Consider the following 66,072-nt stretch of genomic DNA (forward strand, 5'->3'; position numbering starts at 1 on the left):
CCCTCGCCCATTCCAAGTCCTTTGTCTTTTAAAGGGTTCTTCCAGGTGCTGAGTTGCAGGGGAGTGAAGACAAATCATGATGTCACTTCCCCACCTTATATAGTCACTGTCTATGGCAGGAACCCTTTGTCCAAGCTAAGTTCCCAGCCCAGTCTGTGGAAAAATACAGGTACCAAAATGGAGTTCAGTGTCATGTGGTCTGGTCACATGCCCTTGCATGCCTTGCTGAGTCGTAGCACCCATTATTCATAGGCTGGCTGAAGGGTACCCAGGCAAACACAAACCTTTTCCATGGTCCATTGTCTTTGCTGATGGGCTATTAGCACTGTCTAGCTCAGGGGTGGGCAAACTTTTTGGCCTGAGGGCCACATCTGGGTGGGGAAATTGCATGCAGGGCCATGAATGTAGGGCTGGGGCAGGGGGTTGGGGTGCGGGAGGGAGTGTGGGTGCAGGAAGGGGCTTAGGGCAAAGGGTTGGGGCAGAGGAGGGGTGTGAGGTTTACGAGGGGGTTCAGGGAAGGGAGTGCAGAGTGCAGGAGGTGGCTCAGGGCAGTGGTGCAGGGAGGGATGCAGAGTGTGGGAGGGGGCTCAGGGCAGGATGTTGAGGTGCAGGAGGGGTGCGGAGTGTGTGGGGGCTCAGGGAAGGGGTTGTAGGGTGCATCAAGAGGCTCAGGGCAAGAGGTTGGGGTGCAGGAGGGGTGTGGGGTGCACCAGGGGGGTGGGGTGCAGGCAGGGGGCTCAGGGCAGGGGGTTGGGGTGTGGGGTGTACTAGGGGGTTGGGGTGCAGGCAGGGTGTGGCAGGGGGCTCAGGGCAGGGAGTTGGGGTATGGGGTGCAGGAGGTGTTCGGGGTGCGGGCTGTGGCCTGGCGCCACTTACCTGGAGTGGCTCCGGGGTGGCAGCGGTGCGCACCAGGGTAAGGCAGGCTCCCTGCCTGCCCTGGTCCCAGCCCCGCACTGCTCTGGGAATCGGCTGGCACCACATCCCTGCGGCCCCCGGGGGAGAGGGCTCCGCGCGCTGCCTTTGTCTGTGGGTACCTCCCCCAAAGCACCCATTGGCCGTGGTGCCATGGGGGTGGCAATCCCATGGGGCAGATCCAAAGCCCTGAGGGGTTGGATCCGGCCCGTGGGCCATAGTTTTCCTACCCCTGGTCTAGCTTCTTCATTGTTGTACCTGAAAGGCTTGTTGTGGGTGTTTCCAACTTCACAACATCTTTCAGTAACACACACTGTGACATTGCACTCCATATGCTTTATGAAAATATGCTTATGAATGTGAATATGACATAACTGGAATATGCTTTATGCTAAATACCCATTGTAAGGTATCATTAGAAAGCTTGTAATCTACTGTGTGTGTTCATTCTATTTGTTTGCATGTATTATTTCTATGTCTGAATTAAGAAACATAAGATATAAACTTGTATTACTGATGTAAACATATTAAGTGGAAGCCATTAAGGATGCTTCAGAATCAATGAACTGTGAATGGGTTTATTTACCTGCAAGCCTTCCTGTGTACGTGTGGGCCAGCCTGTGGGTAATGAAGAATGAGGTCTCACCATGTCACCTGGTACTGAAATCCATCTTAAATCTTGTACTTTTCCATTTAGAAGGAGGGGTGGGGGCCAAGCGCATACAAAAGATCCTCGCCTTGTGCCAAAGCTATGAAAGGGGGTGGAGCAGGACAAAGAGGCTGTCAGTCATAAGAAAACCCCTACTCACCACCTGAGATGTCTGCTGGAACTAACAAGGACAGTACCGGGGAAAGGATTGGGCCCAGACTAGGAAGGAGTCTAGTCTGTGAAAGAAGCTTATTGGAACATCTATGATGGTGAAATATTACCTGTAATCAGTTTCTTAATGTATAAGGCTTAGACTTGTGTGTGTTTGCTTTATTTTGCTTGGTGACTTACTTTGTTCTGTCTGTTATTACTTGAAACCACTTGAATCCTACTTTTTATATTTAATAAAATCACTTTTGTTTGTTAATGAACCCAGAGTAAGTGATTAATACCTGGGGGAGCAAACAGCTGTGCATATCTCTATCAGTCTTAAAGAGGGCGGACAATTTATGAGTTTACCCTGTATGAGCTTTATACAGAGTAAAACTGATTTATTTGGGGTTTGGATCCCATTGGGAACTGGGAGTTTGGGTGCTGGAGAGGTAACCTGCTGAGCTGTTTTTGGTTAAAGTCTGCAGCTTTGGAGGTGTGGACTAGACCTGGGTCTGTGTTGCAGCAGGCTAGCATGTCTGGCTCAACAAGGCAGGGTTCTGGAGTCCCAAGCTGGCACAGAAAATGGGCCTAGAAGTAATTTCTGCACATCAAGTGACCGTCCCAAGGGGATCTCCTGTAACTGAACCCATCACACACACATAGCAAAACTTCACATACAATAATAACACATACAAGTCAATGAGAAATTAACGTTTAGAGGATCAAAACTTTTAGAATGATACCCCACAAGACATACTTTGTACAAAACATATCCTAATTACATGACAGTGCTGAATATGGGGGCACCAGGCTATTGCTTTGGGGCACAGAGTCTCACAATAGAAACTTCTTGGGTTCTGCTTGTTCCACCTATTGTAGAAAAATCATGCCATTGTTTAATGACCTCAAAAGAAAACCCCTAGACAAGGCAGATATTGTGATATCTCTGCAAAATTCTACCCCAAGGTCAGTGGAACAGCTTTTTTCCCCCTTATACAAGTCATCATGTTAAATGTGTGGGCTCATAAGTTTTCATGACAAGTTTTCAAGGCTATAGTAACTCCATTTTTAAAAAAATCATGCTTATTGATTTGAAAGTCAGGACTATACAGAAGGATCCCAAAGCATTAGTGCAAATTCTCATTGTGAAACTGGCAAGGTTTTTAGATGCAAACTGGGGAGGCTGCTTGCCCTCAGGGTACAGTAATCAAGCTATGGTTTATGGTCCTGTAATGATGCCAATAAATCCGGTACCATTAATATGACTCTGGGAAGCTCTTTGAACTCTTTGAATAAGAGCAAAGATGAGTGGGTATTACTGTGCTAATAATGGGGTCTTGTACTGAAGGAGTCCCCTGAAAGTCAGAGGCGGTCAGCCAAATGGTGCCCCACCTTCAGAGGTGTCCTACAGTGGGGAGGGTGTAGGAAGCTTTCCTGCCCTTTGGTTCTGTCTAAAGGGGAGAGGGAGTGGAGGGACCATGCCTGGGTGGGATGTGGGTGCAGATAGGATCCTTTGTCCATGGGTAGTGCTGGCCAGACCTGTTGGTCAAGTGTAGCAATAGGCACATCCCAGCACACTGCCCTCAGTGATCAGACAGTGTTATGCCTTGCTAAGCTATAATGCCTGCTGACCATCTCCACTGGGCTGTTAGACCACCTACTCCCCTCCACAGCATGGCTTAGCCTCACAAAGGGATAGCTGAGCCCTGTGAATATATAGGGATTCCTCAGTATTGCTGAAATGCCATCTGTGATGAAGTTGGGGATTTTTGTAGTGTTTTACATGAATATCGTGTGTGCCGCAGCTTCCCTGTGTGCTGCATGTTTTAACAAGGTGGTGGGAGAAGGTTTGTTGTTGTAGAGGACCAGATGTTACCTCGCCTAGCAACTGGGACCCCCGGACAATGGCCTGGCTATGGAGAACCCTAACAACCGGTGACCTGGTGACAAAGAGGCCCACCCTAGCTTGGCAGTCAGCTAGTTCTGGCCAGTGGGAGGACAAAGGGATGAGGAGAGAGGACCCTGGTGACCTGACCAACCAGTTGGAGCCAGAGGGGAACAAAGGATGGAAGAGAGGGCCCCAGCGACCTGTTTACTTGGGATGGAAGACAAAGGACAGGGGAGGAGCTGTTGGGGCCCCTGATATTGGATGCCCAGCTGGAAAGTGCAGGGTTTCGGGACTGGAGGGAGAGAGAGCAGGCAGAGCCTACCTGAATGCAGGGGAGACTTAGATGTACTGTGGTGTGGGAGGCCAGGTCTGAGGGCCCTGAGAGTTTCCTATGCTGGGTTCAGATGCTCAATAAACCCTCCTGTTTTAAGTTGGCTGAGAGTCACTCCGATCTAGAGATCAGGGTTCCATTATTCCCTCTGGGAGTGGAGGCCCCAGGGGTCCAGAGCAAGTGGACTCCCTGAGGGGACCCACAGTGAGAGACAGGCGTGCTAAGGCTCGGAGTGGTGTGGTTCCAGGAGGCGGAGGGGCTTCACCCCTGAGAGAGAGTGGACCCCCAGGAGGGGCTGTCACACTGAAGGGGGTTCCCCCCAGGGACCGTATGGGGCCAAGAATGGGCACGACCTGTGAGTCCGTGACACAGCCATCTCTGGGGTGGAACAGGGCAGCAACACCATACAGCAAATTTTAAGGGCAAAAAATGTTGAACAGCTCTTAGAATGGTTTTGGCCAGGAATCACAAGCAAGGTATTGTAAACTCTTCACTGGTCCAACTGAAAACTCTCTGTCTTGTTAAACACACACATTTAATAAAATAAAAAAATGTCATTTACCTTTAGAATGAAGATGCATTTCCAAATGAATTCCTGCTTGGACACATTCAAGCACGCTCAAGTGTTAGGCAGTATTAAAGAGTTAATAGACTGAGGATTTGCTGTGCTGTAGCCTTCTGCATGTGCCATAAATATTTGCTTTGACCTTACAGTGCTATTGAGAGGTGTGCCAGATTAGCAAGTGAAACTGGCAGCCACCATTGTATTTGACAAATACAACAAAGAATGTTAGGCTAGGCTGTATTGATTCACCACCTCCTGAGGGCACTGCTGACCCAAAAGAGGGAGGCAATGGTGTGGATAGAATTAGCACTCTGTCCGCCTGAGCCATGCATGAAACCATCAACAAGGAAGGAAGAAAAGAAGAGAGAAGAAACCAGGAAAAGGACATGAACCGCAAAAGTCACTCGGTGCAGTTGTGGCAAGTTGTCGCCCAAAGCCTCTCAGAGCCCAGCCGTGGGGGCTGCTCGCTTGGAAGAGAGACAGATGAGACAGAGAAGGATCTGTCCTCAGGTATGTGAGGGGAGGGAGGGAGCCAGATGTAAAGGACTGTCTTGCCAGTAACTCAGGTCCTGCTTTGACAGAGCTGTTTTTGTTCTCCAAAGACCTGGGGAAATGTGTGTAGTACATACTGCAGGGGCCTAGGTGCGGGGGGTGAGGTGGGAGGGTGCTGCCAAACCCCCTGGCTTGAAGTGGTTTCTTTGCTTTCGCACTGTGTGGTGTAAACAGCCTAATCCCTTTTCCAAAGTGTGTCGCTGCACCAGGGGATGTGTCATGAAGCCATCACAGGGCTGGGGGTCTCATATCTTTATTCCCTCCCCCTTAGCTCTGCTCTGCCTTTGAACCATCACTTTGGCAAGGAGGAAGCAATTTCCCCAGCACATGCCCAGATCACTGCAGACTCGCATCCCCGTCACAGGACTGGTTCTGCTGAGTTTGCAGCAATGGTGATTAGAGCTTCAGGCCCCAGCATGCTAAATCATGGGGAATGTGGTTGCCCAAGGCTCCTCTCTGCTGCAGGGATCCAGCTCAGCAGCCAGAGCCCCAACTGCATACAACAGTATCTTCCCCGCTGCACTCCACTCTCCACCCCCTATTTCTAGCTTTGGCAGGTCCTGAGAGAGAAACCTTTGGTTTGTAACATTGTTATGTATGGGAAAGCCTTAGCTCTGCCCAACCCTGAGCTGCTTGGGAATTCCTCTCTGCTATAACTATTTGCAGGCCACCTGGAGAAGTTTGTTGAGGATTGTCATGCTACCTCACACCTGACTCAGCAGCAGCCCAGACTCCACACTGCTCGTCTCTTCCTTAGGATACACTTTCTGTCCTATGGGCAGCTCTAGGCAGACAGGAGCAGGCTCCACACAGCAAATCACAAAGGTGAGGGCTGGAATGTGTCTGGCCTCACATCAGCCATCCCTGGGCCCGTGCGGCTTGAAGGCTAGCCTGCCTCTGGGTGACACACAGCAGCAAGGGTGCTTGCTGCAGACCTGTGTGTGTGACTCATGGCAAGCCAGTCGGTGAGTCACTCACCACCAGTGGTTGCTTCCTCACCATGGCTTGCTGGTTTGTGAGCCCTGTGCCTGCAGGGGGTAGGTGGCAACCACAGACACAGAGGCACGTGACATGGGCATGCCTTCCCCAGCCGTCTTGCTCTTTTCTGGCTGTGTTTCACTAGTCCTGGTTTCCAGTCCTCTCAGCTATTTGCATTTGGCACGAGTAACCAAGTGAGTGTTGTGCTCTTCTCTCTCCCTTCCTCCCTGCAGGTGACTGGCTCCAGGACGCACATGTAGGACACAGGGACAGATGGACGTGGCTGTGCCAATAGCAGTGCAGGACCATGCGTGTTGTACTGAGTGTGCTTCTGCTCCTCTTTCGTCAGATCCTCCTGCTGGGTAAGCTCCCTTGTGACACTGTGACCTGGCAAGAAGAGGGTGGCTATGGGGCACTAAAGGATTCACAATCCTTGGCAAAAATGTTTATGTAGCCTTGGGACAGCTGTGCAGTGCTGGCCCCATAGGATCTCCCTCTGTCAAATACCTGGAAAACCTAAAAGTAAAAGCCCAGTGAACAGTGCAGTGGCTTTGCTACTGAAGAGTCCAAGTAAAGGCCGACCTTTGCTATAAGCAAAACAAAAGATTTCTGACAGCCTGCCTTGTTAATATCCTAACAGGACAAGTCATTCAAAACTCTGCATAGCTTAGAGCCTTGTTACTGATAAGCTATTGAGAATTTATTAGGAAAAAAATGCTTCGGTGAAAGCATGTGGCTGATGAGATAAAGAACCCAAACATCACGGTCCATGGGCCGTTTGAAACTATAATTAAACACCTGTGTGGGAAGCAGAAAGGAGAAACTGAATAACAATAGAGTCCTCTGTGTACATATGGATTATATACGTTATAGGGTGTGCCTACATGCATGATGTGTACACAGTGAAATCTTTTCCCACCTCCATAAAGAGATGACAGAATTTTTTTTTGTCAAACTGGGTTTTTTTTCTTGTGCAAAATAACTTTTTGACCAACACACATTTACTTTGGATTGAAATTTTTGATTGGTTGAAATTTTGCAGGTTTTTTGGCCACAAAACTAAAAAAATCATTTTTTTCATTTTGGGGATTTTACTTTCCTTTCTCTCCTATTTTTCCACCTTTTTCCAGTGGTAGAAAAAGATAAAGATAAAGGAGGTTTTTTTTAAAAAACAGAAAAAAAGAAAACCTACAATTTTTGTTGGTTTTCAGGTTTTAATTTTGCTGGGAAAAATTAAAAGTTCTGCAAAAAAATTCAAACGAAATGCATGTTTTATACTTTGATCTATATTTTTAACACAAAACTTATAGCATTTTTCAAACAGCTCTAATTCTAGGCAGACTGTGCACTAGGTTCCCCCACCCACACACTTCTAGTTCATTGTGCAGGCCAGCAAAGCAAGGCCAGGAAGCAGGGACACTGCTCTAGACTGAGATGTTGTTTACACTGGCACTTTGTTGGCAAAACTTTTGTCGTTCAGGGGTGTTAAAACCTTCCCCCCACTCTGAACAACAAAATTTTACTGACGAACAGCACCTCTGTGAACAGCGCTTTGTGGCAGGAGCGCTCTCCTACTGACAAAGCTGCTGCCACTTGTGGGGGGTGGAAGTTTTTTGTCTGCAAGGCAGCTCTCTCCTGCCAACAAACAGCAGCTACACTGCGCACGTTTTAGCGGCACGGCTGTAGCGGCACAGCCATGTTGCTAAAAGTTGCATAGTGTAGCCATTGCCTAAGACTGGTCTGAACACTGCAGGTTTGTCTAATCCCTCTGAGTGCCCTTGGGCACAGTAGAATGTTAGGTTGCTTGAACTTCAGCTTGAACCAAAATTAGGTCGAAATTATAGAAGTCAATTTTTAGAAAGCGATTTTATACAGTCGATTGTGTGTGTCCTCACTAAGCGCATTAAGTTAGTGGAGTGCATCCACAGTACCGAGGCTAGCGTTAACTTTTGGAGGATTGCACTGTGGGTAGCTATCCCACAGTTCCTGCAGTCTCCACCGCCCACTGGAATTCTGGGTTAAGCTCCCAATGTCTGATGGGGCAAAAACATTGTTGTGGGTGGTTTTGGGTACATGTGGTCAGTCGCCCCTCCCTCAGTGAAAGCAACGGCAGACAATCGTTTTGCACTTTTTTCCATGCGGGCACCATACTGCTCTCAGCAGACGGTGCAGTAGGACTGCTAACCATCATCATTGAACGACCGCTTCCGCTGCCACTCTCCTCTCCTGCTCCCTTGGTGGTCTCGCAGGGCTGCTTCCGCTGCAACTCTGCTCGGCTGCTCCTGTCTCGCCATAATACAGCAAACATGCAGCCCGCTCAGCTGTTGTGTCCTGGCAGCAGACAGTGCAGTAGGTCTGCAAACCACCATCATTGAACGACCGCTTCCGCTGCCACTCTGCTCTCCTGCTCTGCTGCAGACGCCATACCATGGCAAGCGTGGAGCCCGCTCAGATCACCGTGGCAGTTATGAGCATTGTAAGTACCTCGTGCATTATCATGCAGTATATGCAGTACCAGAACCTGCAAAAGCAGGCGAGGAGGCGATGGCAGTGTGGTGAGGAGAGTGATGAGGACATGGACACAGACTTCTCTCAAAGCATGGGCCCCGGCAATTTGGCCATCCTGGTGGCAATGGGACGGGCTCATGCCATGGAACACCGATTATGGGCCTGGCAAACAAGCACAGACTGGTGGGACCACATAGTGTTGCAGGTCTGGGATGATTCCCAGTGGCTGCGAAACTTTCACATACATAAGGGCACTTTTTATGAAACCTTTTGACTTGCTTTCCCCTGCCCTGAAGTGCAAGAATACCAAGATGAGAGCAGCCCTCACAGTTCACAAGCAAGTGGCGATAGCCCTCTGGAAGCTTGCAACGCCAGACAGCTACTGGTCAGTCGGGAATCAAAGTGGAGTGGGCAAATCTACTGTGGGGGTTGCTGTGATGCAAGTAGCCAACACAATCACTGAGCTGCTGCTATAAAGGGCAGTGAGTCTGGGAAATGTGCAGGTCATAGTGGATGGCTTTGCTGCAATAGGATTCCCTAACTGTGGTGGGGTGCTAGACGGAACCCATATCCCTATCTTGGGACCGGAGCACCAAGGCAGCCAGAACATAAACCAAAAGGGGTACTTTTCAATGGTGCTGCAAGCACTGGTGGATCACAAGGGACGGTTCACCAACATCAACATGGGATGGCCGGGAAAGGTACATGATGCTCGCATCTTCAGGAACTCTGGTCTGTATGAACAGCTGCAGCAAGGGACTTACTTTCCAGACCAGAAAATGACCATTGGGGATGTTGAAATGCCTATAGTTATCCTTGGGGACCCAGCCTACCCCTTAGTGCCATGGCTCATGAAGCCATACACAGGCAGCCTGGACAGTAGTCAGGAGCTGTTCAACTATAGACTGAGCAAGTGCAGAATGGTGGTAGAGTGTGCATTTGGACGTTTAAAAGCATGCTGGCGCAGTTTACTGACTTGGTTAGACCTCAGCGAAACCAATATTCCCATTGTTATTCCTGCTTGCTGTGTGCTCCACAATATCTGTGAGAGTAAGGGGGAGACGTTTATGGTGGGGTGGGAAGTTGAGGCAAATTGCCTGGCTGCTGATTACGTGCAGCCAGACACCAGGGCGGTTAGAAGAGCACAGCAGGGTGTGCTGCACATCAGAGAAGCTTTGAAAACCAATTTCATGACTGGCCAGGCTACGGTGTGACAGTTCTGTTTGTTTGTTTTAATGAAAACCCGCCCCCTTGGTTCATTCTACTTCCCTGTAAGCCAACCGCTCTCCCCTCCCCACTTTGATCACCGCTTGCAGAGGCAATAAAGTCATTGTTGTTTTAAATTCATGCATTTTTTATTAATTCGTCACACAAAGAGGGGGATAACTGCCAAGGTAGCCCAGGAGGGATGGGGGAGGAGGGAAGCACCGGGTGGGGTGGGGCAGGGGAGGAGGGAAGGACAAGGCCACACTGCACTTCAAAACTTATTGAATGCCAGCCTTCTGTTGCTTGGGCAGTCCTCTGGGGTGGAGTGGTTGGATGCCTGGAGGGCCCTCCCCCGCCCCGTGTTCTTGGGTATCTGGGTGAGGAGGCTATGGAACTTGGGGAAGAGGATGGTTGATTACACAGGGGCTGCAGTGGCGGTCTGTGCCTTTCCCACACCTCAACCATAAGCCAGAGCACATCAGTTTGATCCTCCAGTAGCCTCAGCATTGCATCCTGCCTCCTCTCATCACGCTGCCACCACCTCTCCTGTTGCTCCAGCCATCTATCCTCTCGCGCGTCCCTCCTGTCCTCACGTTCATTTTGTGCTTTCCTGGACTCTGACATTGTCTGCCTCGACGCATTCTGCTGGGCTCTTTCAGTGCAGGAGGACTGCATGAGCTCAGAAAACATTTAATCGTGAGTGCATTTTTTCTGCCTTCTTATCTACGCTAGCCTCTGGGACGGAGATGCTAGTGGCAGCATTGAAACATTTGCAGCTGTGGGAGGAAAAAAAGGGAGATTAAAATTGAAAAAGACACATTGGCCTTTTAAAAGGAGGGGCTGATGTTTTCGGTTTAACATGCAGTACAAACCCAACTAACCCCGCACCACACCCAATTCTCTGGGATGATCACTTCACCCGTCCTCCCACCATGTGGCTAATAGCGGGGATGATTTCTTTTCAGCCACAGGCAAACAGCCCAGCAGGAACGGCCACCTCTGAATGTCCTCTGAATAGAATTCCCCTATTTCAACCAGGTGACCATGAATGATATCACTCTCCTGAGGATAACACAGAGAGATAAAGAATGGATGTTACTTAAATGCCAGCAAACACTGGGACCACACGCTGCCATGTTTTCTTATGCAATGATTCCAGACTACGTGGGAAAGCGGGATACCCGGAGGAAGCACAGGCAGGAATGTCTGTGAGGGGAGGGCTCCTGCCTCATACTGAGAATGAGGGGCGATCAGCAGGTTATCTCAAGTGCTTATATACGAATGCACAAAGCCTTGGAAACAAGCAGGGAGAACTGGAGGTCCTGGTGATGTCAAGGAATTATGACGTGATTGGAATAACAGAGACTTGGTGGGATAACTCACATGACTGGAGTACTGTCATGGATGGTTATAAACTGTTGAGGAAGGACAGGCAGGGCAGAAAAGGTGGAGGAGTAGCACTGTATGTAAGGGAGCAGTATGACTGCTCAGAGCTCCAGTACGAAACTGCAGAAAAACCTGAGTGTCTCTGGATTAAGTTTAGAAGTGTGTGCAACAAGAGTGATGTAGTGGTGGGAGTCTGCTATAGACCACCGGACCAAGGGGGTGAGGTGGATGAGGCTTTCTTCCGGCAGCTCGCAGAAGCTACTAGATCGCATGCCCTGGTTCTCATGGGTGACTTTAATTTTCCTGATATGTGCTGGGAGAGCAATACAGCTGTGCATAGACAATCCAGGAAGTTTTTGGAAAGTGTAGGGGACAATTTCCTGGCGCAAGTGCTAGAGGAGCCAACTAGGGGGGGCGCTTTTCTTGACCTGCTGCTCACAAACCGGGTAGAATTAGTGGTTGAGTTCAGGATCCTGACACAGGGAAGAAAGGTAAGCAGCAGGATACGGACCCTGGACTTCAGGAAAGCAGACTTCGACTCCCTCAGGGAACGGATGGGTAGGATCCCCTGGGGGACTAACATGAAGGGGAAAGGAGTCCAGGAGAGCTGGCTGTATTTCAAGGAATCCCTGTTGAGGTTACAGGGACAAACCATCCCGATGTGTCGAAAGAATAGTAAATATGGCAGGCGACCAGCTTGGCTTAACGGTGAAATCCTAGCGGATCTTAAACATAAAAAAGAAGCTTACAAGAAGTGGAAGGTTGGACATATGACCAGGGAAGAGTATAAAAATATTGCTCAGGCATGTAGGAATGAAATCAGGAGGGCCAAATCGCACCTGGAGCTGCAGTTAGCAAGAGATGTCAAGAGTAACAAGAAGGGTTTCTTCAGGTATGTTGGCAACAAGAAGAAAGCCAAGAAAGTGTGGGCCCCTTAATGAATGAGGGAAGCAACCTAGTGACAGAGGATGTGGAAAAAGCTAATGTGCTCAATGCTTTTTTTGTCTCTGTCTTCACGAACAAGGTCAGCTTCCAGACTGCTGCGCTGGGCATCACAACATGGGGAATAGATGGCCAGCCCTCTGTGGAGAAAGAGGTGGTTAGGAACTATTTAGAAAAGTTGGACGTGCACAAGTCCATGGGGCCGGACGAGTTGCATCCGAGAGTGCTAAAGGAATTGGCGGCTGTGATTGCAGAGCCATTGGCCATTATCTTTGAAAACTCGTGGCGAACGGGGGAAGTCCCGGATGACTGGAAAAAGGCTAATGTAGTGCCAATCTTTAAAAAAGGGAAGAAGGAGGATCCTGGGAACTATAGGCCAGTCAGCCTCACCTCAGTCCCTGGAAAAATCATGGAGCAGGTCCTCAAGGAATCAATCCTGAAGCACTTACATGAGAGGAAAGTGATCAGGAACAGTCAGCATGGTTCACCAAGGGAAGGTCATGCCTGACTAATCTAATCGCCTTCTGTGATGAGATTACTGGTTCTTTGGATGAAGGGAAAGCAGTGGATGTATTGTTTCTTGACTTTAGCAAAGCTTTTGACACGGTCTCCCACAGTATTCTTGTCAGCAAGTTAAAGAAGTATGGGCTGGATGAATGCACTATAAGGTGGGTAGAAAGTTGGCTAGATTGTCGGGCTCAACGGGTAGTGATCAATGGCTCCATGTCTAGTTGGCAGCTGGTGTCAAGTGGAGTGCTCCAGGGGTCGGTCCTGGGGCCGGTTTTGTTCAATATCTTCATAAATGATCTGGAGGATGGTGTGGATTGCACTCTCAGCAAATTTGCGGATGATACTAAACTGGGAGGAGGGGTAGATACGCTGGAGGGGAGGGATAGGATACAGAGGGACCTAGACAAATTGGAGGATTGGGCCAAAAGAAATCTGATGAGGTTCAATAAGGATAAGTGCAGGGTCCTGCACTTAGGACGGAAGAATCCAATGCACAGCTACAGACTAGGGACTGAATGGCTAGGCAGCAGTTCTGCGGAAAAGGACCTAGGGGTGACAGTGGACGAGAAGCTGGATATGAGTTAGCAGTGTGCCCTTGTTGCCAAGAAAGCCAATGGCATTTTGGGATGTATAAGTAGGGGCATAGCAAGCAGATCGAGGGACGTGATCATCCCCCTCTATTCGACATTGGTGAGGCCTCATCTGGAGTACTGTGTCCAGTTTTGGGCCCCACACTACAAGAAGGATGTGGATAAATTGGAGAGAGTCCAGCGAAGGGCAACAAAAATGATTAGGGGTCTGGAACACATGACTTATGAGCAGAGGCTGAGGGAACTGGGATTGTTTAGTCTGCAGAAGAGAAGAATGAGGGGAGGTTTAGATTGGATATTAGGAAAAACTTTTTCACTAAGAGGGTGGTGAAACACTGGAATGAGTTACCTAGGGAGGTGGTAGAATCTCCTTCCTTAGAGGTTTTTAAGGTCAGGCTTGACAAAGCCCTGGCTGGGATGATTTAACTGGGAATTGGTCCTGCTTTGAGCAGGGGGTTGGACTAGATGACCTTCTGGAGTCCCTTCCAACCCTGATATTCTATGATTCTATGATTTGATAGCTGCTTTCAACTATCTGAGAGGTGGTTCCAGAGAGGATGGTTCTAGACTATTCTCAGTGGTGGAAGAGGACAGGACAAGGAGTAATGGTCTCAATTTGCAGTGGGGGAGGTTTAGGTTGGATATTAGGAAAAACTTTTTCACTAGGAGGGTGGTGAAACACTGGAATGCGTTACCTAGGGAGGTGGTAGAATCTCCTTCCTTAGAAGTTTTTAAGGTCAGGCTTGACAAAGCCCTGGCTGGGATGATTTAATTGGAGATTGGTCCTGCTTTGAGCAGGGGGTTGGACTAGATGACCTCCTGAGGTCCCTTCCAACCCTGATATTCTATGATTCTATGATTCTACGTGCTACTGGGCTGCCGTGGTAAAGAGTCCATGGAGAACGCAATAAAGCTGCACTCCCCAGAAACCTTTTGCAAAGGCTTTGGGAGTACCTCCAGGAGAGCTTCACTGAGATGTCCCTGGAGGATTTCTGCCCCATCCCCAGACACGTTAACTGACTTTTCCAGTAGCTGTACTGGCCGCGAATGCATCCCATGTCTTCTGGGCAAAGTAATCATTAAACACGCTTGCTTTGAAACCGTGTATTATATTTACAAAGGTACACTCACCAGAGCTGCCTTCTCCGCCTTCAAGGTCCGGGAGCCCAGGTTGGGAGGGTATTGGATGCAGGGTGATAAACAATTCCTGGCTGTTGGGGAGAACACTTTCTCCGTTTGCCTGGTGTGCGCTGTCTTCAACCTCCCGCTCCTCATCATCTTCCTCGTCCCCAAAATCCTCTGACCCTGAGCTGGCATTTGCCTCTTGGGTTTTTCGGTAGGCTTGCATTAGCTCCTTAAGTTTCATGTGGCACTGCTTCGGGTCCCTGTGATAGCCTCTGTCCTTCATGCCCTTGGAGATTTTTTCAAATATTTTGGCGTTTCATCTTTTGGAACGGAGTTCTGATAGCATGGATTCATCTCCCCATACAGCGATCAGATGAAGTATCTCCCATTCGGTCCATGCTGGAGCTCTTTTGTGATTCTGAGACTCCATGGTCACCTCTGCTGATGAAATCTGCACGGTCACCTGTGCTGATCAGCTTGCCATGGTGGCCAAACAGGAAATGAAATTCAAAAGTTCGTGGGGCTTTTCCTGTCTACCTGGCCAGTGCATCCGAGTTCAAAGTGCTGTCCAGAGTGGTCACAATGGAGTACCGTGGGATAGCTCCCAGAGGCCAATGCCATGGAATTGCATCCGCACTAACCCAAATTCGACCTGGCAATGTTGATTTCAGCACTAATCCCCTCGTGGGGGAGGAGTACAGAAATCGATTTTAAGAGCCCATTAAGTTGACAAAAATGGCTTTGTTGTGTGGACGGGTGCAGGGTTAAGTTGATCTAACACCGCTAAATTCGACCTAAACTCATAGTGTAGACCAGGGCTCAGATTGCATGGGTATAACCAAGAGCAGAACTAATGCTAAGTACTGTTGTTGCTGAGGAAATAAGACAATTGTGCAGGATAAATCCACATGCTGCAATGACCTCCTTAGATGCTGAAATGTTATACTTTGGGCATCCTTCATATGCTGCAGCTGACCAATAGGAAAGCAGCACTCTCTTCTTGTAGGGTTATAATGCTATTGATCTGCTTTCCTCTGTTTTCATTTCAAGGGATGCTGTCTCCTCCACAGAATGTGATGCTAACATGTGAAAATTTCCATATTCTCTTGGTGTGGGAGCCCGGTTCCGGCTCAGGCAATGGCACCCAATACGAGGTTCAAAGTTACCAGCGGTATGTTACAGCGGTGAGCAGACTGACTCTTTTCCAGCCAGTTTTGTGTATTCCTAGGCCCATCTTTAACCTCTCTGCATTATAGGGTTCTAGTTTCTTAACGGTCAGGTTATCCACCCTTCTGGACCCTTGCCTGGCTTCCCTCTTTTACCTGGGCGAATAACTGATTTTTAGGTTCCATGGCAGTTTTGAAAAATCAAACAAGAATTCAGTTAAATCCAAACCGAGTCCAGGATTGCGATCATTTTCTACAAATTGAAAAAAATCCATTTTGGGTCAAATGAGACATGTTTCATTTGACCCAAAATGTATATTTTCAAACATTTTTGAAGGGCTAGATTCACAACCTGGAGAGTGGTGGTGCCCTTCTTATAATGTGTAGGGTATGCACCTGGGATGTCCCCAGGTTCAAGTCTGTCCTCATGGCTAATTATTTATTCAAAGTGGAACAGCTTCAACAGGAGAGACTTGCCCCACATTATCCCAGAGCCCAGTGGTTAGAGCATTCTCCTGGAGACGCAAGTTCAAATCCCACTGCCTGAGGTGGAGAAGGAGGAATTAAACCTGGGTCTCCCATATCCCAGGTGAGTGTCCTAACCACGGGGCTGAAATTTATAAGGAGGGCACCACCAGCAGCCATTTTCTGAATGGCGTCTGAGTCCTGAATAACAAACTTTGGGCAGAAACCATTCAGACAGTTGTGTCCAATTTGGAAAATAATTTCAGGTTGACTGGAACTTCATTTTTCAGTGAATGAACTATTCGTCTGAAACATTTTGCCCAAGTCTAATCTGGCCCAAGCAGCCCGACCAACAGCAGACATGTGAACCTCCCACCAGAAAGGGAGGAACTGAGCAGGAAGTGGAGGGCACTATGGCAGCCAGAGGGTTGTTTTTTAATTAAGTAAAAATATAAGCATATTTTCTGTCCCTTTCCACGGGCCAAGATGGCAGTGGATGGGGTGGAGGTGGAGCAGAGGATCAGTCTTGGCTGCTCCCTCTTCAGTCCAAAAGATTCCCACCTGACTCACCTGAGCAAGGTCTTTCCTTCTGGAATCTCCCTGTCTGAGGGGGGATTAAATGGAGCTGGGAGGAGGTGGTGGGTAAGGGGTGCTGATGGCTCCTTCTTGTTGCATTACTGTGGCTGCTTCCATGTGCAGCTCTTCTAACTGGACCAAAGTGGACACCTGTTGGAGGAACAGCACCAAATCATCGCACACATGCAAACTGTACTTCGAAGACATACACAAAATGTACTGGGCCAGAGTGAGAGCCATGGATGGAACCTGGGTGTCCAAATGGACCATTTCCAATGAACTGCAACCTTACAGAGACAGTAAGAACCTTTGGGAGCCCAAGGGCAGGAGGAGGGGCATAGCAGTGACTGTGTGGAGGGAGATTCCCCATGGGTTTGAGTTTCTGGAGATGGGTTCCTGTGCTCACTGGGGGAGCAAGATGGGAAAGGATTATGGGATGGTCAACACTGATGGGGAAGACAACGGGGTTCCGAGAAGGTAGGAATGATCTACCAGAGTGGAAGAGGATAGTGATTTAGGTCGCAGTGTTTTGAATAGGGCCTGGGGAGTACAGGAAAGATGAAATCCAACTTTTGGGAGAAATTTTGAGGCTTCTGTGTGTGTGTTCGGGGTGGGGAGGTTGGGCTGGATGGTGGTGGTGGTCACAATCACACCTGGCCTTGAAATCTGTGAATCTCCCTGTTCATCCCATTCTTTCATGGGCCATGCAGAGAAGAGGATTGCCTAATTGCTCATAACACTTCGACAATCATTACAATCTAATCTCATGCTTCAGGGCTTCAGCTGGTTGCCTGCAGGGGTTGGGAAGGAATTTTTTTCTTTGATGCACAGTTGTGTTCTGGTTGTTGTTTTTTCCCCACCTTCCTCTGAAGCATCAGAGATCAGTCATGGCTAGAGACAGGATACTGGTTGGGGTGGACCAGTGCTCCGAGGTGGTACAGAGAATCCTCTGTCTTAGATGCCTGGCTGGTGTGTCTTGATCACATACTCAAGATCTAACTTATCATCAGACTAGGGGTCAGGAAAGAATTTTGCCCCTGGTCATACTGGCAAGGATCTTGGGGTTTTTTGCCTTCCGCTGCAGCATGGGGCAATGTCTGACCTGATCAACTCCCTGCCATGGAAGGGCCTCAGGCACTGGTGGCATCTTGTTCTTTCCTGGTGCCTGGCCTCACAATGGTTTAGTCTCCTGAGGACTGAAATGCTTTGGTTTGACTGAAGTTGTTGGACTCAATACAGTGTATTTGGGTGGAATTTAATGGCCTGTGCTATTCAGGAGGTCAGATTGGATGGTGTAATGGTCCCAGCTAGCCTTACACTCTTTGAAGTTATGCAAGGGGATGATGGGGCAGTAGTGAGAGTGGATGGAGTGGTCAGAGTGGATGGAGTGGTCAGAGGAGGGCAGGTGAAATGGGGACATGTTGAAGCCCTGCATGCAAGAGATTGAAAATAGAGGGAGAGAGAAGGGCTGAGAGTGGGAGCTTGAAAAGTGAGAAGGAGATGGAGTCAAGGGGGCAGGTTTACAGATTAAAAGTGGATAGTGAAAAATACCCCTCTGAGTCAGAGACAGGGGTGGAGAAGGAGAGAGCTTGGGCAAGTGGGGAGGAGAAGGCTGGGTGGGAGAAGGTTCTTGCTGGCTGGGTGTCTTGTCCTTGATGAATCCCATGAGATCCTGGGGAGGGGAGGGGTGAGAGTCCATGGCGGGGAACATTTTATCTGGAAAGATGGGGATGCCTCTCTCTAAGCTAATGCAGATTCACATTTTGAGTGTGACTGAAAGTGCTGAGATGCCCCCGTGGTGACCAGAGCAGACAGCTAGACAGGGACACAAAAAACAGCTGCTGGGCAGGGGTAGACCTAGGAGTCCACGCAGAGTCATCCTGCCAGAAAGGAGCTAGCTGCTAGCAGAACTATGCAGAGTCCCAGACAGAGAGAAGGACCAAGTGTCTTCCAAGCCATACTTCTGTGTCCCAGAGCCTCTCCCACACCCTACAAGGATATTACTGTGGAGGAGTGAACGAGGAGGGTTTGTACATAGCAGGTTGCCTGAGTCACAGCAGGGGAGGCTGGGGGAGGAGTTTTTTTTCTGATTCTTCCTTGTAACTGCCTTTTGTTGTTTGTAATCCTCTCTGAGGTCACAACCTGCTCATATCTCACTGTCAATTCTGGGAGAGCTGGTTACTCCAGCCATTCTCTCCAGGTGCTTTCCTGTTTGTAGCCATTCTGCTGTGCCAGCTCTCTCAGGGAAGGCATGTATCTCAGGTGTTCCTCTAGGTGCATTTGAGGGCCAGCCAGAGGTGAATTGGGGCATTTTTGAACATGGATTCACCTTGCATGGCTTCATTCTCTGACTGCAGAGAAGTAAATTAGAGGTAGAGAACTGCCCAGCAAAAATGCCTTCACTGTAACCTGTAGGGAGCCCATTGAAGGGTGAAAGGTTAGTTCAGTTCCATGCCCATTCATTCCTTGGCCATTTGCTGATATTGCTGTTTGGAATGGTGGATTTACATGGTTGACGTATGTCCCACCATTAGGACCTGGACTGAGACTACCTCCTCATATCATATGGGCTGTTCATCAACTGTCAAATGATAACCAATGATTACCAATCCTGTAACCCCAGACAGCTAACTTCTGATTCCAGAAGCTCAGTTAATCAACTGTCAAATGATAACCAATGATTACCAATCCTGTAACCCCAGACAGCTAACTTCTGATTCCAGAAGCTTTGTAGGTGATAGTATATCAAGTAGATGGAGACACCTTGGTTTTCAGATACTAGGTGAATATGTAGAGTTAGCAGCCATAATACTCTAATTTTTACCTTTTAATCTGAGTAAATTTAACATGGGAGTGAGAGTCTGGAGTTGCCACTTGAGGGATTTTGTCTGACAGTAGAAAAACTCAGCTGTTGTCATGACGTAGTGAGGCACATTGCAGTGAAACATGATGGTTTGTTGTATCATCACGTTGACATCATCATGGCTGGATGCAGGGAGAATGTCATCCTGTGACACAGCGTTGCAACAACATGGCCTTTCGTGGGCCTCAAAAGTGACTTCAGGATTTGTGAATGCTGGCAGGTCATCCAGAAGGCTCTCTGAAAATGTGCGGAAGCGGGTGCCACCCTTTGGTGGCAGGTGCCATATTTGTGTGGAGAAGTGCCTCTCTATTTTCTAGACAGAGTTGGAACAGGAAACTATCTGGGGCGGTAAAAGGAGCTCTTGAAGACCATAAGGTTGGAATTTATGGCTTCAACTATCTTTAAAGGAAAGGGCATAGGAATCCCGGCAATAGAGGATGATGCCCTTGGAGTCTAGCTGGAGAAGAAGATTGGGCAACCTGCAGTGTCTTTTCTGTGTCCAGTCTAGACAGAATTAGATATGGCCAATCTTCCTGCAAATCCTTGACTGACTTAGATTGTAACCTCTTTGGGGCCCAGACCAATTTTCCATTATGTACAGTGTAACCCACACACCTCCAGGGTGTGGTGTTCCATCCACTCTAGTGGCATCGAGACCACTTGGAGAGAGAAAAAGAGATGAATGAGTTTGTTCTACAGCCTTAGCTAAGAGCCAGTTGGCTTTTAGCTCATGCTGTAGAGGCTCATGCACTAACCTATAGAGGTCACAAGTTTGATCCCGCCTACCGGGGTCTGTCAGTGTTACAACAGTGCCTAGAACAATGAGGCCCCAATCCCAGAATAGAGCATCTGAGCACTGTAGTAATACCAATAATAATTAATAAATCCTGGGCACAAATACCTATAAAAATTATGAACTTGTGAATCTCAGTGAAAGGGAAGTGTTATGGTACTTAGCAGAAAATGTTTCAGAGAACACTGCAAAGCAGAATCAGGGACATCTCTGGACTAGAGCCATTTCTTAGCATTTAAAAAAATTCCTGTGTTTTTAATCTCTCCAGTGGCTTTTGAGTGTGCAGTTTCCATGTCCCGCATTATGCTCCCATTGGTTGGTTTTGGTTAAGACATTAGCAAAAGCTGAAACACAGTGGTTAGCACTGCAGTTGCCACTCTTGCTGTATATTTGCACTGAGCACGCTCACATTGTTGCATGTTGGTTGGTATGTGTAGTGTGTGTAAAGGCTGCATATTGAATAGGGCTGATTAACTGAGGACAGGGGCATCACTGTTTGGGAAGGAATGGCAAAGGGATTGGGGATTAAAAGTGGTTGCTGCCACTATTAACCGGGTTAATGCCTCTTTCCTTTGTTCCAAGCTTTCTACTATTGTACTCTGAGTGTCTCTGATGTTCAAGTGAAACAAAAGTGTAGTCGCTTTGGGAACTTCTTGTTTCATTGTAAAACTCATGACTTAATGGGGAAAAAGAGCTGGAATAAATGGACTGAAACACACTGGCTGAAAATAACCCAGTTAAAGGATTCTGTTACTGACTGAAATGCCTACTGAGCTTTGACAATGGTGCAAGGGAGTGCGAGATGGAGAGCTAGATTTGCTCCCCTTTCAACGGTGCTGGGTTGAACTCTCCAGATCAACCAAAGCTAAGAGCAGTGAGGGAGCCATAGAGACTGGATCTTCTGCCGGCCACGCAGTCCTTCCACGTGATTTGTGGAATAGCCCAGGATGGGATAACAGTATGAAGTCCTAGGTAGGATGGAACAGAATAGCAGGAGCATTTGCTCAGGACAAGGCTGGAATTCATTGGTGGAGTAATGGAGGTACTGAATGATTACCCAGACTGAGTAAATTCCCCTCTTGCTCCAAGGCTGAGGATTTGTGACTGACACAGTGAATGAACACAAAGATGGAATTCTAGATACAATTTAAAGTTTTCTATTGCAAAAGGCTAGGGTTAGGGTTAGTCCAATTGAAAATAGCTTTTTGATGAACTGACAGTTTTTTGCAGACATTTCTAGTTTGGGATTATCAGTTTTCCTACCAAAATCTGAAAAAAAATGTAGAAAAATTTCAATGAAAATGGGGGAAAAAATCAATTTAATTGAAATGATACACTGGGGAAAAAAATATTTCCTAAGCTACTCTATTGAAATCCTGTCATCCCAGGAGCCGGGTGTCTCTTCAGGATTGAGCAGTCCTGAAGACCAAGTCCCATCTCAGGTGTCTATGTGCAGCCAGAGTTTGAGCCTTGGCTCTACTTGAAGATTTAATTCATACTATAACTCCAAGTCTGAGTTGTAGATTCCTGCTGGGAAAAGCCAGCCCATCTGGCTCTTGAGATAAAATGCACTTAACCCTTTCACCCAGCAAGGCCATGAGCTACAGCAGTGGTCTGAAACCTTTTTACACCCAAGATCACTTTTGGAATCTAAGGGCAACCCAGAATCTACCCCGCCCCTTCCCCGAAGCCCTGCCCCTTCCCAAAGCCCCGTCTCACTCACTCCATCCCCCCACTCTCCGTCGCTCACTCTCCCCCACCCTCACTCACTTTCACTGGGCTGGGGCAGGGGGTTGGGGTTCGGGATGGGGTGCAGGCTCTGGGCTGGGGCCGAGGGGTTTGCAGTGTGGGAGAGGGCTCTGGGCTGAGCCTGGGCAGGGTGCTGGGGTGCAGGAGGGGGTGAGGGATGCAAGCTCTAGGAGGGAGTTTGGGTGCAGGAGGGGGTTCTGGGCTGGGGCAGAGTGTTGGTTACAGGAGGGGGTCCAATGGAACTGGCTCTGGGAGGGGGGATCAGGGCTGGGGCTTGGGGTACAGGAGGGGATTTGGGGTGCTGGCTTTGGGAGGGGGTTCAGAGTGGGACTTGGGGTGCAGGAGGGGGTATGGGATACTGGCTCCGGGAGAAGGCTCAGGGCTGGGGGTTGGTATGCAGCCTTTCACTGGGCAGCACTTATTTCTGGCGGCTCCAGGTCGGGGGCGGGCGCAGCAAGGCTAAGGCAGGCTCCCTGCCCACCCTGGCCCCACACTGCTCCCAGAAGGTGTGGCCCCTGGGGGGGGCGTGGCAGGGGCATGTGGCTCTATGCACCACTCCTCTCTACAAGCACCGCCCCCGCAGCTCTCCCAGCCAATGGGAGCTGTGGGGGAGGTGCTTGCAGGCAGGATCAGCAGGAGGAGGGAGACCCTGCCCCCCCACCTCCGGGGCCATGGGGCTGACCGCTTCTGGGAGCAGCGTGGGGCCAGGGTAGGCAGGGAGTCTGCCTTAGCGGCAGCCCCACTCAACTGCCAGAGATCGCATTTGACTGGGAGATCCTCTTGGATTGACCAGTCAATCGCGATTGAGTGGTTGGTGGCCACTGAGCTACAGAGTTCCAGTGGAATATTCAAAAATTCCTTGGAGACTTAAATTCCTTGGACTTTCAGGCTGCCTAGAGGCAGCAGTAGGCTTAATGAGGCCTGAGATGTGTGTAATCTGAGAAGCACAGAGTAGGTTAGCAAGAAACAGGTGCTAATGGGCAGTAGCCAACTGAAAATTTGCGATAGTTTCTGTGGCTTCCAGACATCGCATATGTCACCACCAGGCAGCACTACTGCCAGACCTACCATGACAGCGGATGAAGTTACCAAACTCTAGGACAGGAATCTACAAAAAGAAGGTGATTGGTTCTAAGGAAACAAGTAACCTGACAGTTGTGCCTTTTCTCTTTGATTTTTACAGCGATTGTGGGTCCCCCTAACCTGACTCTTATATTGGTGAATGAGAATCTGACTGTAAATCTGTCCATGCCACTCACCCCTTACCGCAGGAGAAATGGCACTTACAAGTCAGTCCAGAAAGTGCTACCGAACTGGAAGTACCGGGTCAGCCTTTCCGAAAAGGGCGTTCACATCAACAATGTAAGCAACATTCACAGTGTGACGGGAGGAGAAGAGGAGGTTACACACTTCTGTGTGATGTGAGGTTGGGCAGAGTGGTGGGTGATATCAGATATTGTACTGGGTGAACCTCACAAGGGGCAGGGGTTGGGTTTGGTTTGGTTTGACTAGAAGAATGTCAAAGTTTGGATGCTTATTTGAGCTTCCTGAGTCAGCAAAATTGGGTTGGAAATCTTACGGGATCAGGATTACTGGTCCTTCAACTTCTGATCCCAGCTGGCACCCAGGGCCATCCCAAGCAAAAAATTTGCCGTCCCAAGCTCTGAGAGCGCAACTGTCCAAGGGGGGGAAAAAAAGGGTGGCTGGAATGCCGCCCCTGGAATTGTGCCGCCCCAAACACGTGCTGCTTTCCTGGTGGACTAGAGCCGGTCCTGCTGGCACCCTTCCTGGTGGTGGTTTGGTACCTCTAGTTCTGGGACCCAGATGTTTGGAGATGGGCAAGAAACTACTCCTGTGAACATTTCAAAAGGGATTGAGTTTGTTTCTAGGACTGGGTTCTAGCAAAGGCTTGAGGATTGGGGTGGTTTCTTATTTTTCCAAACTAGTTCACCCATCCCTAATCAGGAGACGGAGAGGGAACTCTTGTAAGTGAAGGGCAGAGAGAGTGGAATGCCTTAGAAGCCATTAAATGGCATGTGTAAAGTGGGAAGACCTCAAGAACAGAAATGCGGACTGAACTATGGATTAGGTATGGAAAGTACTTATTAGAGGTGATTAAAGACCCCTGAGTGATGGTGTAACATAATCTGCACTGGAACTAGCTGACAGGTAGCTGCAGAGAGCAAAATGCAGTCAGGAAAGGTCCAGAGAAAGGCAATGGAGACTGACAGAGCAGGAGTAGTTAAGTCAGAGAAGAGTCGTGGAAGAGGGGATGTGACGGAGATACATAAAGTAATGAATGAGAGGGACTGATAAATCAGACACTTCTATTTTCTCTTTCTCCTAATGCAAAGGGGACACTAAGTGGAATGAAAAGGCAGCAAGTTTCAAACTGACATAAAAAAAGGCTTTTTTGCATAATGAACATATTGGATTCCTTGCCACAAGATACTGAAGCTAACAGCTCGACAGCATTCCAGAAAAGCATTAGACATTGTGCTACTGTGTTCATGGATAAGAAAAATGACTGAAATTACATTAGCTAAGATAAAAATGCACATGGATATTAACCTGCATAAACCAGCCACTAACTACCTCTTCTTAGGAAGAAACTGATCCCACAGCCATGTTATTGTAGAATTATCCATTGGGGAGGTTTTAGACCAGGGTTGGGCAAACTTTTTGCCTTTTTGCCCTTTTGTCCATTGGGGAGGTTTTGGACTGGGGGAGGGGCACATCAGGGACTAGAAATTGTATAGCGGGCCATGAATGCTCACAAAATTGGGGCGGGAGGTGGTGCGGGCTCTGGGGATCAGGAGTTTGGGGTGTAGGAGGGTGCTCTGGGCTGAGATCAAGGGGTTCGGAGGGTGGAAGGGGGATCTGGGCTGGGGCAGGTGTGCGGGAAGGGGTGCAGGTTCTAGCTGGGGGTATGGACTCTGGGATGGGGCTGGGAATGAGAGGTTTGGGGTGCAGGAGTGTGCTCCGGGCTGGGATTGAGGGGTTTGGAGAGCGGGAGGGGGATCAGGGCTGGGGCAGGCTCCGAGCAGCACTTACCTCAAGCGGTTCCCGGAAGCAGTGGCATGTCCCTTCTCTGGCTCCTATGCAGAGGCATGGCCAGGCATCTCTGCACGCTGCCCCATCCACAGGCACCACCCCTGCAGCTTTCATTGGCGTGCATAGGAGCTGGAGCGGGGCCGTACCGTGGCTTCCGGGAGCTGCACGGTGCGGACCCAGCCAGTGCACCGGAGGGGGACTGAGCCGTGTGGTGCAGTCCCCAATCCAGCGCCCCGGCCGGAGCATCGGAGCAGGACCAAGCCTCAAGGTGCGGCCCCCAAGCCAGCACCCCGGCCGGAGCATCAGAGCATGGCTGAGCTGCGTGGTGAGGCTCGCGGTCCAGATCCAGCCCATGGGCCATAGTTTGCTCACCCCTGTTTTAGACCTTCTTTGGAAGCATCTGATACTAGTCCCTGGATATTGGGTTAGATGGATCCCCTGGTCTGATCTATTTTGGCAATCCCTCTGTTTTTAAAATGACAGTAGCTTTCTGCTGAAGGATGTGTCATATGCCTCAGGAGTCAGGAAGCATAGACACCTCACAAGGGTGACATGAGAGAATTTTTGCTCCATGGTGCAGTTGTTAGGCAGGTGCTATCATGGCAATGTCTCCCTCTCTCCTTAAGGTGTCCCTTCAGCCAGAGGGCAAGATAACTTCGCACACATTTGAGTTCCTGAAACCAAACACCAATTACTGTGTCACAGCCCGTGTGGTCCGACAGCAAAGCAAGGTGTCTGTGCAATGTATCAAGACTCCAGACAGTCCGGCAGGTAAGACAGCTTCAGGGCAGTGCCACTGCTGTATTCCCTGTTCAGACTTCTGGCTTAGATCTGGGGATGGATTGACTGGTCAGGGCCATGGCCATCAAGGACAACAGAGATAGAGAGCTGAGTCTGTGAGAGGAGGGTGACCTGATAAGCTGCGTGATTGAATTTGGTGAATCTGCAGAGCCACATGAGCATAGAAAGTCATTGCTCCCACGGTGTAACATGGCTGGAGTTTTGCTAAGCATTCCAAACTATGTTGTTTCTGAGGGTAGCCACTTAGAGATGATAAGGAGTTAACTACAGATGGCATGTTGTGCCCCTCTTACCTGGATTGCAAAGAGCACTCAGGTGCTAATGTCCTCCTACCCATCCTGTAGCATGTCTGCCATTGAACAAGACCCAGCTGTGGGTGTGTTCCGGTAGCCTCCGCAAAGGAAAGCAAAGAGTGCAAGATGCAAGAGTGACTTGCAGACACAAAGAGGAGCACAGCTCTCATGAAGGACTTGCCTATGGCTCAGCCACTAGAGCTGCTTTGGACCAGTTGCTCTCGTTGGAGATGGGGTTGGAGGTGCACGTTGCTACATCTGCTCAGAGAACCTGGACACCAGTGAACTGGTACATGTCCAGAGTTAAAATAATGAGGAGCAGGGGGAGTGCAGTTCTCCCTCTCCCCTCATTCTTCACAGCCCGCCCCCCCCCTCCAACACCCCCGGTGGTGCAGCAAGGGCACCCTTTCAGTCACTGACCAGGCCCCAGCTGGCTGACGAGAGGGCGCAGGTAGCACCTCCTTTGGTGTAAGTGATGGGGGTGACTCGCACCGATTGGTAAGACCTCCATGTGGCATGTAGCAGTCCAGATGATCAGGCCCCGAAAGGTGGGTCAGTGTGAGCATTTCTCTCTCCCCCCTGCTTGAACTGTTCTTAATTCTTTTCAGATTTCCTTTGGGACCTTGTTCTTGCTCTGGTTGCCCTTCTCCTACTGCTTCTGCTGAGCGCCATTGGCTTCTATTTCCTCAAGCTCTACATGTATTCAAGCGTCTCAGAAATGCCCTTCCCCAAAACACTGGTGAGTGAGCAACAACTCCTGTCAAGCATCAGTAAATGGCACTTTATTGTTACACTGCTGAGGCCATGCAGCAGTTAGGCTGTGCACTGGCTGGACATCCGAAGCCATCTAATTCTTACAGAGCATGCCTCCTGCTCTGGAACTGGCAGCTCTTCGTTCTCTCTGCTGGGCTGTGAGTTTACACAGATACGTTTGGTCGGGATGAACAGTGATTGACTAGGGAATCACTGAGTGAATGCCATACCTAACGGAGAGCACTGGAGGGAGCTTCGGGAAGGAGACACGAGGGGAAGAGGTTTCAGAGTGGTAGCCATGTTAGTCTGTATCAGCAAAAACAACGAGGAGTCCTTGTGGCACCTTACAGATTAACAAATTTATTTGGGCATAAGCTTTCGTGGTCTAAAACCCACTTCATCAGATGCATGGAGTGGAACACACAGTAGGGAGGTATACATACACAGCATATGAAAAGATGGGAGTTTCCTTACCAAGTGGGGGGTCAGTGCTAACGAGCCAATTCAAGAGGGGAAGAGTGGAGAATAACAAAGAGGGTGAAGCTGAGATATTTCCTAAGTAGGGCTGTCAATTAATCACAGTTAACTCATGCGATTAACTCAAGACAAATTAATTCATTAAAAAAAGTTAATCGCAATTAATTACAGTTTTAATCACACTGTTAAATAATAATAGAATACCAACTGAAATTTATTATAAATGTTTTGGATAGTTTTTCTACATTTTCAAATATATATTGATTTCAATTGCAACACAGAATACCAAGTGTACAGTGCTCACTTTATATTATTATTCTTGATTACAAATATTTTCACTGTAAAAAGATAAACAAAAGAAATACTATTTTTTCAATTCACCTCATACAAGTACTGTAGTGCAATCTCTTTATCGTGAAAGTGCAATTTGCAAATGTAGATTTTTTGTTACATAACTGCACTCAATAACAAAACAATGTAAAACTTTAGAGCCTACAAGTCCACTCAGTCCTACTTCTTGTTCAGACAATTACTAAAACAAACAAGTTTGTTTACATTTACAGGAGGTAATGTTGCCTGATACTTATTTACAATGTCACCTGAAAGTGAGAACAGGCGTTCGCATGGCACTGTTGAAGCTGGCACTGTAAGGTACTTATGAGCCAGATTATGCTAAACATTTGTATGCCTCTTCATGCTTTGGTTTGAAGATTGCACTATCTTTTGGTTTTTTACAGTGCAAAAATTTGTAATAAAAGTAATTATATAAAGTGAGCACTCTACTCTTTGTATTCTGTGCTGTAATTGAAATCAATATATTTGAAAATGTAGAAAAACATCCAAAAATATTTATACCAAATTTCAATTGGTATTCTATTATTGTTTAACAGTGTGATTAAAATTGTGATTAATCACAATTAATTTTTAATTGAGTTAATTGCTTGAGTTAACTGCGATTAATTGACAGCCCTAGTGCTAACTACTTATGTTAAACATTTGTAAATTGCACTTTCATGATAGAGATTGCACTACAGAACTTGTATGAAGTGAATTGAAAAGTACTATTGCTTTTGTTTATCACTCACTATGGCCAACAAAATGGCAGATGACATTCAGTGTTGATAAATGCAAAGTAATGCACATTGGAAAACATAATCTCAACTATACATATAAAATGATGGGCTCTAAATTAGCTGTTACAACTCAAGAAGGAGATCTTGGAGTCATTGCGGATAGTTCTCTGAAAACATCCTGTCAATGTGCAGCGGTAGTCAAAAAAGCGAACAAAATGTTGGGAATCATTAGGAAAGGGATACATAATAAGACAGAAAATATTATAATGCCTCTATCTAAATCCATGGTACGCCCACACCTTGAATACCTCATGCAGTTCTGGTTGCCCCTTCAAAAAAAAATTAGAATTGGAAAAGGTAGAGAGAATGGCAACAAAAATTATTAGGGATATGGAACAGCTTCCATATGAGGAGAGATTAGTAAGACTGGGACTTTTCATCTCAGAAAAGAGATGACTAAGGGGGGATATGATAGAGGTCTATAAAATCATGACTGGTGTGGAGAAAGTGAATAAGGACGTGTTATTCACCCCTTCACATAACAGAAGAACCAGGGGTCACCCAATGAAATTAATAGGCAGCAGGTTTATAACAAACAAAAGGAAGTACTTCTTCACACTGTACGGTCAACCTGTGGAACTCAATGCCAGGGGATATTGTGAAGGCCAAGACTATAATGGGTTCAAAAAAAGATTTAGTAAATTCATGGAGGATAGCTCCATCAGTGGCTATTAGCCAGGATGAGCAGGGATGCAACCCCATGCTCTTGGTGTGCATTAGCCTCTGACTGCCAGAAGCTGGAACTGGATATAGGTCTAGTTGGATGTCTATATTGGGGGAAGGGGGGCAGCTTCAGCCAGGACAACAGGACCTAGAGTGAGGGGCAAATTCCACACCTGCCCTGAGGCTTGTAGTTGGGGAGGGGGCAATACCCCCCCAACCCCCTCCTCAAACTGCATCCATGCTGGATGACAGGGGATGGATCACTTGATAGTTGCCCTGTTCTGAACATTCCCTCTGAGGCACCTGGCACTGGCCACTGTCAGAAGACAGGACACTGGGCTAGATGGACCATTGGTATGACCCAGTATGGCCGTTCTTACGTTTATGTTAGTGACAAGAGTGGTGTAAATGACTAGGCAGGAGGACAGGTTCACCCATGCCTCATTTTGAGACAGTCCCTTACAGAGGGCAGTGTCAGATTGTTTTCCTGTTCCCTGCCAGTTTATGTACTGAAAGTTATTGTTGCAGTCATTTGTGTCTGCTGGAAAGTAGAGTCTTTTTAGCTGAAACTGATACATGTGTAGTAACTAGGAAAAGGGGAATAAGAATGAATTGCTGTGGCTGTTATTGGTGCTAACCATGAGAGAATCACTTTAGCAAACAAACCACTCCAAAAGGTTTCTCTTGTGGTTTATGATTTAACTGAGCAGTCCCTCACGGGATTGTTCCCTTCTCTACAGTTGGAGGTACTGAAATTTATTCATATGTTGATGAGCATGTCTGTGGTGCTCATTGCCATCATATGTGAGTCTCTGTTATTGCTTTGTATTGATTTGTTGTTCATTTTTGGCAGGCTATTCTGAATGAAGAGCTAAATGTGAATCTCTGGAACAAGTCACTTGCCCATGACCTCGAGGGTACCTCTGTCACTCTGATCTCAGTGGCTGGGCTTGCCTTCAATGATAACTCCCCAGTGGAGCAAGAAAGACTCCAAATCCAGCTACTTCCAGAAGGCTGCCAGGCCTGGGAGGAGGAAGACTACTGTGCCAATGGGTTTGGTCCAGACTACTGTGAAAACATGGTCTCTTCCAGTTCCTCGGGCCAGCTAGAGTTTGCTGGCACTGTAGACTCTGAAGCCCCCTTGTCATCAGCAGGACAGATGAAGGATGTCTATACAGGTGAGGGGAACTACAGGACTGCACTGGAGGTCCAGCTTCCTGTGGGCCAGTTGGTGTTTTCTGAGCAGCTATCTCCAGTGTCAGCAGGACTGTCCAGAGATGGTTATATGAGTGACAGGGGCTTCCGGACTTGCTCAGAGATTCAGATTCCTCTGCATCTCCAGGTTTATTGCAAGTACTCACCTTCAGTATCAGAAACCTGCAGTCTTTCACCATCAACCTTCAGCCTCAGAGACCTTAAAAAGAACACTGATGGCAAGAGGAGAGGGTGGCCACTCACGGACTGGGTTGATATTCCTCTCAGCTCCGTGAAACTGCAGGTCAATGGAGAAACACGAGACCACCTTGCTCCTTTTCCCACGCACTTGTACAGTCACACTGCTGATAAGACAATGAAGGACCACAAAGCAGATTTGACAAGGTTGGGTCAGAGTGATGTAAAGCAGCAGGAATACCTACCTATGAGCCAAGAGCAGCATGGCTTCCCAGAGCGCACAGAGCTTAGCAATGACCCCAGTGGGGAGCTGTACCCAAAGGCTGATGACACTAAGATCACGACTTTCTCTAGCTATGAATTACACCCTCAAGTGCTTGTCCTGTAGCTAATGATACTGGAGCTGGGAAGAAGACATTAGTGTACAGGGAGATTTCTCATATGTTTATCCACGTGCAGGGGATCTGATTCTGGACTCACTTGTAGTGGTGTGAATCAAGATTGACACCACTGAAGTGTTATATACATAAAACCAGTGAGATCAGACTTTGGAACTGGGCCGAAACCAAAACCCTAGCTCCAAATCCAGGAACCTTCACCCCTGAACAGCAGCCCCTCAGTTGGAAGTTCACTGCCAGGGTGATTGGACTTGGCCATGTGGCCAATAGAGATAGTTTGACCTGTAAATTTAGATACAACCTTTTGGTTCAGGCCCACCTGCAGTAGAAACCAGTGGAGACTCATGGTTTTGACTGAGTTTCAGTGTGAGTTTGTGGGTCCATCTGAACATGAAACTTAAGGAAAACATCGACACAAAGCAAAAACAAGGGAAAGGCTCTGAGTGGTTCCTGAGACCTGATTGAATCACATTTCTCATACAGCTTTAGTGACAGACAAACTGAGGGGGTGACTTTCTCTCTAGTATATGTATATATCTGATGTGAAGCTGGAAACGTTGAATGTACATTGTAAGTATCTCTTTCTTAGAACACTAATTTATTATGGAAATGTCTCTCTTTCATGCTCTGTCTTCTGCATCACGCAAGACCAGTCCAGCTTTGCATACATTACACAAAGCTATAATATGCTGCAGCAAATGTATGAGAAATATACTAGGAAAATTGGGGGTTTCCCGATGGGGAAAGGGAGCCACTTGCTTTTCAGAACCTGCTTTATGTGTTGCCATCACCTGTGAAAAGATAGTTGTTTCAATAGCTGTTTTATAATAACGGTTGGTTGGTTTTTATTCCCTTCCCTCCTCCATAATTTTGGGATTATTTTAGGTTACAGTAATGGGTTCTGTTATCATCTTTTGCTGACTATCTGATCTGCTTCTGAGGTTGCACTCCAGATTAGATACATGGGGTGAAATCCTTGCTCCCTTGAAGTCAGATTTCACCCATGTTATATGCAATATGAACATTGATAGATTGTAAACCCCGGAGCATAGTAAAGAGATACCTGCCAACTCCAGGCTGGTCGGGGAAAATCCAAGAAGGCTCTGTGGAAGAAGGGGGTAGGGTAGAAATGGTATCAGAAAACAGGGGAAAAAGAGAAAAATCCTGGCTGTTGTGCATTTTGTTAACGCCCTTGTTTTGATGAGAGTTTGGTGACTGATGCATGACTCTTCCCCAATATTTGAGGTGACAAAAGCACACTCCTTCTCCATAACCCTCTGTAGGAGCTTTGGGTGAAAACACCATCTCAGCCTTAGGCACAGGGGCATTCCCAAGATGCTATACTAATTGATTCATCATCCTGCTCTCTGGCTTTCTCTTCTGCTCCGTCTGCCCCCTCCTCTCTGAAAACCCTTTGTTCACAGATGTACAAATGGCACCTGGCTATGTGGTTGGAATGCCCTTTTCCACTGATCCCCACAGCATTGATACCAGACCTCATTTCGTTCTGAAATCTGGGGTTAGTTGCTTCATCTGAAGAACATATCGCAGCACAGTGTAATTATTCTAGCAGGTGAGATCTTGAAGACAGGGAAAGGGGGCTACCCAAAGGGGTCCTTCCTGACTCAACATCAGAAACAGAAGATGAAATCATCAAGTACTTTACCTTCCCTTGCCAGGTTTTCACAGCACTTCCATCAGCAAGTGCGAGACATGTGGCTCATCTTCTGGAAGTGAATTGCACTTGGGACACGTGCTAGGCACGATCTCCTCAGGTGAGAGTCTCAAAGAGACCTAAAGGAATCAGGAACACATTTCCTTTAGACCCCATTGAAAATCCAGTCCCCATGGTGTCATGGTTTCCTAAGGCTACATCTGCACTGAAACACCCCACCTCCGGCAGCAGCGAGTAGGGGGTGTGAGAAAGAGTCATCCAGGTAGAGGGGAAAATACCAAAGAAACCTACCACAATAGCATTTAACTACAAAAAGGGGACCTACACAACAGTGAGGAAGCTATTTAAATGGAAAATAAAAGGAACAGTCACAAGAGTGAAATGCTTGCAAGCTGCACGGAAACTTTAAAAACAGAAAGAAGCTCAAACTAAATGTATATTGTCAAGCTTCCTTCCCCACTCTGAACTCTAGGGTACAGATGTGGGGAACTGCATGAAAGACCCCCTAAGCTTATTCTTACCAGCTTAGGTTAAAAACTTCCCCAAGGTACAAACTTTGCCTTGTCCTTGAACTGTATGCTGCCACCACCAAGCATTTTAAACAAAGAACAGAGAAAGAGCCCACTTGAAGACGTCTTCCCCCAAAATATCCCCCCAAACCCTATACCCCCTTTCCTGGGAAAGGCTTGATAAGAATCCTCACCAATTTGTACAGGTGAACACAGACCCAAACCCTTGGATCTTAAGAACAATGAAAAATCAATCAGGTTCTTAAAAGAAGAATTTTAATTAAAGAAAAGGTAAAAGAATCACCTCTGTAAAATCAGGATGGTAAATACCTTACAGGGTGATCAGATTCAAAACACAGAGAATCCCTCTAGGCAATACCTTAAGTTACAAAAAGACACAAAAACAGGAATATACATTCCATCCAGCACAGCTTATTTTACCAGCCATTAAACAAAAGGAAATCTAACGCATTTCTAGCTAGATTACTTACTAATTTAACAGGAGTTGTAAGGCTGCATTCCTGATCTGTTCCCGGCAAAAGCATCACACAGACAGACCAACCCTTTGTTCCCCCCGGGCAGATTTGAAAGTATCTTGTCCTCTCATTGGTCATTTTGGGTCAGGTGTCAGCTAGGTTGCCTTAGCTTCTTAACCCTTTACAGGTGAAAGGGTTTTGCCTCTGGCCAGGAGGGATTTTACAGCACTGTAAAATACAGAAAGGTTGTTACCATTCCCTTTATATTTATGACACGCCCCCCCCAAATCACAGATAGGATGAAACACTGGCTGTGATTTCTTGCTGGAGCTCTAGGGGAAAACAGAGTTAATAAGACACATGCATCTCTGAATATACTACTAACTGTATAAAGACTGACAATATTTTCCACATCTTAAGGACGATTTGGACCAGTTGATTCTGGGAAACTTTCATGGGAGAGTGCATCAGCCACTTTGTTAGAAGCTCCTGAGTTGTGTTGTATGTCGAAATCAAAATCGTGGAGAGCTAAACTCCACCGAATATGTTTTTTGTTATTTCCCTTGGTGGTATGAAGCCACTGTAGTGAAGCATGGTCGGTTTGCAGGTGGAAACGCCGTTCCCAAACATATGGGCGTAGCTTTTCCAGAGCGTAGTCAATGGTGTAACATTCCTTTTCACTGATTGACCAGTGGCTTTCCTTCTTAGACAGCTTCTTGCTGAGAAACACGACAGGATGGAACTCTTGATTCGGTCCTTCCTGCATTAAGACTGCTCCTACACCACACTCGGACACATCTGTGGTTACTAGGAATGGTTTGTCAAAGTCTGGGGCCCTTAGTACAAGGTCAGACATGAGTGTCGCTTGAAGCTGGTTAAAGGCCTTCTGACACTCTTCAGTCCACTGAACTGCATTTGGCTGTTTCTTTTTGGTTAGGTCTGTCAGTGGGGTGGCGATTTGGCTGTATTGCGGTACAAATCGCCTGTAATATCCGGCCAAGCCTAAGAAGGATTGGACCTGTTTCTTTGACTTTGGGACAGGCCACTTTTGGATAACATCCACTTTGGCCTGTAGGGGGTTGATAGTTCCTTGACCCATCTGGTGTCCAAGGTAAGTCACTCTGTTTAGGCCTATTTGACACTTCTTAGCCTTAACAGTTAGTCCTGCCTCCCTTATGCGCTCGAAGACTTTTTGTAGATGTTCCAGGTGTTCTGCCCAGGAATCCGAAAATATGGCCACATCATCACAGTAGGCGACTGCATATTCTCCCAATCCAGCTAGGAGAACATCTAAAAGTTTTTGGAAGGTGGTGGGTGCTTTCCGCAGCCCGAAAGGGAGCACATTAAATTCATACAGCCCGACATGTGTGATAAAGGCTGACCTTTCCTTGGCAGATTCATCTAGCGGTACCTGCCAGGACCCCTTGGTTAAGTCCAAGGTAGAGATGAACTGAGCCCGTCCCAATTTCTCCAATAGTTCATCTGTGCGTGGCATTGGATAGTTGTCTGGGCAAGTTATAGCATTTAGCTTACAGTAGTCCACGCAAAAACGTACCTCCCCATCTGGTTTGGGAACTAGAACCACTGGAGATACACTGGCACTGCCAGAGGCGTGGATTACACCCATCTGTAGCATATCCTGGATCTCCTGTTATATAGCAGTTTTAGCTTGAGGAGACACCCGGTAAGGTTGGGCTCTAATTGGGTGAGCATTACCTGTGTCAATGGAGTGGTATGCCCATTCAGTCAGTCCTGGATTGGCTGAGAACATCAGCATGTAGCTAGTGCACAGCTCCTGGATCTGCTGTCGTTCCATACACCCAAGGGTCATGGAGAGGTTTACCTCTTCCACACCACCATCACTTTTCCCTTCATAGTAGACACCTTCAGGCCACTCGGCATCCTCTCCTCCCTGGGCTGTAAACTGTCAAACCTTTAATTCTCTGGAATAAAAGGGCTTTAGAGAATTAATATGGTACACCTTAGGCTTTCGGTTTGAGGTGGGGAATGCTATGAGATAATTAACAGCTCCCAGGTGCTCTTGGACCGTGAATGGCCCTTTCCATGATGCTTCCATTTTTTGGGTCTGGAGCACCTTTAAGACCATGACCTGGTCCCCTACTTTGAAGGAACACTCTCTGGCATGTTTATCATACCAGGCTTTTTGCTCTTTTTGAGCATCCTTTAGGTTTTCTTTAGCAAGGGCTAAAGAGGTTCGGAGGTGTTCTGTAGGTTGGTTACAAAGTCCAGAATGTTAGTTCCTGGAGAAGGTGTAAATCTCTCCCATTGCTGCTTCACCAACTGTAATGGCCCCTTAACCTCGCGGCCATATACAAGTTCAAATGGTGAAAACCCTAAACTGGGATGGAGTACAGCTCTGTAGGCAAAGAGTAACTGCTGCAACACTGGGTCCCAATCATTGGCGCGCTCATTTATGAATTTATGTATCATGGCCCTCAAAGTTCCATTAAACTTCTCCACCAGGCCATTTGTTTGATGATGGTAAGGGGTGGCAACCAAGGGATTCACCCCATGAGCTTCCCAAAGGCTTTCCATAGTTCCTCCCAGCAAATTAGTTCCTGAATCTGTAAGGATGTCAGAGGGCCAACCTATATTGGCAAAAATATCCGTTAGTGCCTGACACACACTTTTAGCCTTGGTGTTGCTTAGAGCTACTGCTTCTGGCCATCAGGTGGCAAAATCCATGAAAGTCAGTATGTACTGCTTTCCTCTGGGTGTCTTTTTCAGAAAAGGACCCAGAATACCCACAGCTACTCGCTGAAATGGAATCTCAATGATGGGGAGTGACTGGAGAGGGGCTTTGACCTGGTCTTGGGGTTTTCCCACTCTTTGGCACACCTCACAAGACCGGACATAGGTAGAAACATCCTTGCCCATTCCCTCCCAGTGGAACAACTTTCCCAAATGGTCTTTGGTTCTGTTCACCCCAGCATGGCCACTAGGATGATCGTGGGCTAAGCTTAAAAGCTTTACTCGGTACTTAGTTGGAACTACCAACTGTCTCTGAGGGTGCCTGTCTTCCTGGCGTCCACCAGAAAGAGTTTCCTTGTATAAAAATCCTCTTTCTACAAAAAACCTGGATTGATTAGAAGAGCTGAGAGGTGGTGGGTTGCTCTGTGCCGCCATCCAAGTTCCCTGGAGGCTTTCATCTGCTTTCTGCTCAGCCTGGAACTGTTCCCTTGATGCTGGAGACATCAGTTCCTCATTGGATTGTGGACCTGGGCTTGGTCCCTCTGGAAGTGATGGTTGTTTCCGTTGACTGTGAATGGCTCTCCGCTGGTGCACTATGTTGGGGTTCAGGCTCTGGCTGAACCTCTTGTGTAGGGTTATCTGCTGCTGCCGGTGCAGGTTCAGTGGGGCCCTCTGGTGTTGGGGTTGAAACTACTGGATTCAGTGCTGGCAATGGTTCTGGTGCTGGTTGTTCCGCCGGTTCTGGTTTTGAGACTAGCTCTGTCTGGGTTTCTGTGACTGGATCCACTACTGCTGTTGCAGATGTTGGCATGGGGTCCAGTTCCATAACCTCTGACCGGGTCCTGGTAGAAGTTTCCGGAACAGAGCTAGGTGTGACAGCTTGTTTAGCCTGGCTGCGGGTGACCATTCCCACCCTCTTGGCTAGCTTCACATGATTGGCCAAGTCTTCTCCCAACAGCATGGGGATGGGATAATCATCATAGACTGCAAATGTCCACGTTCCTGACCAGCCCTTGTACCAGACCGGCAACTTGGCTGTAGTCAAGTCAAAAGAGTTTGACTTGAAGGGTTGAATCATCACTTGGACCTCTGGGTTGATTAAACTGGGGTCCACTAAGGAAGCATGGATAGCTGACACTTGTGCTCCGGTGTCCCTCCACGCGGTGACCTTCTTCCCGCCCACACTCACAGTTTCCCTCCACTCTGAGGAGGTATCTGGGAGGTATCTGGGCCTGAGGACCTCTGGTGTGATTCTGTTGGGTTTCTTGGGGCAGTTGGCCTTTACATGCCCCAGCTCGTGACATTTAAAACATTGTCCAGCTGATGGGTCACTGGGGCGAGGTGGGATGCTGGAGAACGGTGTGGCGGGACGATAAGGTGTCTGGAGTGTTCCTTGGTGTGTAGTTGGGGCCTTGGGCTGCTCCCGGTAGTACGGTGTGGTCTGAGGGTGTCCCTTCTGATATCTGCTCCAACTGTGACCAGGGTTGTTCCTCTCTCTCCCCTCTACCCATTTTGTTCCGGTTTTCCCTGCCTCTCTGGAGGTCTGGGGCTGCTCGTATTGATCAGCATAAGAAGCAACATTTTCTCCTGAGTCCATTTTCTTATCACATAAACACTGTTTTATATCCTCCTTGGACATATTCAGGAATTGCTCCTGAGTCGTCAAATCACACATTCCTTCAAGACTAGTTACACCCCTTCCTTTGCCCCATTTATCTAACAGATCCTTCACCTGGTTTAGATAAGCCACATTACTTAGTCCAGGTCCTCTCCTAAGGGCTCTAAATTTTACTCTGTAAGTTTCAGGTGTAACTTTAAATTGCTTTAAAACCAAATCCTTAAATTTACCCTAGTCAGAAGCCTCCTCAATAGGCATCTTATTGAATATGTCCAGAGCTCTTCCAGTCAATTTTGCAACCAATGTGGTCATCTTGTGAGCTTCAGGAATTTGATGGAGTGTGCATAGTCTCTCAAAGGTGAGAAAATATTCAGCAATATCACTGGATTCATCATACTATGGACATAGCTGCTCCCATTTGTGGATTGTTGGGGAAGGATTGTTTGGGTTATTCGGTATATTCTGCTGAGCCTTTGCCTTCTCCATCTCCAGTGCATGCTTCCTCTCTTTTTTCTTCTCCTCCTTTTCTTTTTCCTTTGCCTCCATAGCTCTCCTGTAGGCATCCTCCCTTTCTTTTTCTTTGGCTGCCATTTCTTTTTTTTTTTTTTGCCTCCATTTCCATCTTTCTGAGTTCTACCCGTCTTTCATGTTCCTTTTGTTTTTCCTCAGCCTCAAATCTGGCTAATTCCAACTTCTGTTGAACAGTGCAGTCTGTCATCCTAACCTCTCTGTTTTTAACTAACTTTACACCCGAGAGTTAGAAAGAAAACAAAACAAAACAAAAACTGGCTTGTAAAATTTTGCTGTGCTATAACCATTTTTTTTCTTTTCTGATAGCTGTTCTCAGCCTACAGAAAAATCCTTTTGTTATGCCTGCTGCTCTGTCCCCCAGGTGGAGAGACAGAATCGACAGCTACAATCACTTTTACAAAACCTTTAAAAATCCTGCTGTGCTTCTGGTTCAAAATGATCTCAAAATGATCCCACAACTCTGCCACCATGTCAAGGTTCCTTCTGAACTCTAGGGTACAGATGTGGGGACCTGTATGAAAGACCCCCTAAGCTTATTCTTACCAGCTTAGGTTAAAAACTTCCCCAAGGTACAAACTTTGCCTTGTCCTTGAACTGTATGCTGCCACCACCAAGCATTTTAAATAAAGAACAGAGAAAGAGCCCACTTAAAGACGTCTTCCCCCAAAATATCCCCTCAAACCCTATACCCCCTTTCCTGGGAAAGGCTTGATAAGAATCCTCACCAATTTGTACAGGTGAACACAGACCCAAACCCTTGGATCTTAAGAACAATGAAAAATCAATCAGGTTCTTAAAAGAAGAATTTTAATTAAAGAAAAGGTAAAAGAATCACCTCTGTAAAATCAGGATGGTAAATACCTTACAGGGTAATCAGATTCAAAACACAGAGAATCCCTCTAGGCAATACCTTAAGTTACAAAAAGACACAAAAACAGGAATATACATTCCATCCAGCACAGCTTATTTTACCAGCCATTAAACAAAAGGAAATCTAACGCATTTCTAGCTAGATTACTTACTAATTTAACAGGAGTTGTAAGGCTGCATTCCTGATCTGTTCCCAGCAAAAGCATCGCACAGACAGACCAACCCTTTGTTCCCCCCGGGCAGATTTGAAAGTATCTTGTCCTCTCATTGGTCATTTTGGGTCAGGTATCAGCTAGGTTACCTTAGCTTCTTAACTCTTTACAGGTGAAAGGGTTTTGCCTCTGGCCAGGAGGGATTTTACAGCACTGTAAAATACAGAAAGGTGGTTCCCTTCCCTTTGTATTTATGACATATACCTCAAATAAAACAAAAAATTATGAGAACCAAAAAAAAATGCCACTATGGCTACACAACAGAGTAAAAGAGCGATACAGAAAAACAGCTTTTAAAATTGGAAGTCAAATCCTACTGAGGAAAAGAGAAAGCAGCATAAATTCTGGCAAGTCAAGTTTAAAACTATAATTAGTCAGGCCAAAAAATATTCAAAGAGCAACTAGCAAAAGAAACAAAAACTAACAGCATTTTTGTTTAGTACATCAGAAGCAGGAAGCCTGCCAGACAATCACTAGGGCCACTGGACAACTGAGATGCTAAAGGATCACTCAAGGAAGACAAGCCTGTTGCCAAGAAGCTAAATGAATTCTTTGCATTGGTCCTCACTGCAGAGGATGTGAGGGAGATTCCCATATCGGAGCTATTCTTTTTATGTGACAAATCAGAGGAACTGTCCCAGATTGAGGTGTCATTACATGAGGTTTGGGAACAAACTAATAAATTAAACAGTACTAAGTCACCAGGACCAGATGGGATTCACCCAAGTTCTGAAGGAACTCAAATGTGAAATTGCAGAACTACTAACTGTGGTCTGTAACCTACTGTTTAAATCAGCCTCCATACCAGATTACTGGCAGAAGCTAATGTGATCCCATTTTTAAAAAAGTGCTTCAGAGGCAATCCTCGCAACTACAGGCTGATAAGCCTAACTTCAGTATCAGGCAAATAGATTGAAATTATAGTAAACAACAGAATTATCAGACACACAGATTAACGTAATTTGTTGGGGAAGAGTCAACATGGCCTTTGTAAAGGAAAATCATGCCTCATCAATCTATTCAAATTCCTTGAGGGGATCAGCAAACGTGGACAAGTGGATCTAGTGAACTTGAATTTTCAGAAAGCCTTTGACAAGGTCCCTCACCAAAGGTTCTTAAGCAAAGTAAGCAGTCATGGGATAAGAGGGGAGGACCTCTCATTGATCAGTAACTGGTTAAAAGATAAGAAACAAAGGGTAGGAATAAATGGTCAGTTTTCAGAATGGAAAGAGGTAAATAACAGGGTTCCCCAAGTAGCTGTACTGGAACCAGTGCTGTTCAACATATCCATAAATGATGTGGGAAAAGGAGTAAACATTGATATGGCAAAGTTTGCAGAGGATACTAAGTTAATCAAGATAGTTAAATCCAAAGCAGACTGTGAAGAGTTAAAAAGGAATCTTACAGAACTGGGTGACTGGACAAGCATATGGCAGATGAAATTTAGTGTTGATAAATGTGAAGTAATGCACATTGAAAAACATAATCCCAACTATACATACAAAATGATGGACTCTAAATTAGTTGTTACCACTCAAGAAGGAGACCTTGGTGTCATCATGGATAGTTCTCTGAAAAAATCCATTCAGTGTGCAGAAACAGTCAAAAAAGCAAACAAAATGTTAGGAACCATTGGGAAAGGGATAGAAAATAAAACAGAAAATATCTAAATGCCACTATATAAATCCACAATATGCCCACACCTTGAACACGGTGTGCAGTTCTGGTGGCCCCATCTCAAAAAAGATTTATTAGAATTTGGAAAAGCTATAGAGAAGAGAAACAAAAATGTTTAGGGGTATAGAACAGCTTCCATATGAGGAGAGATTAAAAAGACTTGGAGTTTTCAGTTTGGAAAAGAGGCAACTAAGGATATGATACAGGTCTATGAAATCATGCATGATATGGAGAAAGTGAATAAAGAAGTGTTATTTACCCCTTCACATAACAAAAGATCCAGGGCTCACCCAGTGAAATTTAATAGGCAGCAGGTTTAAAACAAACATAAGGAAGTACTTCCCACAACCTGTGGGACTCATTGCTGGGGGGTGTTGGGAAGTCTAAAACTATAATGGGGTTCAAAAAAGAATTAGATAAGTTCGTGGAGGATACGTCTATCACTGGCTGTTAGCCAAGATAGTCAGGGATGCAACCCCATGCTCTGGGTGTCTCTAAATCAGCAATAGTCAATAGATGGACCGTGGGCCAAATCCGAACCACGAGATGCTTTTGAATGGACCCCAAAATCTTTTTATTTACTTATTGTCATTGTTATTTTTTAAAATTATTTTCTCTGGAGCCTGAACCTTGATTATATTTTGACCAAGAAATTTGGACCTTGACAAAAAATAATTGACTATCCCTGCACTAAGCCTCTGACTGCTAGAAGCTGGGACTGGAGGATGAAGTGGATCACTCGATAATTGCCCTGTTAAATCCCTCTGAAGCACCTGGCATTGGCCACTGTCAGAGACAGGCTACTGGGCTAGATGGACCATTGATCTGACCCAGTATGTCTGTTCTTATGTTCTTGAGTCTGTAAGTACGCATCAACTGACTCAGGCTTGCACTGTGGGGTTAAAAAGAGCAGCATATAGACATTCCTGCTTGGGCTCTGAGAGCCAGTGAGGGAGGAAGATCTCAAAGCCCTGGCTCCAGCCCAAGCGGGAACATCTACGCTGGGTTTTTTTTAGCTCCATAGTGTAAGCCTGTCATCCCAGGTCTGAAACTTGCTGCCACAGAGTGTGTTTTTTGGTGGGTTTTTTTTGCAGTGTAGATGTACCTTAAGTGATTAATAAGCACTGAGTCACACATAAGAATACCATTGGTTAGGTAGCTGGTGATGCCTCTGTTGAGGTGTTCTGCCCCTGTGTACAGAGTGGATTACCTGTGAAATATAGTACATTATGAAGAATAGAAGTGCATAGGGAAAGCCACATTGGCCAGACCTATGGTCCCTCTACTCCAGTATCCTTTTTCCAACAGTTGCCAATGCTGGGTGCTTCATAGATTCAGCAAGTCCAAGGCCAGAAGGGCCCACTGGGATCATCTAGTCTGCCCTCCTGTGTGACAGACCAGAGACTTGCCCCACGGTAATTCCTAGGGCAGAGCTTTTAGAAAAACAGCCCGTCTTGATTGAAAACTTGTCAGACAAAGGTACTGGAAACCTCTGAACACCTTTAATTGTGCAAGACCATAGAATGGCGCGGAGCGGGGCGGGGAGGGGGGAGATTTATTTATACAGAAGCTTGTTAGCTTTTTTATTTAAATTATACTAAAAAGCTACATAATTAAATATATGTATATATGACCGTAACCAGATAACATCAATAGATGCATAACGGACTGTGAAGTCATTATAGAGCAGTTTTAAGAACAGAGAAACTTTATTCAGGTTCTTATCTTGTCCATCACTGTGATATCGGAACATCTTGCTGAGATACATTAAAGGGGTGTTTAGTAGCTGTCGTGTGGTTCTCTCTCTCCCCCTGGGGAAAAGCCATGTGAGGACTTTTGAAATACTGAATTATGCCTGATGTGCTCTTGTGCTTCTGTGAGTGAGGCTGGTTGGAGACATGCTCTTTGCAGGTGGAATGGAACCTGGCAATGTCTGTGATGGTTGTTAGATTCCCCTCACAGCAAGCTCCATACCTTTGGGCTAGTCCCTGAGAAAGCTCAAACAGGCTTTACCATTGTGAAAGACAACTCTGTCATGCAGAAGAGTGCAGTAGTAGGCAATGGGCCTCGTCTCAGAGTGGGAGAGCTCTTGGGCCCAGATCATTAAGGGTCTTGAAGTTCTGTTTTGCTGAGACCATTGCCCCGCATGCTGACCAATATTGTCATTGTTTCCTTCCAGGCCCCCGCGGGATGTCTGCATCCATCTGTTGTCTCTTGTCTTATGCTTAGATAGTCAATTCTTTGGTGGCAGAGGCTGTCTTGTTATACAGTGTTTCTACAGTGCCAAGCACAACAGGGTCCTGGTCCATCACTGCGCCTCCTGGGTATACGATAATACCAATAACAAGTAATAATAACCTTAAGATAAAGACATGGCAAATGATCTAAATGCAGACATAATGCAGGAAAAGGGCATTTCTCCAATTAACACAGTCAGGGCTCTGTGTGCCATGGACCTAAGGAAACCCAGCCCCAAGTAATGTTAACAATTGTTATTATAGCAGAACCTAGAGACGCTAGTGAGCGGAAGCCCGTTGTGCTAGGTGCTGTGCAAACACATAGTAGCAGATGTTGTCAGTTGGCGTGCGTGTAGGCTCTCACCGTATGCTGTACCAGCCCTGCAGATAACCTGCTCTGCGGACAGCTGGCTCTGCAGACATCGATACCACAGATTCGGTTTATTGGTGAAGGTGCTCAGCCAGATTTATTGTCATTGAGGCCTTGTCCTAGAGCCCCGCATGTGCCCGCGATCAATGGACCAGCTCAGTCAGCAGCAGGATTTCTGCCGCTCCCTCAGCTGGACAAACATGCCCCTCCTGTGATTGCTCTTTTATACGATGATACAAACAAGTTACATATCACAGTCCTGACGTGGTTAGTTACTCACCCTACACCTTGAACCTGCTGGTATGAACAAAACATCCCCAGTCATCAGGGGTGAAACTAACTCAGGACCCTTACTGGGGTGGGGTCTTGGGTGGAAGGGGCGGGGCTGGGGGGTCAGCATCACTCAGCCAGCTCAGCCCTTCCAGGCCAGCTGGCCTGCACTGCCTGGGGCTCCCATGGTGATTTAAAGGGCCCGGGGCTCCAGGTGGTGTCTGGAGTCCTGGGACCTTTTAAATTGCCGGTCCCAGGGCAGCTGCTTCCTTTGCCCCCACCCCTCCCCACCTGTCGGCGGCCGAGGGAGGGAGCAAAAGGGGCAGGGGCGTTAAAGCACTTTAATGTGGGCTGGGTACGGGCCTGTGCAGGTTCTTACTGGTATGCCGTACCAGCCCATACCAGCTCACTTTCACCCCTGCCAGTCATTACCCTGTCCTCCCATCCTTGTGTGGCTCGGGGTCGGTGTGTTCCTGTACAGTTGCCCAGGATTGTGTTTATGCTGTTACTTGAGAACTCTAGGGTGGGATGTGCCTGTGCTAGCCCTCTGGAATGTGTTTACACGAATACTCAGTGCCTAGCGCCTCGTAGGAGTGCTTGTGTTTTAGCAACGCTGAACCGTTCTTTGCCAAGTTCATGTACCAGTCAGTGAACTTGTGAGCAAGCGTCTGCTCTATGACAGGGCCTGACTTTGGCTCCTAGCATGGCCTGGCTTTGCTGACTGTGGTTCAGGCAGGCCCTGTGCTCCAGGCTTTCTCTCATTGCGATAGCAGACAGTCCATGACCCAAGGAGCCTTCACTCTAGATCGACAAGACCAACATGGGGTAATAAGGGAGACACAGGCCGGACTCATTCAAGGCCATATAACAGGTCAGATACCAAGTCAGGAATGGAACCCAATTCTCCTGGCAGTGCCCTATCCACTAGCCTACACTGCCTATCATGCTGCCTGAAGCCTGTCCCCTGCTCCCGCTGGGGTAGAACAGTATGACTGATTGTCTCATTTCTTCTTAAGGAAACCTAGAGAACCACATTCTCCGAACATAAAATTGACGTTCATTATATTTTCCCCATCTAATTAAATTTCCCCAGCCCACGCTGCCAGAGTGAGATTGCCAGGGCATAGAACTTAAAATGAGGTAAGAAGAAAAACAGAGATAACTTGAAAGGAGAGAAACGCTTTCCTTTTAGCTCATCATTTCAAGTCAATCTCTACAGAAGTCAAGTGCATACAGTGGCACCTAAGAATGTGTTACAGCAAAACAAAGGACAGGATTTAAATATTAAGATATAATGGTCCAGCAACAGCCTTATTAGAATGTACAAGCTAAATTCACCCTGGGTGCTACTCTATCAAAGTTAGTGGATCCACCAGTAAGGAATCTGCCCCTATGTGATCTCTATGGAGCTGTGTTATATCATCCTTTAGCTTTTTCTAACAGGCAGGAAACCAATTTTGTGTCCCTAAACACATCTTTCTTGGGGGGATGGGACTCCTCAGTTTTGCTAAAATGAGACAAAATGCCTCTATCCCCTTTGCTCAGCAGGATTTCTTCATGTCTGGAAACACCCAGCCCTGAACTAATCTACAAATCACAACGAAAAGCTGATGGAGGCCCCTTCCCAGAGGCCCCAGGTTGTGGTTTATTAGCTGCAGTTGTGAGATGGCAATTTAACAAGGTTTCTTTCCTGTCCTTGACCAGAATTTCTGTATGAACTGACAGAGGCTAGTTTAAAACACACACACTAAGTGCTTGGGTGCGCACAGACATACACCTGCTCTAACTCTCTCAAACAGAAGGGCGTTTGAGGCTAGCTGACCTAGTGTCTATTATTATTGTTTGGTTTTTTTGTATTGGTGGAGTGTCTGGAGGAACCCAGGCCGAGATCAGAGCCCCATTATGCTAGACTCTGCACAGATACCGAACAAAAAGGTAGTCCTTGCCCTGGGGAGATTACAATCAATATTTCTCCACATCACAAAGTCACCATCCAGGACAGCATGATTGGCCATATCTGCCCTGCCCTGACAATGACAAGAAAACAAGGTGCTGCAAGTCAGGACTGAGGTGCAGTAGCAGAACTGTGTGAGGCCCAGGGCAGGACGAGTAGGGGTGCTGCAGATCACAATGGATGCCAGGGAAATAATAAACATGTTGCAGGTGACTGTTCTATTTCTGCCTGGGAATACAGATCTACCCTGGATACCACTTAGAGCATGCTGTGTAGCCACATCTTCAATGCCTTTGCTCAGGGGCTGAGTAGGGCGAGAGCACTGGTGCTGTTGGCTGGGATCCACTCCAGGACAGATGTGTAGGAAGTTGCTCTGATGTGTGTGCCGGCAAAGGGAGCCCCAGGTTCTCTGCACTCTGAGAAAAGTTTCCAGCAGCAAACTGAAACCCTGAGTTCCATTTCCCCTTCATGAGCACAGGCATAGTCATTTCTGAGCTGCTAAATCTGGCGAGAGTTATTCTCACCAGCTCTGTTATATGATTTGGGGGTGGCCATTGCTCTGTCTGTGGCTGTCATTCTGAAACTCTTTTTTGGAGACTGTGCTGCAAACAATACTCATCCTTCTCCTGTAAATGTCTGTTTTCTTCCATTCTGGATTGGCAACTAAGGGCCACATTTTGCTCTCATTGAAGTCAATGACAAAATTCCGATGAACTTCTATGGCAAGAGACTTGGGACCTAAAATAATTTTATTCCAAAAAAAAAAAAAAAAGGCAAGAAGAACTTTCAGCGGATCTCATCCTCTCTTGCCTCATTAGAATGAAATATTACAGCTGGATGAGTACTGCAGAACACACCAGCGTACGCCCTTTGTACCACTTATGGATGCACCACTGAAGCCCAAAGGGTCAAATTTTCAAGAATAAAGAGCCAGTTTTTCAAGTGTTCAGCACCCACAGTTGATGCCAGATTTTCTAAAGAGCTCTGCACCCAACAGCCGCCTGACATGTTGAGCACTTCTGAAAATCTGTTCCTGATTTGGGATGCAGAGCTCTTCTGAAAAAACTGGGCAGCGTTTGCTCACATGTCAGTGACTTTGCTTTGGCCGTGTACATGCCCCATTTGTGTCGACTCTGCCAGCGATCGTTCTGTCAAGTGTTACTGATTCTGCAAACCAACTTCCAGGAGCGTTAGATGAGCATCTGACAAGGCCCTGCTCCCTCCTCATGTCCTGGCCACCTGGCCAGTGGCTTGGCATGAGCAACTCTAAGGCTGGTAACTATGATAACAACCTTGCAGAACCTGTGTGTGTGTGTGTGTGTATGAAAGAATGTGTGAATAAATATGAAATTGAATGGAATGTTATAGCTATAACTAACTGCTTACTATGATTCTTTCTGTATTCACAATAAATGTGGCATTTTGCCTTTTCCCCTTTAATAACATCCTGCTGGTTTTTATTTTATTGGTATAACATGGGTATGGGCTGAGAGGATGCAAGGCAGTGTCAGTGTTGTGAGTGTCATTCTGATGGTGGAAAGACCTTTCTGAACTGCTCAGAGATGATTAAACTCACCAACAATGCCCATTACTAACCTTGGAATAACCAATGCATTTGACGAAAATCACGAGCTGCCCACAGACAGTCGATGAGCAGGAAAGAAGTCAGGTTCTGGTCTTAGTTACACCCATGTAAATTTGGAGTAACTCTACTGAGCTCAGTGTGATTTACACAAGTCCCACTGAAATCAGAGAGGCTCAAATCTTCTGAAAAATAGTTTGCTCAGAATTAATCATGCTGCTCTAGAAATCAGCCTGGGCTGAAGCCAGATGTATGTCTTGTGCTGGGTGAGACAGTAATTAAAAAGCTTTTTTTTAAATATCATTGGTTTTCGTTCAGTCATCAGAGGGGATTGTGACAGGTTTGGTCACAGAAACTCCCTCAAGACTGTCACTAGATGTGCTGGGATATCACTGAGAACAAACCCCCCTGCTAGAGAAGGCTTTCCTCCACTCCCATCTTGCTGAATTTAACACTCCAGTCAGCTTCAGCACAGACCCAGAGGTTGGGCCACACCTCTCTGTAATTCACTGGAACTAAGTTTCACTTAGCTCAGGGGCTTCTCAGTTAACAGTGACTTTCCCAGCACCCAGTATTCAGTATTTCTGGGAGTCTAAACCCCAAATGAATCCATTTTACTCGGTATAAATCTTATACAGGGTAAACTTATAAATTGTCTGCCCTCTGTAACACGGATAGAGAGATATGCACAGCTGTTTGCTCCCCCAGGTATTAATTACTTACTCTGGATTAATTAATAAGCAAAAGTGATTTTATTAAATATAAAAAGTAGGATTTAAGTGGTTCCAAGTAATAACAGACAGAACAAAGTAAGTTACTAAGCAAAATAAAACAATACACACAAGTCTAAGCCTAATACATTAGGAAACTGAATACAGGTAAATCTCACCCTCAGATTTGTCCCAATAAGCTTTTTTCACAGACTAGACTCCTTCCTAGTCTGGGTCCAGTCCTTTTCAGACCAACATTGTGGCTTATGGCCTGGGTCCAGTAATCACTCACACCCCCTGTAGTTACAGTCCTTTGTTCCAGTTTCTTTCAGGCATCTCTTTGGGCTGGAGAGGGAGTGTGGGCTACATAGCTGGAGAGCAAGTGATTGCAAATCAGGACTCATGAGTTCAGTGTCTGGCTCAGCTACTGACTTGCTGTGTGAGTAGTGAGAGGCACGTAACCTCTTTATGCCTCCATATATACCCAGCCCCACAGGCTTATTCTGAGGTTTGATTAATCCTGAGGGCAGCATTCTGAGATCCTCTGAGGAAGGGTTCAATATGAGTTTGAAGTATTAGAATGTTCAGCAGGTCCTGGAGATGGAGTCCATCCCAAGTGGCTATAGTTGCAGCATGGAGTGTGCACCACATAGCACAATTCTCTGGCTCCTTTTCAGCAGAGAGCTGGTAGTTGCCTTTATGTGCTACATGCCCACTGGAGCTCCTGACAGCTACTCAGGCAGCGTTGTCCCTACACTCAGATTTTCAGTCCTGCACCTTCATCTTCCAATTTCAGATTGGTTGGTTCCAGGGGATCCACCAGGTACAACACTGAGTGCCTTTAGCAATGTGCCAGTGTGCACAGGCACTTTCTGAGGTTACCTGTAAAATTGCAGCAGGGTGGAATGTGATGGCTGTGGTATCAAATGGATGATCAGATCTGTGGGTTTCTCTCAAGTGATGGATGTGTGTGAGATGTACCTGATTCTGGTCTCACTTGTACCAGTGAAAACGAGGAGAAATGCTGAAGCCAATGTACTTCCGGTGTCAGGGAGATCAGAATCTGGGCCTCTATGTTTGACAATTGTACAGTAATTTATCTGTGAGATGAGAGTCAATGGGACTTAGGCACTTCAACGTTCTGCCAGTATAACTACCGATCTGAGGTTCTTATGTGTTGCCCCATCAGGGTAGTATCAGAGCGTCTCACAATCTCCAACAGCCTCATAACCCCAGTGAGGCAGGGCAGGGCTCTTACCCCATTGTACAGATGGGCAGCTGAGGCACAGAGAGGCTAAGTGTTTTGAACATGGTCACACAGGATGTGGCAGAGCCAGGGATTGAACCCAGCCCAGAATATCTAATCACTGGAGCATCCTTCCTGTGTCAGTTAGGGTGTCATTTTTCTAATGAAATAGTTATACTGTTACAAGCTGTAGTGTGGATGCCTTATCCTGACACAGCTTATTCCCCTGCCTTGATGGGAGTAGCTCTACCAGTGTAAAGCACCTTTTCACCAGTGCAGCTGCATCCACCTTGGGGGCTGTACCACTTTAACTATATAACTCATTAAAGTGAGACAACCTTCTAGAGTAGGCAAGATGTCGGGCTTCTAAATCACTTGGGTGTGTTTACAACTGTTACTCAGTGGATTTAAATCTCCCAATCTGTCACCAGATGTATTTTCAGTCCTGAAGTAGAAACCAGAAGAATAGGCATGGTGGCTGCTGTCTCCAGACATTTATCTTCACCTGAAGAGGAGGACAGGCTGACTGAAAGAAAAATGAATGGCATAACAGAGACCAGCCACCAAGGGTTGTCATAGACTTTATGCTGCAGACTTAGAGTCTGATGGGGATATTTCCATTGCCCATTAGGGAATGACAGCTAAATATATGACCAATACAGGAAGCAACTCAACAACTTTAGAAGTCAAGGTGAAAGTACTATCTAAAATTCAGAATTAAAACATCCAGCCAATCAGGTCTCTGCCCTGCCTAACCATACCTAACCCTTGATATCAACTCAGATTAAGAATTAAAACTGAATTCAGGTGCAGCAAGAATAGCTGGTTGCAAGCAAGCAAAACTAAAACAAAAAAAGTCAACTCTTGGCATCTTGGCAGGATACAAAATGGCTGGTCTATAAGCAAAAGAAAAAAGACATTAACACACAGATTTGGTAGTTAATAGAGGTGTGTGAAAAATGTGAGTAAACACATTTCCCAACAAGAAAAGGAGTACTTGTGGCACCTTAGAGACTAACAAATTTATTTGAGCATAAGCTTTCGTGAGCTACAGCTCACTTCATCGGATGCATTCAGTGGAAAATACAGTTAGGAGATTTATATACACAGAGAACATGAAACAATGGGTGTTACCATACACACTGTGACCAGAGTGATCATTTGAGGTGAGCTATTACCAGCAGGAGAGCGGCGGGGGGGGCGGGGGGGACCTTTTGTAGTAATAATCAAGGTGGGCCATTTCCAGCAGTTAACAAGAACGTCTGAGGAACAGTGGGGGGTGAGGGTGGGGGGGGGGATAAACATGGGGAAATAGTTTTACTTTGTGTAATGACCCATCCACTCCCAATCTCTATTCAAGCCTAAGTTAATTGTATCCAGTTTGCAAATTAATTCCAATTCAGCAGTCTCCCATTGGAGTCTGTTTTTGGAGTTTTTTTATTGAAGTATTGCCACTTTTAGATCTGTAATCGAGTGACCAGAGAGATTGAAGTGTTCTCCAACTGGTTTTTGAATGTTATAATTCTTGATGTCTGATTTGTGGCCATTTATTCTTTTACGTAGAGACTGTCCAGTTTGACCAATGTACATGGCAGAGGGGCATTGCTGGCACATGATGGCATATATCACAATGATATGTCACAATGGCCCACCTTGATTATCACTACAAAAGGTTTCCCCCCGCACCCTCCCGCTCTCCTGCTGGTAATAGCTCACCTTAAGTGATCACTCTGGTTACAGTGTGTATGGTAACACCCATTGTTTTGTGTTCTCTATGTATATAAATCTCCCCACTGTATTTTCCACTGAATGCATCCGATGAAGTGAGCTGTAGCTCACGAAAGCTTATGCTCAAATAAATTGGTTAGTCTCTAAGGTGCCACAAGTACTCCTTTTCTTTTTGCGGATACAGACTAACACGGCTGTTACTCTGAAACCTGACATTTCCCAATGTTTCTGAATTTTGTTCCCTGTGTTTTTTTTTTAAATTAAAATTTGAAATGTTGATGATATTTTTCATTCACAAAGTAGAATGCAGAAATTTTCCACCAGCTCTGTGTTGCACTCTTGAGTCCATGTTTATCATTGCTGTTTGGTGGGTTATTTAAGTGCCCAGCTGAATGTTAGAAAAAAATAATATTAAAAGATGGGGATGGAGAGAGACGAGCAGTGCAAGAAAGAGGCACTCTCTCTTTCTCCCTGCATAATCTGTTTGCAGAGAAGCTAGTGCAGAGAGAGCTAGGTGAGATGCTAATGTGATCTATTTCTCTAGCACCTTCTGTATGAGGAGCTCAAAGCAACTTAGAAACATTAAAGAATTAATCCCCAAAGCCTGCTACCTGTGGGCTAAATCCATATTATTATCCCCATTTTGCAGCTAGGGAAACTGAGGCACAGATCATTTTTTGTGACCTGCCCAGGCTCATACAGTGTTTCAGTAGCAGAACTGGGTATAGACCCTAGATCCCTTGATGCTCAGTTCTGGGCTTTAACAACTAATGTATCTCATTTGGGAAGCTGGCACATGCATGGATCTCTCGCTGATGGAAATTCGGACGGATTACTCACAAGAACTGGGGAATTACCCGAGCCCTATGCTCAGTATATAGACGAGGTAGCTAATGGTGTGTGTGCTTTATTCAACAGAAGCATTAACAATGGAAAAAAGACAAAAGGCTGATGACATTTCAGTGTAACCTTTGAAGAGCCAAAGTTTCCGAGGAGATGTATAGGCTTTCTCACTTTCTCAAGCTGCATCCATGCTGCGCTCAGTTAGAAGCACGCTGCGCTGCACAGAATTTTCCAGCAGCTGTAAGATTAGCGACAACAGTAAAATGAGGCATGCAGGTGCCAGTGATTAATAACAGTTGTGCCTAGCACTGTGAGACAGAGAGCAGCTGCCAAGGTTCCTGTGGTTTTATTCAAATGGGGTGCTGAGGTTGTAGGGGAGGTTTCTTTATATCCAGTCTCAGCAGCCGTGTGTTTCTAGGACTTAGCGTGTCAGTGTGTGGCGAATTTACCTATAGGCCAGGGGTCTGTCTGAGGAGTCTGGTCCAACTGCCCCAGAGCTCTGTGTCTGTGCTGCAGGGATGCTGTGTGTATTACAGAAGGCATCAGATCTGCAAGGTTGAATGGGATCATCACATGTGACTGCTGATACAGGGACTGAGACGTTGCAAAGGAGCATCGATACCAATCCTGCTGAAACATGGCAGCAGCTCTGCTGGTACTTGGGCTCAGGGCTGGGGTAAGGCAATTCAGGGCCCTCGCTGCACCATGATGTGGAGGGGTTCCATGGCTTCACTGTGCCACCCTATGTCATTGTCCCCCTCCCCACATCTGCAGGGGTAGTGGCCTTCCTCCCTCCCACCAGAGCCCTCTTCTCCCCCTAGGAACATCAGCAGGGTCACCTGCCCCTCACAGAGAGGCAGGCCCCCAGTACTTAGCCCAGCAGCTGGAGTGCTTCTCCAGGCCCAGCCACACACACAGTCCTCTCTTGGACTGCTGTTTGCTGACCCATCACCATGTCTGAGTGTCATTAATATGCCTTTGAGAAGCTAGGGCTGTTCACACCCCTCAGCGCTCACACCTCTGAGAGCTCTCCGTTCACACTGATCCAAGTTATCAGCTTTGGGTTCACACCACACAGAGCTCTGGGTTCATGCCTCTCAGAGCTACTGGCCCTGGGTTCATGTCCTTCAGAGCTAGCAGCTCTTGTTTCACTTCTCTCAGAGCTACCGGGTCTCAGTTCACACCCCTCAAAGCTACCGATTCTTGGTTCATGCCTCTCAAAGCTACTGGTTCTGGATTCACGCCTCTCAGAGCTACCGGCTATGGATTCATGCCTCTCAGAGCTACCGGGTCTTGGTTCATGTCTCTCAGAGCTACTGGCTCTCGGTTCATGCCTCTCTGATCTGTGGGCTCAGGATTCATGCCTCTCAGAGCTATCAGCTTTGGGTTCACGCCTCTCTGAGCTACTGGCTCAGGGTTCATGCCTCACAGAGCTACCGATTCTCACCCAGACATGGGCAGTGATTAAAGTGAGGGCTCTCACAGGGGATCGCAGACCCAGACTGGGTTGTTTTTTTATGTTTGAGCCAGATGGAAGCTGCCTTGTACTGCTCCACTCAGTGAGTCAGTTCTGCTTCCCCATTAACACAGGCTTTGTCTTCACCACACACCACCCAGCCCCAGGTACTGTCTCCCCACTGTCTGACTGTCTGGGGGCTGGGAGTACTCCAGGTTCTGGTGAGGCCCCCCAACAGTGGCACCCCTCCACCAGTGGGGAGGGAGTAACCAGAGCTGGGTGGCTTGGGATGGAGCCAGAGTCTGTGTCAATGAGGAACAACACAGGAGCCCATGCACCAGGTCACAACACCACTCATTGGTCCCACCACCTCTCCATTACTGACGGTGGGGTGGGTTGGGGTGCACCTCTGCCAATGGGGATGCAGTAACCAGAGCTGGCAGTACAATGGTGGCGCCCCTTCCCTGCTGGCATGACAGAGGAGTAGCCAGGCCAAATTTGAATGGTATTGGACCTGGCGCATGGGGTCATGCTGTGCCCAGTCTCTGTCTCTGCTCCCTCAGGGATTACTTTTGGCTAAGTGGATTGACACACACATAACATCTTCTCAAATGGTAGGTGTTTTAGACAGAAACAGCTTTGAAAAATAATCCAGTAGCACAACACACATTGCAGCAGAAGAAATTATGATAAAAGACAGGACAGTAAGTTAGAAACCTCAGTAAATATTAGTAATTCCAGCCATGCAGAAACAACTACCCAAGTGTTCAGGACTGCATATTATATTTCAAAAATAAATTGACTTTTGCTGATCATCCAAAACTAGTAGTATTCAAGAGGCTAATGGAATTGAAATAGGTAGAGTTCTGCAAAGCAACATGATGCTGTAGACATTATTGGTCATATTGCTCTAGAAATAAATAAGAAACTTGTTAGCCACATAAGGAAAGGAAAGGAATTATCTATAAGGAAAGGAACTATCTATTTTGATGAAAAGAAAGCATGGCCATCAATAATGTCTCTTCTACGCCGATTATTTATCTGTGTGGCCTATTTGGAAATGAAGATAATCCAATAACTATATTATTTGGTTTGGTTGAGCTTAGTGAAATGACAGTTGAGGATATCAAAGGTTACCTCCTGGCATATTTTGAAAGTTGTGGTACAGAGAAATCTCTTCTTCAAGAAATCTGGCTAGGAACGTGTTTTGATGGAGCTTACATAATGTTGGGGATAAATAGTAGTCTGGTGAAGCTAGAATTAACCATCTTGGTTGTTACCTGGCATTGTTTGGCTCACTGACTTGAGTGGCTATTGAAGATAGAGTTAATGAAACTTCTGGTGTCAACCACTTCATATTTTTGGTAGGATCTCTGTATTTACTTTACAGCCTGTCACCAAAAGACAAAAGAGCCCTTGAAAGATATGACAGTGAAACTGGATCTGAATTGCCAAAGATTGGCAAAATTCTTGACACCCATTGGGTGGCATTAAGTTTTAGGTTTCCGAGTAACAGTCGTGTTAGTCTGTATTTGCAAAAAGAAAAGGAGTACTTGTGGCACCTTAGAGACTAACCAATTTATTTGAGCATAAGCTTTCGTGAGCTACAGCTCACTTCATCGGATGCATACTGTGGAAACTGCAGAAGACATTATATACACAGAGGCCATGAAACAATACCTCCTCCCACCCCACTCTCCTGCTGGATAGCTACCAGCAGGAGTGTGGGGTGGGAGGAGGTATTGTTTCATGGCCTCTGTGTATATAATGTCTTCTGCAGTTTCCACAGTATGCATCCGATGAAGTGAGCTGTAGCTCACGAAAGCTTATGCTCAAATAAATTGATTAGTCTCTAAGATGCCACAAGTACTCCTTTTCTTTTTATTAAGTTTTAGAACCACGAATGCCACCTGGAACTCCTACTCAGCTTCATGTAGGCGCTTTGAAGAAGCCCCCCAAGACATGTCTCAAGACAATAGAGAGAGAAGCAAGTATGATGGCCTTAAGACAAAGATAACATCTAATGCAGTTTTGAAAGACTTGGGAATGTTGAATGATGCTCATCTAGAATGCACGGAACTAGCAGAGGTTTACAGAAGACTGATGTAAGTATTGTGACTGCACACAAGTTGTTACTTAAGCAAGTAGACATTTTTAAAGCCATGAAAGAACAACCAGGTGATTATTTATTCAAAGCACAGAAAGTAGCAGACACACTATGTATCAATAAATGCCATGCAATATTACCAATAGTTTCCATCAACATAAAGAAACAATTTGCCCCAGAGACGGACAGAGAGCTCATAGCCAGTATAAATGTTCTCGATCCAGTATTCTGGCCAACTGGAGAACAAAGTGGTTTGCACGGAGAAAAGGAAATAAAGGAACTCTGCTGTCAGTTTCAGCTGTATGTTCATGAGATTTTGCAAGCCTCCGGAACTTGCAAAGATTTTGGAGTGAAACTATGTCTTGATGCTCTGAATAGCCTTTTAATTTGTGTGAAATTACTGCCTGCCAACAGTGAATGTGGATTTAGTGCTATCAAAAACTACTTCTTCAAGATCATCAATTCATGTTGGCATACTGACATTCTGCAGGTGACTCAAGCTTAATGGTCCTCCTGTAGCATGCTTTCAACCACGTCTGGCAAAAGGAAGACATTCTGCAGCTCAGAAGAACTGTATGAAATGGAAGAATACATCAGACAATAATGCTATTCATGAAGAATTTTCGAAGTTGTTTTGTTAGGTTATGTTGGACAATCGCCACTATTAGCAAGAACAGGTTAAAATTTAAAAATCTAAACTAGTTATCACCTCATTGCAGGGTGGATTGATTTAAGCTGAAGACATTTGAATCACCAATTTTAATAATTATTTTAATCAGCAAGTAGGAAACCTTGATTTAAATAAATATTTTAATTTTATTTTGTATTTGTACTTTTTAGTTATTTTTCTAACAAAAGGTTAATTCTCATTGGTTGGTAAGCATTAAAATATAATGATTTGCAACTAAATATAGCCTTAACACTAAATTTGATGCTTCTTTTGCTATGCAGGAGTGTATACTATATCTATACACATTTATTTAAGAAATTATATAACTTAACTTACACTTATTCAGATTCTTATTTTTCACATTTTTTATAATGTTACAAAATGTGATGCGTTTCTATTTACTAGATGATGATTAATTTTTTACTTGTGTTTTCTATCAAAATCTATTTGGATGGAAATTGAAATTCAATTAGAAATGTTAAATAAAACTCTTAAATGTGTTGGATACAAAAGAATAAAACATTTATCAAAACATGTTTTGCATTTAAAACTTACTGATTTATTAAACAAAATATTATCTATAGCTAGGGAATTTAACTGAATTTTCTGCTCACCCTGCCTCAGTGGAAATTCTGGTGCCCATCTCTCTCTGCATTTAAAATCAATAAAAATAAATAGGTATGAATTTTTTCATGCAGTAAAAATTGAATGTGATTCTTATGTAATAAATGTATGCATACAATTGTGAATTATCTGTATCAAGTGCATAAAAATGTATTTTGGCTGGGATCATGACAGGCCTCCCACATTTTTCAGGCCACTCTAACAGTATTGCTAACCCCAGAAGTTCAAAAATCAAGAGATTGGTCCCAAATTCAGGAAATTTTAAAAAACCTGATTATATTGTGATTTTTTGGGGCTTTGTCATTTGATATCTGAACTTGCCCTGCCTATCCTCTGTGCATGTGAGCATCCATGTATGTGTGCGTGCGTGACAATCCCTACTGCCCACTCTCCCACATTTATTGGACAGGCTGATTTGGCCCTTGCTGAAGGAGTTCTCACGCCACATAGTTCCCCCTCCTTCCCAGTTGTCTCAGAGCTCGGTTCCTATATTGCCCGCAGTGGGAAATCCAACTCCCCTCCCGCCCTTCTCTGTTTGCATTTTGGCTGACATCTCCCTCTGAATGTTTGGAGTCACTGGGGGAGTTTGATTCACCTGCTCTGCCCTTCCCAGAGAAAAAGCTGGATTTGGTTTAAAGTAACACAACCCAAAATACAGGCTTGCACATTCCCACAGTCAGAATCCAAGAGCCATCTGTGGCGGCCATATTGACTCAGGCCACAGGCAGAGTGCTGGGGTACACCACATACACACCTGTTTGCCTGCTAGCCCTGGTAGGGTACCGTCTCCATGTCCTTCCTCCCAGCTCCCAGGGTATGCCTTGACCTTATTCTCCTGGGTGAGCCAGAGGCCTTTGTCCTGGGCACCAAGCTTCTATGGCTCCAGGCCTGCCTCCTGCACAAGCAGCCTTCTCCACATAGCCTTCATGTCTCTGGACCTCTAACCAGTGACCACCGTGGCTACCACTGCTGGACTGTTTGCATGGTACTGTCTCCTCAGCCCCCAACACACCCTGTAGGAGGAAAAGGGAGCTTTCCTTGCTCCTTGTCTGGAGGGGCTACCCCATCCCCCCTCAGATCAGATAAGCGCAGCATAGCCACCACCTCCGATTGGTGCTCTTTCTGCAGTGGTTCCTAATTCCTGCTCCTGTCTCTCTTGTTGCTAATCTTTTTTCTTGAAAAGATTTGAGACACTTGTCTCTATGCTTTTCCTTCCACAGAACTTGCTGTCACTGCTGTTGGCACTTATTCACACTGTCACAGATCCCACACACACTACTACCATATTAGAATAATAGAATCATAGAAGATTAGGGTTGGAAGAGACCTCAGAAGGTCATCTAGTCCAATCCCCTGCTCAAAGCAGGACCGATCCCCAGTTAAATCATCCCAGCCAGGGCTTTGTCAAGCCGGGCCTTAAAAACCTCTAAGGATGGAGATTCCACCACCTCCCTAGGTAACCCATTCCAGTGCTTCACCACCCTCCTAGTGAAAGAGTGTTTCCTAATATCCAACCTAAACCTCCCCCACTGCAACTTGAGACCATTACTCCTTGTTCTGTCATCTGCCACCACTGAGAACAGCCTAGCTCCATCCTCTTTGGAACCCCCCTTCAGGTAGTTGAAGGCTGCTATCAAATCCCCCCTCACTCTTCTCTTCTGCAGACTAAATAAGCCCAGTTCCCTCAGCCTCTCCTTGTAAGTCGTGTCCCAGCCCCCTAATAATTTTCATTGCCCTCTGCTGGACTCTCTCCAATTTGTTCACATCCTTTCTGTAGCAGGGGGGGCAAAATTGGACGCAATACTCTAGATGTGGCCTCACCAGTGCCAAATAGAGGGGAATAATCACTTCCCTTGATCTGCTGGCAATGCTCCTACTAATGCAGCCCAATATGCTGTTAGCCTTCTTGGCAACAAGGGTACACTGTTGATTCATATCCAGCTTCTCATCCACTGTAATCCCCAGCCCCTTTTCTGCAAGAACTGCCATTTAGCCAGTTGGTCCCTGGCCTGTAGCATTGCATGGAATTCTTCCATCCTAAGTGCAGAACTTTCCACTTGTTGAACCGCATCAGATTTCTTTTGGCTAAATCCTCCAATTTGTCTAGGTCACTCTGGACCCTATCCTTATCCTCCAGCATATCTACATCTCCCCCCAGCTGAGTGTCATCTGCAAACTTGCTGAGGGTGCAATGCGTCCCATCATCCAGATAATTAATGAAGATGTTGAACAAAACTGGCCCCAGGACCAACCCGTGGGGCACTCCACTTGATACCGGCTGCCAACTAGACATCAACCCATTGAGCCTGACAATCTAGCCATCTTTCTATCCACATTATAATCCATTAATCCAATCCATACTTCTTTAACTTGCTGGCAAGAATTCTGTGGGAGACCATATCAAAAGCTTTGCTAAAGTCAAGGTATATCACGTCCACTGCTTTCCCCATATCCACAGAGCCAGTTATCTCATCATAGAAGGCAATCAGGTTGATCAGGCATGACTTCCCCTTGGTGAATCCATGTTGACTGTTCCCAATCACCTTCCTCTCCTCCATGTGCTTCAAAATGGATTCCTTGAGGACCTGCTCCATGATTTTTCCAGGGAGTGAGGTGAGGCTGACCAGTCTGTAGTTCCCCAGATTCTCCTTCTTCCCCTTTTTAAAGATGGGCACTATATTTGCCTTTTTCCAATTGTCCAGGACCTCCCCCAATCACCACAAGTTTTCAGAGATAATGGCCAATGGCTCTGCAATCACATCAGCCAACTCCCTCAGCACCCTCGGATGCATTGCCCCATGGACTTGTGTATGTCCAGCTTTTCTAAATAGTCCTTAACCTGTTCTTTCACCACTGAGGGCTGCTTACCTCCTCCCCATACTGTGTTGCCCAATGCAGCAGTCTGGGAGCTGACCTTGTCTGTGAAGACCGAGGCAAAAAAAGCATTGAATACTTCTGATTTTTCCACATCATCTGTCACTAGGTTGCCGCCCCCGTTCAGTAAGGGTCCCACACTTTCCCTGATCTGCTGCTTGTTGCTAACAACCTGTAGAAACCCTTCTTGTTACCCTTCACATCCCTTGCTAGCTGCAACTCCAATTATGCTTTGGCCTTCCTGATTATACCTCTGCATGCTCAACCAATATTTTTATACTCCTCCCTCGTCATCTGTTGAAATTTCCACTTCTTGTAAGCTTCCTTTTTGTGTTTAAGCTCTTCAAAGATTTCTCTGTTAAGCCAATCTGGTCGCCTGCCATATTTGCTATTCTTTCTGCACATCGGGATGGTTTCTTCCTGCGCCCTCAATAAGGCTTCTTCAAAATACAGCTAGCTCTCCTGGTCTCCTTTGCTATTCATATTAGCCTCCCAAGGAATCCAGCCCATCAGTTTCCAGTTGTTGCAGTTTCAGAGGAACTGCATCTGTCTATGGTCTGCTCCAGGAGTGCTCCATCAGGTCTTGGGTCTCCAGCCATCACCTGTCTCTGGGCAGAGACCCTTTTCCCCCTCCCTTCTGACAGGGGGCTTTAAGGGTGCACAGCTCCTGGCCTTATTCTGTGATATCCCCAGCAAGCCAGTCTGCCCAACGGTCAGGGCCTGTGTGCTGCTTTCTCTCCAAGGGCTATGGACAGTGTATTGCCTGCAGTTACAAGTTACCACTCGGCGCTTTCTAAGCAAGCACATTTATTCTTAAGTTAAATGCATTACAGAGAAAACCTAATAAAAACCACAGAGTTGAACACATGCTAAATATCAAGTTTAAGTTCATGGCCATTATCTTCAAAGTGGTCCGTGTCTTCCTAAAGACCATCTAAAGCTCCAGGATGAAGACTATGGTCGACAGCTTGGTTCCTCTGTCCCAATGGAACTCCGAGCAATAGGAGTGAATCTCGTCTCTGTGTTAGACACAACTTTCTGTGGGGGCCAGTCCAAGACTGTTGTTTGAACTTCCCCAAGGGATAAGGACCATTGCAAGCCTCCTTCCCTTCTCCTCTCAGGGCAAGGTGCATTTCTTTGACTGTCTTCTCTAACAGAAACACATCGCAACAGGTGTATGTAACAAAAAAAACCCATCCCAAACACTCCCAAAACACTCCCACTCCACGTGGGCACCAATGATACTGCCAAGAATGACCTTGAGCGGATCACTGCGGACTATGTGGCTCTAGGAAGGATAAAGGAGTTAGAGGCACAAGTGGTGTTCTCATCCATCCTCCCCGTGGAAGGAAAAGGCCTAGGTAGGGACCGTCGAATTGTGGAAGTCAATGAATGGCTACGCAGGTGGTGTCGGAGAGAAGGCTTTGGATTCTTTGACCATGGGATGGTGTTCCATGAAGGAGGAGTGCTGGGCAGAGACGGGCTCCATCTTACGAACAGAGGGAAGAGCATCTTTGCCAGCAGGCTGGCTAACCTAGTGAGGAGGGCTTTAAACTAGGTTCACCGGGGGAAGGAGACCAACGCCCTGAGGTAAGTGGGAAAGCGGGATACCGGGAGGAAGCACAGGCAGGAATGTCTGTGAGGGGAGGGCTCCTGCCTCATACTGGGAATGAGGGGCGATCAACAGGTTATCTCAAGTGCTTATATACAAATGCACAAGGCCTTGGAAACAAGCAGGGAGAACTGGAGGTCCTGGTGATGTCAAGGAACTATGACGTGATCGGAATAACAGAGACTTGGTGGGATAACTCACATGACTGGAGTACTGTCATGGATGGTTATAAACTGTTCAGGAAGGACAGGCAGGGCAGAAAAAGTGGGGGAGTAGCACTGTATGTAAGGGAGCAGTATGACTGCTCAGAGCTCCGGTACGAAACTGCAGAAAAACCTGAGTGTCTCTTGATTAAGTTTAGAAGTGTGTGCAACAAGAGTGATGTAGTGGTGGGAGTCTGCTATAGACCACCGGACCAGGGGGATGAGGTAGATGAGGCTTTCTTCCGGCAGCTCACAGAAGCTACTAGATCGCATGCCCTGATTCTCATGGATGACTTTAATTTTCCTGATATCTGCTGGGAGAGCAATACAGCGGTGCATAGACAATCCAGGAAGTTTTTGGAAAGCGTAGGGGACAATTTCCTGGCGCAAGTGCTAGAGGAGCCAACTAGGGGGGGCGCTTTTCTTGACCTGCTGCTCACAAACCGGGTAGAATTAGTGGGGGAAGCAAAAGTGGATGGGAATCTGGGAGGCAGTGACCATGAGTTGGTTGAGTTCAGGATCCTGACGCAGGGAAGAAAGGTAAGCAGCAGGATACGGACCCTGGACTTCAGGAAAGCAGACTTCGACTCCCTCAGGGAACGGATGGCCAGGATCCCCTGGGGGACTAACTTGAAGGGGAAAGGAGTCCAGGAAAGCTGGCTGTATTTCAAGGAATCCCTGTTGAGGTTACAGGGACAAACCATCCCAATGAGTCGAAAGAATAGTAAATATGGCAGGCGACCAGCTTGGCTTAACGGTGAAATCCTAGCGGATCTTAAACATAAAAAAGAAGCTTACAAGAAGTGGAAGGTTGGACATATGACCAGGGAAGAGTATAAAAATATTGCTCGGGCATGTAGGAATGATATCAGGAGGGCCAAATCGCACCTGGAGCTGCAGCTAGCAAGAGATGTTAAGAGTAACAAGAAGGGTTTCTTCAGGTATGTTGGCAACAAGAAGAAAGCCAAGGAAAGTGTGGGCCCCTTACTGAATGAAGGAGGCAACCTAGTGACAGAGGATGTGGAAAAAGCTAATGTACTCAATGCTTTTTTTGCCTCTGTCTTCACTAACAAGGTCAGCTCCCAGACTGCTGCGCTGGGCATCACAAAATGGGGAAGAGATGGCCAGCCCTCTGTGGAGATAGAGGTGGTTAGGGACTATTTAGAAAAGCTGGACATGCACAAGTCCATGGGGCCGGACGAGTTGCATCCGAGAGTGCTGAAGGAATTGGCGGCTGTGATTGCAGAGCCATTGGCCATTATCTTTGAAAACTCGTGGCGAACCGGGGAAGTCCCGGATGACTGGAAAAAGGCTAATGTATTGTCAATCTTTAAAAAAGGGAAGAAGGAGGATCCTGGGAACTACAGGCCAGTCAGCCTCACCTCAGTCCCTGGAAAAATCATGGAGCAGGTCCTCAAAGAATCAATCCTGAAGCACTTGCATGAGAGGAAAGTGATCAGGAACAGCCAGCATGGATTCACCAAGGGAAGGTCATGCCTGACTAATCTAATCGCCTTTTATGATGAGATTACTGGTTCTGTGGATGAAGGGAAAGCAGTGGATGTATTGTTTCTTGACTTTAGCAAAGCTTTTGACACGGTCTCCCACAGTATTCTTGTCAGCAAGTTAAGGAAGAATGGGCTGGATGAATGCACTATAAGGTGGGTAGAAAGCTGGCTAGATTGTCGGGCTCAACGGGTAGTGATCAATGGCTCCATGTCTAGTTGGCAGCCGGTATCAAGTGGAGTGCCCCAAGGGTCGGTCCTGGGGCCGGTTTTGTTCAATATCTTCATAAATGATCTGGAGGATGGTGTGGATTGCACTCTCAGCAAATTTGTGGATGATACTAAACTGGGAGGAGTGGTAGATACGCTGGAGGGGAGGGATAGGATACAGAAGGACCTAGACAAATTGGAGGATTGGGCCAAAAGAAATCTGATGAGGTTCAATAAGGATAAGTGCAGGGTCCTGCACTTAGGACGGAAGAACCCAATGCACAGCTACAGACTAGGGACCGAATGGCTTGGCAGCAGTTCTGCGGAAAAGGACCTAGGGGTGACAGTGGACGAGAAGCTGGATATGAGTCAGCAGTGTGCCCTTGTTGCCAAGAAGGCCAATGGCATTTTGGGATGTATAAGTAGGGGCATAGCGAGCAGATTGAGGGACGTGATCGTTCCCCTCTATTCGACATTGGTGAGGCCTCGTCTGGAGTACTGTGTCCAGTTTTGGGCCCCACACTACAAGAAGGATGTGGATAAATTGGAGAGAGTCCAGCAAAGGGCAACAAAAATGATTAGGGGTCTGGAACACATGACTTATGAGGAGAGGCTGAGGGAGCTGGGATTGTTTAGCCTGCAGAAGAGAAGAATGAGGGGGGATTTGATAGCTGCTTTCAACTACCTGAAAGGGGGTTCCAAAGAGGATGGCTCTAGACTGTTCTCAATGGTAGCAGATGACAGAACGAGGAGTAATGGTCTCAAGTTGCAGTGGGGGAGGTTTAGATTGGATATTAGGAAAAACTTTTTCACTAAGAGGGTGGTGAAACACTGGAATGCGTTACCTAGGGAGGTGGTAGAATCTCCTTCCTTAGAGGTTTTTAAGGTCAGGCTTGACAAAGCCCTGGCTGGGATGATTTAACCGGGAATTGGTCCTGCTTCGAGCAGGGGGTTGGACTAGATGACTTTCTGGGGTCCCTTCCAACCCTGATATTCTATGATTCTATGATTCTATAATTCTCAGACCTGGCAAGTGGGGTCCCTTAAGCCAGCCCTGGGGTGGCTGTGATTCATTCTGAGCACAGCTCCTGAAACACCAATGTAAGAGACAAATCAGGCTTGTGTGAGCTCTGACTCATCTTAAACTCCTTGGTCTGGCTCTCCATTGCTGTCTGCTCAGTGATCTGCACGTTGATTCCTGCAGCTGCCAGATCAAAGAACATAGGAAAAAGCAGCTGAAGTGAGCCCTTCTCAGAAAAGCTAGCTCAGAAATATTGTACAGGGTATTTTTATTACTAATACTAATTCTGATAAAACCAAATTGCCTGAGTGCCATGAAGCTAATTGTACTGGCCTCGGAGAAAATAGGAAAACATCCAGGAAGGCAGGGGGCGGCAGCTTTACTAGCAGTGACTGACTAGGAAATAGTTAATCAATATTTAAATCTCTAGAAAGGCTCTAAACGAGCTTGTCTATAAATCACGATGCTGAAGAATTAAGTCCTGCTATCTCACGACCTGTTGGGGTTAGAACAAATGCCTTCACTCATTAGAATGGGAGCCCCTAGTCACTCTCCCTTAGCACCATTTCTAGCCATGAGGTCTTGTGGTTCATTAGCCCTGTCATTCACCCAGGCCTGAGTACTGCCCATGCTGCACTTCTGGGAGGATCTGCATAATTCACATGAAGGCTTCAGCATGCATCAGTAATGCAGCCATCCTAACCCCAGTCTGCTACAGCCTTGATGCCACCCCCACGTACCCCCATGCTTTGTATCTACATTGAATTATTTGCTGGGGAGCACGCTGGTGTAGACACTTGAGAGGATAGTCTTCTCCTTAGGCTGGTTCTCAGGTGCTTTGTAAACAAATATGAAACCATGATCGACTAAAACAACCCAACCGACTCCCACTCCTTCCCTGGGCCGTGCAGGCAGCAGCTGTAATACCAACTGCTGGCAGCCTGAGCCGCAGAGCTGTAGCGTGTCGGTGTCACTCTGCTTAGCACTGATTGGTAGGAAGGGTTGTCCCGTGGGGCGAGCACTGTTCTAGGAGTCAGGAGACCTGTGTTCAAGTCACTGCTCTGCCCCAGACTGCCTGTGACCTTGGGCGAGTCACTTAGCTACTCTGTGCCTCCTCCCGTACAATGAGGACAATGTTTCCCTAGCTCACAGGGGTGTTGTGAGGGTTAATACATTATAGATTGTGAAGCACTCAGATACATCAGCACAATAGATAGATTAATGGAACAAATCCCTGACCTGTTGGGCTTTTGCAGCTCAAAGGGACAGTAGCCACAACAAATTTGTGCTGGAAATGGCCCACCTGATGATCACTTTAGATAAGCTATTACCAGCAGGACAGTGGGGTGGGAGGAGGTATTGTTTCATATTTTCTGTGTATATATAAAGTCTGCTGCAGTTTCCACGGTATGCATCCGATGAAGTGAGCTGTAGCTCACGAAAGCTCATGCTCAAATAAATTGGTTAGTCTCTAAGGTGCCACAAGTACTCCTTTTCTTTTAACAAATCTTTTGCAGATGCTGCTTAATAATGTTTCCACTTCTGAAGTTCCTGGCTTGCCAGCCTGGCAAACAGTCTTTTCATGAGGACAATGGAAAGTCTCCAGCTAACTGTCATACAGCCCCTGCTGCAAATGTCCCCACTGAAAATTTAAATAGAATATTTCCCTTGGTCACAGCTAAGTTGGCCAGGTTTTTAC

The 66,072-nt window shown here is 46.5% G+C and overlaps 1 protein-coding gene across 1 annotated transcript; it reads left to right on the plus strand.

Moving 5' to 3' along the window:
- Positions 1-15,399: 15,399 nt before the first annotated feature.
- LOC311526307 (uncharacterized protein) lies at positions 15,400-30,861 on the plus strand (the record flags this gene model as incomplete). The annotated part of the gene is made up of 6 exons (XM_084639207.1): positions 15,400-15,479; positions 16,626-16,801; positions 23,091-23,269; positions 25,588-25,732; positions 26,664-26,794; positions 29,935-30,861. Exons 1-6 carry the CDS (start codon positions 15,433-15,435, stop codon positions 30,859-30,861), a joined length of 1,605 nt encoding a protein of 534 aa, XP_084495333.1. The 5' UTR covers positions 15,400-15,432.
- Positions 30,862-66,072: the final 35,211 nt, after the last annotated feature.

The sequence above is a fragment of the Lepidochelys olivacea genome (genome assembly GCF_965140295.1).
Source record: "Lepidochelys olivacea isolate rLepOli2 genome assembly, chromosome: 9".
In the NCBI taxonomy this organism is placed as follows: domain Eukaryota; kingdom Metazoa; phylum Chordata; order Testudines; family Cheloniidae; genus Lepidochelys; species Lepidochelys olivacea.